Source organism: Candoia aspera, chromosome 2 (genome assembly GCF_035149785.1).
Source record: "Candoia aspera isolate rCanAsp1 chromosome 2, rCanAsp1.hap2, whole genome shotgun sequence".
Lineage (NCBI taxonomy): Eukaryota > Metazoa > Chordata > Lepidosauria > Squamata > Boidae > Candoia > Candoia aspera.
In genome coordinates, this window is record NC_086154.1 from 27,272,312 (window position 1) to 27,344,400 (window position 72,089).

Here is a 72,089-nt window from a genome sequence, read left to right on the forward strand (position 1 = left end):
AGAAAGCCAATTTTGTGCAATCTCAGATGGTAAAGCATTCACTTGTTCTAAAGACTCAGGTTCTGTGAATATGTGAAAAGCCTTTACTGTTTCAGCCTGAAAACGTGAGGGAGGAATGCCTTTATTACTTCTCTGAGATCTGCGAGGTAATACAGGGCTTAAATTTTGACTCCTATCACTTTCCTGAGAAGCATCTGTCTCATCAGACAGATCTTCAGTTTGCTTTTCTGGTTTAATGTCCTCATCAGGCAAAAGATCACCATCAGCAAGTCCTTGCTGTTCTCTTGTTTTGTTTAGCAAAAGAAGCGCTTTTGCTAATTGTTAATTTCTCTCCCATTATGAACCTGTAGCTCCTTTGGCTTTGTTCATAGCCAACAAAGATGGCTTTCTTTGTTGTGGGGCCTCCTTTCCTTCTCTGTTGTTTTGGTATATGAACCCATGCAGTGCTACCAAACACTCTAAGATGGTTTACCTTTGGTTTCACACCATAAAACAAATGGAATGGAGTGTCCTGAATCAAAGAGTTATACAATCTGTTTTGTACATAACAGGCAATAGATATTGCCTCTCCCCAATACTTAAAAGATAAATGTGAATCTTTAAGAATGCATTCCATCACATTTTGCAAGTTTCTTCCCTTTCTTTCAGCAACATCATTTTGCTGAGGGGTGTAAGGGTTAGAAAGAATTTGTTCTATCCCCTTTTCCACTAGGAACCTTCTGAATTTGTGAGAAAGGTACACTCCTCTCTATCACATTGGAGTGCAGATACAGGCCTAGGGAATTTTCCATTTGCCCATGTCACAAAACCTTTAAATTTCTCAAATGCCTCATCTTTATGTTTTAAGATGTAGATAAATGTGTATCTTGAGAAATCATCAATGATGGTCATTGCATACCTCGCTTGTCCAAGACTTGGAGCAAAAGGACCAATAATGTCAGAGTGTACAATTTCCAAAGGTCTAGTTGTAACTCTGTCACTGTGCTTACTCACAGGAGCTTTTCGTGTTTTGCATTCTTTGCAAACTACACAGTCTAAGTATTTGTCACAGGGTTTTTAGGTCAGCACACAGCTGTGGCATTTGTGCTATATACTTGAAATTAGCATGACCAAATCTCCTGTGCATCAAGTGTACACATTGGTCATGATATGGTGTGTTGCCAACTGTAGCTTTGCAGCTTGGCTTCCTTGCATTGTGCACAATGTACAAGGAGTCTTTTAATATACCAGTAGCACACAATTTTCCATGTTTACGTATCTCACAACCATTTTTCTTAAATGTTATGACATACTCTGTTGCAGCCACTTGTGCCACAGATAAAAGGTTTGATTGTAAATTTGGCACATACAACACACCTTTTACAGTTTCTCCCAAGCAGGATAAATACAAGTCACCTTGTCCCATAATTTTGGTCACAAACCCATCAGCTAAAGATACACTTTGTCTGTCAGTTTTAGACAGTGACACAAAAGAACTTTTACAATTACATAAACGACAATTGGCCCCAGAATCTAACACCCATACATCAGAATTACCCTTCTCAGCAACCTGTGCTGAGAAGACAATTTGGGTTGTCTGAAGAGCCTTCTTCTGTGTTGCCCTTGTGTTCTTCTTCTCTGTCTTTCTACTCTTGGGTCTCAAGGCACAGTCTTTCTGCAAATGTCCAGCTGAACCACAAGTGAAGCATCGCTGGCTGGCTAGCGCTGTGGCCTCAGGTTCCTTTCCCTTCTTTTCCCTTGTTTTCTGGTACTGCAGCTTTCCAGAAGAGATGGGGGGGGATCTTTCCTTTTTCTTCTCCCATTCAGCAAGTAAGCGCTGTGTAACATACGACGGGGTGAGGTCTGCTTCAGGCATAGCCTCCAGGGTACAAATCAGAGTGTCCCACGTTGCATTTAGTGAGGACAGGAGGATATATGATTTTGTGAGAGGTGTAAATTCCATTCCTCTCTCCTGCAACTCAACAAACAGCTGCTGAATATGATGCAGGTGCTCAGGAGGGCTATCTCCTTCTGCAAGGTAGGCTTTGTACAGCTTTTTTGTCAGGGTAACTTTACTCCCTGCTGTTGCCTTTACATACAAGTCTCTCAAAGCGTCCCAAAGTTGTTTTGCAGACTGCATACCTCACATGTGGACTAGCTGATTGTCCTCAACTCCCAGGATAATGGTGGCTCTAGCCCGCTCATCCTGTCTAAGCCATTCAGCACTGGGATTTTGGGGGGTTTGCTCACCCATTGGCAGCCAAAGATTCTCTCTGCAAAGATACATCTCCATCTTCAGGGCCCAATTCAAATAGTTGGTCTCTGATAGGCACTCCAGAGGCATTGCTGAGGGCTGGGAGGTAGCCATGGCTTCTTCCTTCTTTTGCAAGTCACCTCAGCTGGCTTCTTTGTCCTGTAGACTGGCAGTTGCTGGAAAATCTCCAGGTGGCTCCAAAGAAAATCTTCACAGGTCTTTGCTACCTGCCTTTAAATTGTGCATGAGGTGTGGAGCTGATCTCTCTATTCTCTCTGGAGTTTTACTGGGCTTCTTAGTGGGTTTACTGGGCTGCTTACTGGGCCCATAACCTGCTAGCAGATTGCTAGGAAAGCCTTTGGCCCAGGAGAGATCAGAAAAGTCACACACCAGGCATTTCTATAAAAATAATTTTATTTACAGAAAGTGAACATATTTACAGGCTTTCAGTGAGAGCTGCTTAACTCTCTACATACCTACACAGAAGGGAAACTGAAACTAAAACAAGTCCAGGTAAGTTCTTCTCCCCAGGTGCAAAAATTAACAACTGAAAAGGGGACAATTAAATTCAACCTCTTCACCAGCCAAAATGATTAGTTACCATAATCTGTAGTAAAAAACATATTAACACTCGTTACTCCAAACTGAACCGTTTTGTAATCTTAATTTGCAACATTTTAAATTTTTAGGGCAGTTTTAACACTTGGAAAAAATTAACTTGTGGTATAGTTTAACATGCAATATGGTTACAACTTCAAATATAAACCCATAAAAAGATGTGTATTTGATAACTTGAAGTTGATAAGTTTTTCTCAAGGGTTTCTCTTAAATTAAAAGATGTTGGATAGTCTTGGTGATCAAGGCATGTTTTGGTGGACTGATAAACACTCAGGCTGTAAATTTGCTCACTCGCCCACCACTCACCTCCTGTTGTACGGCCCAGTTCCTAACAGGCCACGGGCCAGTACCCGTCCGCAGCCCGGGGGTTGGGGACCCCTGCTTTAGAATATTCACTCAAACTTTGTATTGCTGATGTGCCTGTCCCAATTGACCTTAAAAGCTGCTATTAGCTGCCATGGGTTAAAAATCCCAACATCCTATTGGTTGTTCTTTTTTTTTTGGTCAGATTGCCAGACAGGATATTTTTTTATTCTAGAGATAAGTAACCAAGATACTGAGATTTTCATAGTCATATGCCAAGTATAAGGACTGACACTAAATTAGAAATATTGGCCAGTATGACACAGCATTCCTAAGCAGCAGCTGAATCAATTCTCTTGTCCCAAATGGGTTGAAAGCAATATCAAGCTCTGTATTTTTCCCAAATAATTTGTAAGTATGAAATAAACAGTTCCTTCTGAAAATATAACCAATAGGATTTCTATAGGTACTGCTTTTTGTTATATTATTTTGGAATTATTTGTAACCGTTATGGATTGGTTGTGTCATTTCTTTATTGTGCTTTAATAATCTTATTCCACATTAAGCACTTTGAGATCACAGTGTAGGATGGGCAATAATGGCCCCATAGATTAAACTCTCAAGTTAATATTCAGTATAGTCAAGGAACTATATTGGAAGTCTTCTGTGGGTTTTGTTCTAATTTGTCTGTGAGCTCAAATGAAGAACTATGTGCCTATCTGAAGGCTGCACTTGGAAAAAAGAGACCCAACATACACATGTTGCTTCTCTTTTAAAACAAGATAGCCATATTGTTTCATGAAGTAGCTTTGAGTTTTGCTTGAACTTTTGTTAAAACGAGGCATTCAGTCCTAGTACCAGGACATCTCTGTGTGTTTTTCTTGGCAATAATAGAGTTTGCCATTGTCTTCTTCTGGCATATTTTTCACCTTCCCTATAGCCCTGGCTATATCTCCTAATGATCTCCCAACCAAATACTAAGTGTAACCCTGCTTAGCTTTCTTCACAATCAGTCAAGGTTAGTTAGCTGTTGTCATCTGAGCCAGACAAGGGACAAATAGTTCTTACTAGAACTGATAACTTGCACAGAAGTTTTGAAATTCATTTGAGGCATCTGTGGAACACTTATTGTCACCTTTAGTATGTAAGTAACTATGAAATTTATATGCCATCAAATGTTTCAAGAACCCTTACAAACATAGAAAACACGCAATAAAAATTAAAAGTTCCAATCACAGCAACCCACCCACCAACAAAAATGTACAAACCAAATTAAATAATAAATAATAATACCCAAATTATTAATACACTAGCAGTGAACACTCTCCATAAATCCTCTGGAAAAGCTTGGTTTTCATCAGTTTTCGAAAAGCCATTACTGAACAGTCCAGGCATACTTCTAAGGACAAGCTGTTCCACAGTGTGGGTGCCATGACAGAAAGGCAAGATTTTCTGACCTCAGCCCTCCTTCATCTCACTAGCAGTTTCTCCCAGGAGTAACTTCAACAAGTCAACTCTGGTTGGAGCAGATCATCTTGAAGGTGTCTTTGTGCCAAGCTAATAGGGCTTTATAAACCAAAACCAGCAATCTGAATTGTACCCAGGAACCTATTATCAGCCAGCTTATTATCCAAATAACATGATTATGCTTGGGAGAAACAGAGCAATCTAGCCTAAGGGGGTTTAAAATCTAGTGAAAAGTTTTCTTTATATATAATGTACATAAAGGGCCTGTCTGCATGTATCACAAACAGAAATAATGCACTCCAAATAGGTAGACTCTAAAATGGAAAGGTTGTTTAGGTTTTCCTGAGAATTTTGGTAAAATAAGACAATTTCTTCTGTCTTATCTCCTGGGGGAATGAGGTGGCATTAAATTCAAAATTATATCTGAATATATTAAATGTCCGTATTTAATGGGGAAATGATTGCAGGCTTCAAAACCTTCCAGATAGGAAGTAATAGGAAACCATGATGCCAAAAAACTGTAATGGAATAGCATTGTTTTAAATGTTGCAGTAACACTTTAAAAAAGCATCTAAAGTTTGGCACTCTTGCTTGGCAAGATTGTACGTAATTATAATCAGTCCGCTGCTATCTATTTGGTTGGTTTGGATTTGCAGACTTCACCACCATATAACTGCTCAGATGGATGTTTTTCCAGGGTCCACAGTGTCACCTACCTGCAGCTAATCCTTCAGACTACAGCAAGGAAAGTGGAGAGAAAACAGCTTTTTCATTGACACAATTGAGTGAGACACTTTTCCCTCATTGACTCAGCCCTACCTAGGCAGTGTGGTTGCAGGTGTTTGGACTGCCCAGATCTGGGGATATTCCATCTTTGACCTTGGATGGGATGGCACTTCCCAATTCAAGGGTGGTATACAATTTGGGGCTCTTCCTGGACTCACAGCTCCTGCTTGATGAGCCAGTGGCTGCTGTGACTAAGAAGCCCTTTGCCCAGCTTCATCTGATGTGCCAGTTGCACCCTTTCCTAGTTTGGGAGGCCCTTCAGACACCTCACAGAGCTTCAGCTGGTCCAGAATGTGGCAGCGTGCCTCGATATGCTTATGTAACATCTCTGCTTTACAAGCTGCACTGGTTGCATATATTACCTTTTGCTCTTTAAACTTAATTTTTCCTTTTTCAAGACCACATCAACAATATCCAACCCCAACTTTCTCAGTTTTCCCCTTTCTCTCAGCTCATTCACTCTTCCATCATGTTTGCAGCAAGCTCAATTGCCTCATTCCATACTTTCTATCTCTACATACAATTGTTGACATGCTTGGTACTCTAAAAAGTCATTGAGGCAGGATTTATCTTTGGTGATGCTTCTTCATAAAGCCTTCTAAATGCTTAATGATTTTATTTATAATGACCTTTTTGACCTTGCTACAGGAACATTCATCTAACTAGCCAGAATGCTAAACCTGACTGAACCTGATTATAAACCAAAGCTGCAGCTCTTTCAACAGTCTGCTTATTCTTAAAGTCAACAAGATAGAACTGGAGCAAAGGTGGAAGAAAAGAAACAGGAGCAGATAGTTCAGATTGAAGCCATTTTCATGAACTGAACACTTATATTTCTTCTTCATAGAAACAGAACTACAGTATTTTGTATCAGTTTACCTGGAAAAATATTATGCTAAGTGATCTGTAATTGACTAGATCTTCCTGCCACCCAATCATTGTTTAAATATTGTCATTATAAAGTACATTTTCAGTCTTCTTGTATGGAGGCCTACAATTACTTTCTTTTCTGGGGGGGGCGGGGGTAGGAGCAATTTTCACATGTTAAATTCTTTAAGAGTTTGACAGATATCAGCTGAACATGAGCAGTGACTTGATTTCCATCTGCTAGTAAAATCAAATAATCAAAGGACTGGAAAGGAAATGGAAATCTTCTAATCCAACCCCTTGCCCAATGCAGGAATTGCATACTGGCTTCATTTGTAAACACAACTGTATTTATCTAAGTTCAGCAGCGTATGTAGAGTGAGGCAAGCAAGGTCCAACTGACGAAAGAGTGTTGCAATGCAAGACTCACCTCTTTTCTATGTGCATTGTGACCTTATGTGCATGACCCAAAGAGACCGACGGAGCTTGCATTGTGATGCAGTGAGATCCTAAAGATACCATTAACTAAGTTCTTCAGAATTGCTTCCTGAAAGAATTCTGTAATGTTTGCCTTGCTGACATTCTTCTTAAAGTCCTGTTTTGCATCCTTCAGAGAATCATAGAATTGGAAGGGACCATTTGCCACTGAATCCATCCCCTTCCATTTCTATTACGCACATTTCTATTTCATTTGTATTCCTCATTTGGGCAAAGTTTCCATTTTCTGAAGGATCTTTTTTTCTCTGAAGATTTTCTTTGATATTTTTAAATAACCATATCATGTGTTCTTACCCTAAGAATAACTTTCCTGACTTGTGGTATACATTCTACATTTAACTACTGTGGTTTTAAATAATTCTAAGACATTCTGAAGCAATTTGAGAACTCCGAATTTTCCTTTCAACTTCCCTTTCCCACTTTTCTCATTTGACTGTGGCAGTATTAGACTTCTGTGGAAATTTTCACTGACAAAATTTATATTTTTATAGTTGTTTCTAGACAGTTCAGCAATCACCTTTTCATAAAATTCTGGGTACAGAGTCTTAAAGATTAAGTCCAAGATCAGTTCAAAAGATCAGTTTCCATGACCACTAGTTCTAGGTACCTACAGATTTTAAGGTGTTTAGAAATGTTACCTCTTCTCTGTCACCCAAATATGTATGTATCTTGGTCCTGTAATGGTCACTGATATCCCTCTGTAGTGCAAATTCCTCTCATTGTTTCCTTAATTTTATTCTCCACCTCAAAAATCATCCTTAGAATTTGGGCAGGACTACAATAGCAAGGAGGTCAAATCAGTCAATCCTAAAGGAAATCAACCCTGACTGTTCATTGGAAGGACAGATACTGAAGCTGAAGCTCAAATACTTTGGCCACCTAATGCGAAGAGAGGACTCACTGGAAAAGACCCTGATGCTGGGAAAGACTGAAGGCAAAAGGAGAAGGGGATGAGATGGTTAGATAGCATCACTGATGCAAGGAACATGAATCTGAGTAAACTCCAGGAGACAGTGGATGACAGGAAGGCCTGGCATGCTATGGTCCATGGGATCACGAAGGGTCGGACACAACTTAACGACTGAACAACAACAATACAACCACATTGGTGATACAATCACTCCACACCGTGGAGCCTGGTCCTTTTAGCCTTTCCAGTTTGTTGGCTCTAATATTCTATACAGATAAAAAGCAGAGTTATTAATTGTACTCAAGAGCCAGTTTGGTGTGTAGTGGTTAAGGCATCAGGCTAGACACAGGGAGACTGGGAGTTCTAGTTCTGCCTCAGGCACGAACCCAGCTGGGTGGCCTTGGGCCAGTCACTTTCTCTCAGACCTAGGAAGGAGGCAGTGGCAAACCACTTCTGAAAAAAACCTTGCCAAGAAAACTGCCAGGAGTCAAAAACTGATTCAAAGGCACAAAAAACCAACCCCCCACAAAAGCTTCATATCACCTCCCAGAAAGCCAGAATTGGTTATAACTCCCTGCTTAGTGTAAATAAAGAAGGTAACTTTGAAATGTAATGTTATCATTTGCTTTCTCAAAAAAAAAAAAATATTATCCCAGATATTTTGATTATGTACAATTAAGTCAGTGTTGACTCTTAGCAATCACCCCAGATACTTTAGAGGATAGTTAATCCTTGATTCAAAGTATGCTACAGAACTGGCAGCATGTTTGCTCTCTACATTTTATTCCAAAATTTGGATTTGTTGTTGTCAGTGCTTCTGCTTTTACTATTTTTCTTCCTATCTTGTGATAATAGTCCGGCCGAGATCCAACCAACCAAGAAGCGAGGTCTATCCCTTCGAGCTTGGGCCACTGAGGAGACATTTCTCATTCTCAAAGGCAACTTGCTCTTCTGCTACAGAAAGTACAGCAGGCAGCAAGACCGCGCTAAAGGCAAAGCCCCGGCGGGGACCGACAGGCATTAAGGCAAAAAGCCAACCTTCCTCTGTCTTTTGCAGCCCCCTTTTCCAACCAGGGTCATTCATCACAGCAGCGGCCCTGAGGGAAAAGCGGTCAGAGACACCGCGAGCGCGAGGCAGAGAGTTCCCACTTCCCAGTTAAACGTCGCAGGGCGCGCGCGCTGACCCGAGCGAGCTGTCTCGCCGAAGGGGCGAAAGACAGCGACCAGCTCGCCCTTCTTGCGTCAGATGCTGGGCCGTGGGGAGATTCCGCGCCTCCCCGCCTCCCATTACTTAAGCCCGGCCGCTCGGTGTCTCCGCCCCCGGGCAGGCGCCTCGTGTCCCCAGCGCGCTCCGGCAAACATCTGGCTGGCCTGAAGCAAAAGGTAAGAAGAGCAGCCGGCGGTGGGCTCCTGCCGCGTGCGCCCGCCGGCTTCGGCGCTCCGCTGGAGCGTCCTCCTCGCCGAAGCTCCGGGAGGTGGGGAGGGAAAAGCGCGCCAAAGCCGCTCAACTTTTCCCACAGTTTCAAAGTAGCAGAAAGGGGAGGGACCTCTGCGGGCAGCCGGAGTGCTCTACACACGTGTGGAGCTCTGAAGGGCCGGGGCGCGCGGGCGCGCGTCATCTGCCAGCGTGTCCCCTTGATGTGCGGTGTGCGCGTTTACATGCGTACTTTTGGGGTCTCGAGAAACTAGAGAAACGTTTCATCGTGAGCAGGGTCTGGTTACAAGAGGTACTGCAAGCAGAGGCTACAATCCAGCCTTTGACAGCACCGTCTCCTGCAGAGCGGCGTGGGTCCGTCCCGCTAAGGGTAGTAACTGTTGCCTCTCAGCGATGCTGCTTTTGGGTGCCGTTTTCTTGCCACTTTGGCAGCTGGGCTGGGACAAGGAAGGAGGGCTATGCGTTGATTCTCTGAGCTGCAACGTTGTGGTGGGCTTCTGTTTTTCCTGTTTAAACCTGCCTCTGTGTAATCCGTTTCCAAAATGTAGGCAACAGATGTCACACGTGTATCGATCTATGCCAGTGTTTCTCGACCGTGGCCGCTTTTAAGATGTGTGGACTTCAACTCCCAGAATTCCCCAGCCAGCAAGGCTGACTGGGAAATTCTGGGAGTTGAAGTCCACACATCTTAAAGTGGTCAAGGTCGAGAAACCCTGCTCTATACAGCAGTGCAGCATTTCCTTTGTAGGGCGAAACCTCAGCCTGTTTCAGCATGAATCTGCATTGTATATAAAGAAAGGCAGATGGTGGCAGCTCCGGAAGCACAAAAATCTTGTTATTTTTGGATTATGGCCAATATTAATTTCTATTTTAAAAGGTAAAGCTAGAATCTGGGGACTACCTGCATAGTTTTAACTGTGTTATGGATGTAGTCAGTCATTGCCTTCCCTCTAGGATGCTTCTTTCAACTTCCCATTCTATCTACGAGGATTTTCTGGTAGTCTCCCGTTCAAGTACTATGCAGGTCCTACTTTGGTTAGTTTTTGGTTGAGACCAGCCACTACCCACTGTGTCTTAATATTCAGTTATGTATATTTAAATAACATAAATAACATGCAAATAATTGTATCAGAAATCAGGTCTCTTATTTTTTGTGAAACACTTTGTGGCTTTTTTGATTATGAATATATATAGTGAAATTGAGCTCATATGTCCTCTTCCTTTGGTGAAATTTGCACGAATTTCTAGATAAGAGTATGAAAAAAGAAGCAATAGAAGCAGCTCTTGGGAAAATCTGAATTGATTGCATCAGGTTTCAGCTTGATTTACATCTTCATTCACTTTCTTTTGTTCAGGAGGAGTTGCCTAGAGACTCAGAACTGGTTTTAACATGGCCTTTGGGTCTTAAGTAATAACTGCCTCTGAAGTTAATTAAAAGCCCTTTTTTGTGGTTGGTAGCTCATATAAACTATTAAGGGGCCAGTCGAAACCTGGAATTATGTTCTACAGATTCTGAAAGCACAGTGTATAGGAAGTGATCTGAACACACTAAAACTAGACAGATGTTTTACCATTGAGCTAATATACAGTTTACAGACAGTTCTCACTTAACAACCATTTGTCTAGTGATGGTTCGGACTTACAACAGTGCTGGAAAAACTGACTTATGACTGGTCCTCACATTTACGGCCATTGTCCCCGCGGTCACATGATCATGATTTGGGTGCTTGGCAACCAGTTCACATATATGACCATTGCAGCATCCCATGGTCACATGATCGTCATTTTCAACCTTCCCAGCCAGCTTCTGGCAAGCAAAATCAAGGAGGAATTGTGTGATTCGCTTAACGACCTGCAAAAAAGGTTGTAAAATTGCATTGGATTTGCTTAATGACTGCTTCACTTTGCAACCAAAATTCTGGTCCCAATTGTAGTCATTAAGCAAGGATTACCTGTATTTACTAAATATGTATATCCTTCTAGCCATATCCTTTGAAGTGAATTATTACATTAAAAAAACCAAACATCCAGCTAAATTACTCCAAACACATGGTTAAGCTTCAGCAACTACAGTGGGGGGAGGGGGTGAAAATGTATCATGAAAGTGTATCATGACATCATAGTGCAAAGCTTGGGATTTTTTGTTTTTATGTCTGATATCATCATTTTTTCATCATCATAACTAGAGGTGGATGCCTGCGCTCTTAAACAGATTTTAAAAAGCAGGAAAACTTAATTTTTACAATATTTCTGTAATCTATTATTTTTAATCTGGTACTTGAAGATAATCAAAGGAAGTGCAAAAAAGAGGGGGGAAATTGATAAGACCTATAAAGCCCTATATTCCTTCCCATCCAAATACCTTTAGGGCTGTCTTCTCTAACCATCAGTGGCCATCACTGAAGAAGGGATTCCAAATTTCTAGAAAATGCGGGGGGTAGTGGAACTAAACCAGGAGATGGTCCATTTTGGTTTAGGCTCCTGCTTTATGGGACAGCCACCTTATGAATGTTAGACTCGTCCCCTTGTGATGCCCTTCCAGAAAACATTAAAGTCTGAATTATTCTGAAGAGCTTTGAAGGCTGAATATTGTCCATTATTACAATTGACGAGTGATTGTGGGAGAATTGTTCTAGTTACTGAGTCTAATTAATTGTACAGTAGTTATGTTAATTACGTTGATTACCGTTTACTGTGTTCTTTTATTCTTTGTGCTTACCATGATGAGTTATTGCTGACAACAATGTCATCATCACATGTTTTGATTTTTGTTTGTAAGATGTCATGAATGTGAATGGAGTTAGCATTATTTGCATCCAATAAACAAACAAATAAGGACACGTTAGGGATGCGGTGGCACTGCGGGTTAAACTGCTGAGCTTGCCGATCGGAAGGTTGGCGGTTCGAATCCGCGTGGCGGGGTGAGCTCCCATTGCTAGTCCCAGCACCTGCCAACCTAGCAGTTCGAAAACATGCAAATGTGAGTAGATTAATAGGTACCACTTCAGTGGGCAGGTAACGGTGTTCCGTTTGGTCATGCCGGCCACATGACCACGGAAGTGTCTACGGACAAACGCCGGCTCTTCGGCTTTGAAACGGAGATGAGCACCGCCCCCTAGAGTCGGACACGACTGGACTTAATGTCAAGGGAAACCTTTACCTTTACCTAGAGAGAAGTAGTCTATAGACAAGGTGCCTTCTACTACCCAATGAAGCCTTCAAGAGGGTTGCTAGTCCTTAGTGCTTGAGCAGAATCATGTGTGAATGGATAATTCTTTGGATCTCTAGGGTTCAAATAAGTTATAAATAAGAAAGAAAGAATGAAAGCATTAAACCAAGAGTCACTCAGCCCAATTTTTAAACCTAGACTGTGCAAAATAATATTGATTGATACATTACATTTATGATTCGAAATTTTTTATCATACTATTTGCAGACTTTATGTTTTGTTTATCCACTTTTATTTATGTCTATTTTTCCTGCACTTTTCCCTGCACACTATTTAAAGAATACTCACCAAACCCTAGTGAAGTATCAAGTGGGGTATTACAAGGTTCAGTCCTGAGCCCCATGCTGTTTAATATTTTATTAATACTTGGATAAGGTGGAACAAATGTTTATTAAATTTGCAGATTACGCAAATCTGGGGGAGATAGCTAATATCTTAAAACAAACTAAAAGGAACTTGTAGAAGAGCAGAAAGGATGATTAGAGTTTAGAAACTAAGATCCATGAAGAGAGATTGACGGAACTGAAAACAAGAAGACAGGGATATTCACTCTCCAAATTTTTATTTATTTATTTATTTGCATACAACGACTCTGGGTGGCTTACAGATAGAGATGTTACACAGAAGGTCAGATGATGTTTTTCATCATTCCAGAGTACAAGATGGGAAATTATAGATTTAAGTTACAGAAACACCCAGCAAGTTTCATTACTGTAGTTAAGTGTACCTCTCTTAACTTTGTCCTCCTAGGTATGCAGTGCAATACCAGAAGAGGGCTGGGAAAGATTTTTTAAAAAAAAATCAATAAGAAATCTATGTTGCTTTCAAATGCTGAATATTCTTAATTAGATACCAGCGCAAAGAAACAAAGTGAAAAATCACCTGGCAACCCCATGTATTAATCTATATGACAGTGCTGAAAACCCCCAGGACATTTATCCTGAAGTATTTCATTTCCCATGCTGCAGCCAACTGAGATTTCAGGCCACTATGACAACCATGACATTGTCTTAATCTATTATAAGCCTGTCATCAGCTGGATATATTCTGTAGGACACAATATGGAAGTAGTGTTTGTGACTGTGCAAGAAGGTATTGAATTGGGAGGAGAGGGACCTTATAAAATTGGTTGCTTCCAGGCGATTCCCACATGAAGATTGAATTGTTGATATTTTTTTCCTGCAGAGATGAAAAAACATAGTCCACCTCTGGAAATTTAACTGAATTATCTGGAGCACCTTAGCCAGTGGTCAGGGATTTTGGAGAAGTACACAAAGCTGAAGGGCTTTTAGTCTATCCCTGTTCTGAACTTCAGCAAAGGATCGTTACCTTGTCGTGGTGCTGGAGCTTGAGCACCTCAATGATGCCATGAGCTAAACCGTGAAGGGCCACCCAAGACGGGAAGGTCATGACAGAGAGGTCAGACTAAATGCGATCCCTGGGGAAGGTAATGGCAACCCACCCCAGTATTCTTGCTGTGAAAACTAAATGGATCAGTACAACCAGAGATATGTCGATATACCATCGGAAGGTGAGACCCCCAGGTCGGAAGATGGTCAAAATGCTACTGGGGAGGAACAGAGGATGAGCTCAACTAGCCCCAGACGTGATGACGCAGCTAGCTCAAAGCCGAAAGGACGGTTAGCGGCCGACGGTGCTGGTGGTGAACGGCGAATCCGATGTTCTAAGGATCAACACACCATTGGAACCTGGAATGTAAGATCTATGAGCCAGGGCAAATTGGATGTGGTTATTGGTGAGATGTCAAGATTAAAGATAGACATTCTGGGCGTCAGTGAACTGAAATGGACTGGAATGGGCCACTTCACATCAAATGACCACCAGATCTACTACTGTGGACAAGAGGACCACAGACGAAATGGAGTAGCCTTCATAATTAATAGTAAAGTGGCTAAAGCAGTGCTTGGATACAACCCAAAAAACGACAGAATGATCTCAATTCGAATTCAGGGCAAGCCATCTAACATCACAGTGATCCAAATATACGCCCCAACCACAAATGCTGAAGAAGCTGAAGTAGAGCAGTTCTATGAGGATCTGCAGCACCTACTGGACAACACGCCTAAAAGAGATGTTATTTTCATCACAGGAGACTGGAATGCTAAGGTGGGCAGTCAAATGACACCTCGAATTACAGGTAAGTATGGCCTGGGAGAACAAAATGAAGCAGGACATAGGCTGATAGAATTTTGCCAAGACAATTCACTCTGCATAACAAACACTCTCTTCCAACAACCTAAGAGACGGCTTTATACATGGACTTCACCAGATGGACAACACCGAAATCAGATTGATTACATCCTTTGCAGCCAAAGGTGGCGGACATCTGTACAGTCGGTAAAAACAAGGCTTGGAGCTGACTGTAGTTCAGATCACGAACTTCTTCTTGCACAATTTAGGATCAGACTAAAGAGATTAGGGAAGACCCACAGATCAGCTAGATATGAGCTCACTAATATTCCTAAGGAATATGCAGTGGAGGTGAAGAATAGATTTAAGGGACTGGACTTAGTAGATAGGGTCCCGGAAGAACTCTGGACAGAAGTTGGCAGCATTGTTCAGGAGGCGGCAACAAAATACATCCCAAAGAAAGAGAAAACCAAGAAGGCAAAATGGCTGTCTGCTGAGACACTAGAAGTAGCCCAAGAAAGAAGGAAAGCAAAAGGCAACAGTGATAGGGGGAGATATGCCCAATTAAATGCAAAATTCCAGAGGTTAGCCAGAAGAGATAAGGAATTATTTTTAAACAAGCAATGCGCGGAAGTGGAAGAAGACAATAGAATAGGAAGGACAAGAGACCTCTTCCAGAAAATTAGAAACATTGGAGGTAAATTCCAGGCAAAAATGGGTATGATCAAAAACAAAGATGGCAAGGACCTAACAGAAGAAGAAGAGATCAAGAAAAGGTGGCAAGAATATACAGAAGACCTGTATAGGAAGGATAACAATATCGGGGATAGCTTTGACGGGGTGGTCAGTGAGCTAGAGCCAGACATCCTGAAGAGTGAGGTTGAGTGGGCCTTAAGAAGCATTGCTAATAACAAGGCAACAGGAGACGACGGCATCCCAGCTGAACTATTCAAAATCTTGCAAGATGATGCTGTCAAGGTAATGCATGCTATATGCCAGCAAATTTGGAAAACACAAGAATGGCCATCAGACTGGAAAAAATCAACTTATATCCCCATACCAAAAAAGGGAAACACTAAAGAATGTTCAAACTATCGAACAGTGGCACTCATTTCACATGCCAGTAAGGTGATGCTCAAGATCCTGCAAGGTAGACTTCAGCAGTTCATGGAGCGAGAATTGCCAGACGTACAAGCTGGGTTTAGAAAAGGCAGAGGAACTAGAGACCAAATTGCCAATATCCGCTGGATAATGGAAAAAGCCAGGGAGTTTCAGAAAAACATCTATTTCTGTTTTATTGACTATTCTAAAGCCTTTGACTGTGTGGACCATAACAAATTGTGGCAAGTTCTTAGTGGTATGGGGATACCAAGTCATCTTGTATGCCTCCTGAAGAATCTGTATAACGACCAAGTAGCAACAGTAAGAACAGACCACGGAACAACAGACTGGTTTAAGATTGGGAAAGGAGTACGGCAGGGCTGTATACTCTCACCCTACCTATTCAACTTGTACGCAGAACACATCATGCGACAAGCTGGCCTTGAGGAATCCAAGGCTGGAGTTAAAATCTCTGGAAGAAACATTAACAATCTCAGATATGCAGATGATACCACTTTGATGGCTGAAAGCGAAGAGGAACTGAGGAGCCTTATGATGAAGGTGAAAGAAGAAAGTGCAAAAGCTGGTTTGCAGCTAAACCTCAAAAAAACCAAGATTATGGCAACCAGCTTGATTGATAACTGGCAAATAGAGGGAGAAAATGTAGAAGCAGTGAAAGACTTTGTATTCCTAGGTGCGAAGATTACTGCAGATGCTGACTGCAGTCAGGAAATCAGAAGACGCTTAATCCTTGGAAGAAGAGCAATGACAAATCTCGATAAAATAGTTAAGAGCAGAGACATCACACTGACAACAAAGGTCCGCATAGTTAAAGCAATGGTGTTCCCCGTAGTAACATATGGTTGTGAGAGCTGGACCATAAGGAAGGCTGAGCGAAGGAAGATCGATGCTTTTGAACTGTGGTGTTGGAGGAAAATTCTGAGAGTGCCTTGGACTGCAAGAAGATCAAACCAGTCCATCCTCCAGGAAATAAAGCCAGACTGCTCACTTGAGGGAATGATATTAAAGGCCAAACTGAAATACTTTGGCCACATAATGAGAAGACAGGACACCCTGGAGAAGATGCTGATGCTAGGGAGAGTGGAAGGCAAAAGGAAGAGGGGCCGACCAAGGGCAAGGTGGATGGATGATATTCTAGAGGTGACGGACTCGTCCCTGAGGAAGCTGGGGGTGTTGACGACCGACAGGAAGCTCTGGCGTGGGCTGGTCCATGAAGTCACGAAGAGTCGGAAGCGACTAAACGAATAAACAACAAACTGTTCTGAAAGGTCTCCTTGTTGATATGGATGTCATTTCTGTTACACCTATAGGTTAGCTGTAGAAGAGTTAAATGGAAAGAGTCATAATAATTCCCAACCTTTCTGTTTTGTACAGTTTAACCAAGTGCATGGTTTATATCAGAGAATTATTGGCTATGAAGCAAACAGGGCAACAATTTATTTATCATTTATTTATACAAATATTTTTCAAATTTTCATTTTTGCTATCCTAATTGAGTTATTAGCACTGCTAATAACTTGCCTTCTTGTTCCTTTTTGCCTAGGCATTTCAATTCATTTTAAAAGCTAATGATTAATTTGTTTGCTGATGAATAATTTCCATGCCACTTATTTGTAATTGTATTGTTATTATATGGGCACCTGATGTTTTCTGATTAGTCTTGTAGCTAATTTTTCATATCTTACTGAGATGTTTTAAATCCTTAGCACTTACTCATATGACAACTTTCAGTCTTTAAGCAGAATTGACATGCTTTAAAAATCAGAGCCAGTTAGGTGGTTAAGGCATCAGGCTAGGAGCCAGGAGACTGTGAATTCTAGTCTTGTCTTAAGCACAATACCAGTGGGTGACCCTGGGCCAGACACTCTCTCTCAGCCCTAGGAAGGAGGCAATGGCAAACCACTTTTGAAAAACCTTGCCAAGAAAACTGCAGGGACTTGTCCAGGGAGTCACCAGGAGTCAATGCTGACTTGAAGGCACCGAGAAAAAAAAAATCAGTGGTTTGTGTCAGAAGAAGGTGGTCTGCCACCAATCTGTGATTATAACTACAATATATGGTCATATATTATGTGGGATGTGAATAGAAATAGACCATTACTTTGAAAGTATCAGACAAGTCCGCAGATAAACCAGCCCATTTTCTTGGAGACTATTCTTTATGATTTTGAGAATTCTGAATCTTACATGGAAATAGCTAAAGGGGCAGAACCAATCCATCAGTATTTGTACTCAATATAAGATCAATGTTGGGGAGTAAACATTTTCATAAAAAGATTTCTATGTGAGCAAGCTGATTATGGGAATGTGTTGTTAGCTTATTATGGGTGTGCACTTTGTTTTTCAGGGTTTCCAGAAAAGTGCTTACAGGAACTTAATTTAGTCTTGACATGCCACCTCCAGCAGACACGGGTCTAGCCTATACTCCTCCAGATGGCCAATGGGGATGGGCAGTGGTATTCGGAGCATTCATTTCCATTGGATTTTCATATGCTTTCCCCAAAGGAATAGCAATCTTCTTCAAAGAAATCCAGGATTTCTTTGGCACATCATACAGTGAGATTGCATGGGTTTCTTCAATTATGTTGGCTGCTACATATGGCGGAGGTAAGTAGAAGAGAGTAATCTATTGACTTGTCTTTGACTTAGAGGTAAAAGTCACATGTTCCCAAATCAAACTGGGGTGCTGTTGGAATTAGCAGGTGCAATATGCTTAGTCATATAGTCCGTGGTACTGGTTTATATCAGAATAAAACAATTGCACAACCAGATACTTGAATTCTTGAAAGCTGATCTTATGTAATCAGGTTGGATGCAAAATGCTTCATGTTTGCTTTGCTGCAGTAGTAGTGCTGGTAAATAACTAAGTTTTTCTTTTTTTATACATATAATTTTATTAGAGATTTTTTTAAAGGAAGATAAAAACTAATACAAACTAATATAAAGTAAGAAAAGAAAAGATTTGAAGAAAAGGATAAATTATTTATTTTTTACTCTTATTTATATTATTTATCATTGTAATTTTATATTGTGGATTTTATGATTGTTGTTTTAATTGATTACTGTAAACTTCCCAGAGTCCCCCGAAGGGAGGAGATGGGCGGGGACAAATTGGATAAATAAATAAATAAATAAAAATAAATAAATAAATAAAAGTGCAAGAAAGGAAAAAAGTAAAAGAAAAATAGAAAAAAGAAAAAGAAAAAAGATACAAAGAAGTAGCTTCCGATCTTCTTTACCGCAGTTATGAGTAGAATTATAACTTTACCTCTTACTCTATGGTTACAGCATAACTGTTCTTTCTATAATCTATCCTGTCTAATCATCAAAACCATAAATCATATGTTCATTTTTTTCTGTTTCATGCAAAAAGCCTATAAGGGGTTTCCAGTCAGCAATAAACATGGATATTGTCTTTTCTCTGGTCAAAGAAGTCAATTTAGCCATCTTGGCAAGTTCCATCATCTTCACCAACCATTCCTCCATTTTGGGTAGTGCCAAATCTTTCCACCTTTGTGCATACAATAATCTTACTGCAGTTATCATGTACAAAAACAAAGTTCCATGACTGTTTTTCCAACTGCTTGTCCATCTATCCCAAAAGAAAAATCTCTGGTTTTACTTGTATATTAATCTTTAAAATCCTCTGAATCAGTGTATGTATTTGAATCCCAAATTTTCTAGCTTTTTTACATGTCCACCAACCATGATAAAATGTCCCTTCTTATTGTTCACATTTCCAGCATAAATTTGAAGTGCCTTTATACATTCTAGACAATATATAATATGAGTTATAAAGCAATATAAACCAATTATATACTGCTGTACAGCAATATAAGATGGGTAACTCAGTGTAATTACAAGGGAAGGATGCCGTCTCCAAGACACTCCTGGAGGACTCTCTCTTAACAAATACAGGTCAAGTGCTATCTGGTTGCAGACATATTTGTGAAGAGCCCTTAAAATTTTAGAGTATTGAATTCCTTTTCAAAAGGAGCACTTTGTGTTTTTGCATTGATTTTGCAGCTGCGCAGGCAGAATTTTCAATTTCTAACTAATGAATCATTTCTGATACATCACCAGGGCCACTGTGGTCTCATGAAAATGTATAATACTTTATATTAATCTAGCTTATGCTTAGCTTCTTTCTTCATCTGCGAATGGGAGTACAGGTAGTTCTCGACTTATGAACACAATAGGGACCGGAAAATTTGTTGTGCTGTCATTAAGTGAGGCATTACACAACCACACCTGATTTTACAACCTTTTTTGCCATGGTCATTAAGCGAATCACCTGCGGTTGTTAAGTGGCACATCATGTGACCACGACTTGCGACCTCCTGCTGGCTTCCCCATTGACTTTGCTTGTCAGAAGCCAGCTGGAAAGGTTGCAAATGGTGATCATGTGACTGCAGGACACTGCAACTGTCATAAGTGTGAGCCAGTTGCCAAGTGCCCAGATTGTGATCATGTGACTGTGGAGCCCACTGTGATGTTCATAAAAAGTGACTGGTCATAAATCACTTTTCCCAGTGTTGTAACTTTGAATGGTTGCTAAATGAATGGTCATTAAGCGAGTACTACCTGTAATGCCTGTAAATCAGTTTACAGAACCATCATGAATGAGAAATAAAAATTTGCAAAACAGTGTCTCATTATTGAAACATTATGTGAATTTACAATAATGTCATCTTACTATAGGTAAGCACTGATAATATTGAAATATATTCAAATTAAATATCCACAAATATGCATCATTTAAAGCTTCTTTTCTGAAGCTTGTATCTTTCAGAGTTGCTTCCAATTCAGTTCATTTTCTCATGCTTTTCACTTTTAAATATTTATTTATTTATTTGATTGATTGATTTTTATCCCGCCTTTATTGTTTTTACAAATAACTCAAGGCGGCAAACATAGCTAATACTCCTTCCTCCTCCTCTTTTCCCACAACAACAACCCTGTGAGGTGAGTTGGGCTGAGAGAGAGCAACTGGCCCAAGGTCACCCAGCTAGTTTTCACTCCTAAGGCAGAACTAGAACTCTCAGTCTCCTGGTTTCTAGCCCAGCACCTTAACCACTAGATCAAACTGGCTCTAACTGTACTCTAACATTCTGTATTTCTGTTAACCCTCTGAACATTGAAAAAAACTACCTAGTATCATGAAACTGCAAGATACAGGTAGATATGTATTTACTGTTATAATTCTGTGAAAGAATACCATTTATTTTAGAGTGATTAGGCACCAATCCAGACAGGACTGTGGGGTTAATGTTTGATGAAACAGTTTGTTCCAGTTCTCTTCAGAAATTTGTGCTGAATACAGCAAACTGTTATAATATAGTTGTGTACATAGAGGGTTGTTGCGTGTATAAAGCACATAAAACAAGAATGGATGATATGTATTCTATTCTCCCCCCCACCCCCTCAGGACTTTAACTCTGAATCAATGACAGGTAGCTGTCCTTGAAAGTAGATTTCCGTCTGCAGCATTTGTGATGTAACAAGAGTTCAAAGAACAATTGGTTCAAATCTCCATACTGTCTCCAAGTACGCTCCTATAATATACACAAGAATCCTGATCCTTTGTCTAAGCCTGCTTAGGGAAGGGAAAAAGCAGAAAGTGGAAATCTACAAGAGTTGTACTTTTAGATACAAAGTTCAGGTATTGGCAGTTTCTATTGGCTTGAGGGACAGCATGCTTTGCACAGCATAGTGAAGGCCACGTATAAAAAAAGGGCAGGTCTGGACCAAAAGCAGGTGCAATTTTCTGAGAAAGGCCTTGGGTTTTTAAGAGGTTAAATGTGTGCCTTAAGCCTGTGCATGGCTTAAGGTACACTGATCTGGTCTCTTAAAATCCCTCTAAATCTTAAAGGAAAGGCCACATTTTGGAGCCCTGTCCACTTTGAAGGCATGAAGGGAGTCCTCATGGGCTTTGTGTGGTTAAAGATCAGAATTTTTTGTTTGAATGATTTAGAACTGATCTATTGATTGTGTGTTATCAAGTCAGTGTCATCTCTTAGCTACCCCATAGATAGACCTCCAGGATGATTTGTCCCCAACCTGCCCCTTCAGGTCTTCCAACAGTGCAACACATTGCGGCAGTGATCGAACCCATCCACTTTGCTGCTCGTCACTCCCTTTTTCTCCTGTTTTCCACCTTTTCTAGCATTATGGACTTCTTGGGGGAGCTAGATCTTCACATAATGTATCCAAAATACGATAAATTTAGCCTGGTCATTTGTGCCTTGAGTCAGAACTCTGGACTGATTTGTTTCTATGAGCCACTTATTTGTTTTCTTGGCTATCCATGAATTCTCAGAAGTCTTCTCCAACACCAACATTCAATAGTTTCAATACACTTTCTATGCTATTTCTTCAAATCCAGCTTTCACTTCCATAGAGACATGTCATGGCACGTGAGTATCTTTTCCAAGGCCTTCATTGCTATTCTACCAAGTGCTAGATTGAAATATGTTTCTTGACTGCTGGTTCCTTTCACTATCTTCACTGTCAATTCTAAGGCTGGTTGCTGTACCTGTTAGTTAGCTTGGTCTTCTTTATATTTGATCTTAGTCCTATTCTTTCACTGTGCTTCTTGACTTTCATTACTAGAGCTTCCAGATCATTTGCATTTTCGGCCATCATCATAGTGCAGATTATTGATGTTTCTTCCTTTAATTTTAAACCACTCTCATCTTCTAGCCCAGCTTCCCGCAATGTATATTTAGCAATATAAATGGAATAAATAAGGAGAGAATATACAGGCCTAACTCCCTCCTTTGCTGACCTGGGGCCAGTCTGTTTCACCATGTTCCATCCAGATTTGTGGTCTTTTGTATAGGTTTCTCATGAGTATAATGAGATGTTCTGGGATTCCCATTTTCCCAAGCACATTCTACAGCTTGACATGTCAATTAAAGGCTTTTGGTTATTCTTTGGTTTTCTCAAATATCCAGGATACATCTGGCATCTCCCTTTCCATGCATGGATGATCCTAAGCAATATTTTGCTAGTATATGAAATTAAGGATATTATACAATAATTTGCACACACTGTTAAATCCTCTTTCTTTGGTATTGCTATGTAGGCTGACTCTTCTAAACTGTTGGCTGCTGTGCCATTCTCCAGATTTGCTGGCATAATTTGGTTAGAACTTTTACTAACTATTCTTCTGTTGCTTGCTATGTTTCTGTATATATTCCATCCATTCCTATGGCCTCCCAACTTGGTATGCTGATCCAACTTCATCTTCTAGTACTAGAGGTTCCTGTAAATAAGGAACGTCTGCTAAGTTTTCTTGGATGTTGACATCTTCGCTGTACAGAATTTCAGTATACTCCGTCCATCTTTGAACTTGTTTGAATTAGTTGCTATCTGTCCATTGGCATCCTTTAGCATAGCAATTTGGGGTTGGAATCTTTTCGGAGTTTGGAGATCTTTTAGATTTTCCTTGTTTTTCCAAGTCAGTTTCCGTCTTTTATGTCTGTACAGATGTTGTAATTCTGCTTCTTGTCTTGCCTAACTGCTCTCTGAAATTCTTCCTGAGATCTTTCTTGGCTTTTAAGCACTTCTTGTACCAAGAATAATGTCAGACTGATTTCCTTGTACTCCATCTGGTGATGTCTGTGCATATAAGCATTGTTTTGGTTGTTTGAAAACTGTGTTATTAATGAAGAAACCATTGGATTGGCAGAAACTGAAATGTGGTTTTCCTGCTTCATTTCCGTTTCCTAGGCCATACCCTCCAACTACGTATTCCTCCTTACTATTTTAAATTTTGGAATGCTGGTCTCCATTCACAAGCATCACATCATGCTTGCATGTTCTGTCAATTTCAGATTGTGCTTGATTAGAAAACTAATCAAACTTCTCTATTTTTGCATCAGTGGTTGGGGCATAAACTTGGATAACCTGAGTTGTCTGCAAAGCCCAACTGATACTGCTTGTTCACTGACTGCATTATACCCTTGTACTGTCTTTGCTGTATCCCTCCTGACTATGAAAGCAACGCCATACCTTCTTTTTGTAGTAACTGAGTAGTAACAGTATAATCTTCTGATAGAAACTGGCCAGTCCCAGTCCTTTTCAATTCACTGATGCCTAAGATGTCAATATGGAGAGGACTGATACCATCTTTCACTGTACTGAGTTTCCCCATGCTCATGGTTCTTACATTCTTTGTTTCCACTGTAATTCTGTCTTTGCAGCTTCGGATTTTCTTTTCTTCAGGCTTTAATCTAGCTGCATCCTAAATACCTTTGACACTCTGAAAGATCCTCAGCTCTTCCTCAATGTCATATTGAATGCCATCTGACCTGACAGGACCATCATCCAATCCTATATTGTCAGTCACTTTATATTGTCTATCCATATGGTTTTCTTGATAAATTACAGGAGTGTCTTTTCCTGCGCAAGATGGAATGATGCCTTTGCTATTGTCACTAAAGTGGTCATCTGCTTCTGGCATCTTCCTGTATCACTGCTGCCTGCTTGCTTTAGCTGGGCACCTAGGGTTACTTTCATGCCATGGGTAACGGGGTGTATATACCCTTGGCATACACTCCTGGAATTCTTCTTTCATCCCTTCCCCAGTGATTAGCCAACATAGCAGGACTTAGGGAGGGTGATTTAGAATACTGTTGACAATTTCCTGGCACATAATCAATCAATTTTAGCTGCAGTCCTAGACCATTGAAGAGTTGCCTCTATTGCTGTCAGGCATCATTAGCATTAAACCAGAAATGCTGGAAGGAGTGTCAACAGAAAAAAAGAAAAGTCCAGATGCAGGATTGAGTACAACTTTGCTGATATGCCCCCTATTATCAGCTCTTTGGATCCAGCTGCCTTGAGTACTTGGATTATCAATAAAATATAGTTTATGTAAATAGCAAAAATAGGTAACATGATTTCTGGTTTTCCAAATCTCATAAATGTCTGGAAGTTCCCAGCACGTCTAGAGGACATTAGATGGGGGAGAAATGTCCACCTCTGTGACTATCTTTGAATGGCTTGGGTGTGATGACGGGATATTAGAAATAAAAAAAAAAAAATCCAGTGACAATGATTCACAAATTTTGGATCAAACATTTCATTATAAATAACCAGTGAGTTTCTGTTTGCTCTTCCCTGAAATATGGGAGAGTTTTGTGCCTTTTCTTAATATCATATCAAACTATAAAATATCTGTTGGAAGTTTTGGCAAATCCAGCATGCCTCATTAACATGTAAGTTGCCCCGCAATGCAACTCAGAGGAAGCTGTTTGTTGTCACTCCCACTTCCTCTTTCTCTCTTTCCCTCCTCTCCACCCAGGGAGAGGCAGCATGGATGCTGCTCTCTCCATCGGGGCCATGTGGTTGGGCCTTGATGAGGGATTCTGCCCCTTTCTTTTGCACACCTTTTGGCAGCTGTAGGGCTGAGAGTTTAGGGCAAATTATGTAATTAGAAAGAAAAGAACAAAGGAACTTCATCTTTTCCCACCAAGATGGATGTAGCAGAAGCAACAAAGAATAAAGTCAGTAAGCTTCTTTTTACTTATCTCAACCTAATGTGTCTAAGCGTGTGATTCTTTATGCTTGGGAGGGCTGAATGTGTAAGAGCAATAACCTGTGTTTCTCTGGCATGCTCACTGAAGCTATCTAAGATAATTTCCTTTTTCCGTGCCAGCTTCTAAGCTGTGTTACAAGCTCTCCTCCATTTCAGTGGTTCTAGCAGGCTGCTGAATTGGCTTCAATATCTTAATTCCACATAAAATGAAGACAGAAGGGGATGACTCAATATTGAAAAATTTCCATCTGTATAGCAATGACTATGCAAAATATTAACATATTCCATCTGCATAAAACTGAATATACAAAGTTATGATGTAGTTTTTCAGTAACAAGCTTTTTAAGCAATAAAAATATTTATTGCAGATAGATTATTTGGGAGAAAAATAACTTTGATGGCCAGATGCTGAATATCAATACCATGTTTCTAGCAATGTGATTTTACCCTGATACATGTTAGCTGATGCTTGACTGCCTTTGATATTCTGATGATAATAGTTTTGATTGGCAGGCCTCTTAGAGGTGCTGTTCTTCATTATCTCCTTATGATCCTCATTACCGAGGTATTCTGTCACTGTGCTTTGCAGGATAGGATACCAGCTCTGTTCAGCTCCTTCTTTGTGTTTGAAACAGAAGAACTGTATTCTTGTAGCTGTTTTAATTTGTAGGCATTCACCCCAAGTGGAATCTGAAGTGAGTGTACTAATTCTAGGTAAGAGGAGACATACTTTTAATTAAGCATAACATATTGTGGTTAAATCTGACCAGTAAAGAGAAGAAATCTATAAGAAATTGGGAAGAAAGGAAGTAAAGGATCATGCATTTTTGAAGGTAGTCTGGATTCAAAAACTGTACTGTGCTTTATTGTGCTACTTGAAATGAAGCAATTACCTTTAGTTCCTAGAAAAAAGCAGGTAATCTTTTGGCTTAGTTTACTCATTCAGAATCTAAAGAACACATTGTGCATTTTCTTACACAATGACTGCCTGGGCAGGGTGGGATGGGATAGGCTTGTCCGCTTACAAAATGGTTTCCATGGTGGGCATTCCCAGACACATCTATTTCCCAGAAGCAGCTCTACAGGGTTGATCCCCATTGCTTACTCCACCCGCCCAGGAATCTTTCTGCCCCCCTCTCCTTTTGTTAGATTCCGTGTGTAGTTTTGTACTTTTTTTTTAGATAAAAGACAAAAGAAACAAGTTGGCTGGGATCTAAAGAACTACAGTGGTTGTTCTACATGTTCTGTTCCTGCTTCTCCTTCCTCTACAGCTCCTGATGTTCCTCTAAAATTAATTATAATTTTGCTTCAACCCACAGCAAACTTGATAATATTTGTTGATCGGAACTTTCTTCCAAATAAAACTGCAGAATTTCCCTGAAACACTTAGTGTTTAGAAGTTAAGAATGTGTTGTTACTAGGGCCATACTGTGCTTTGGATTCTGAGACAAAAAGGTGCACAAATATAGTATGTCTCTGCAACATCTTACACCAAACACATTTTTTCTAAGACTTGCAGCAGCATTGGAGGGCACCACACAGTTTTGGGAAAAGTTGTGGCTACTTTAAATAGTCACAGACAATAACAATCATAATACATTAATATATTCAATAAAATAGGCAGCAGTGGTTTTGCAACTAACCCTAAAGGCTACCCAGATGGACCAGGTTTTTACTAACTTTTGGAAAGCTCTAAGAGTGGGGGCCATCCTAACTTGGGGGGGGGGTCAAACTGTTCCATAGAAAGGGAGCTTTTGCAGAGAACATTTGCTGCTGGGTCTCCTCTTGCCGTACCTCCTAATAGATCAGAATCCTTAGCTGTCTGGGTCAGACAAGCAGAAACTATCTAGGGTGGCATATCTACCTCTTACGTATGCCCACATATGCGCCAAAGCACTTGAAATGTCTTTAATCTGAAAGCACTGTACTGGTCTCCTAATTACTGGTCTTCATTATTTATTCTTTGAATGTGTAGGGTAAAAATCTGGAATATACAGTCCTGAAGCTCTTTTTATCACTGTTTGTGATCTCAGCAAACTTTTTCTTCAGCCAGCAGTTTCTCAACTGGTGAATCTCTGACCTCTAGGTCATTGCACTACACTTAGGAAGCTTAAAGTTGACAACTGACCTTGAATGTTTTCAATATATTCAAAACTGTATAGATGTTTTATTACTCAACTTTTACTATAAATTACAGTGGCAGGTACAGAAAGCCTATTCTAACTGGGACAGAAATGAAGCCTGAGATCACAGAGAAGCTGTTGCAACTCAGAGCAGATAAGTAAAGAACATATGATCATTGAAATAACAGATTTCATAGATTAGCATCTTAAAACCAGTTGTTAATTCCTGAGCAGGTTCCTAATGAAACATCTCCTTTCATATTTTTGGATGAAAACACATCCTGCTGCAGTTATTAGCTACTCTATGTCTGTGACAAAGAGATGACAGTATCTCATTAACTTGTCACTGATACTATCATGTGTATTATTTCTGCACTACCTATTCAGCTAAACATTATAATACCTTATTAATAACTATTAAGTGACTTAAATTGAAGATAAATAGCTGCTAGTGATCTGCAGGTTCTCTTGATCATAAACCTGTGCCGAGAATCTAAACCAAAGAGCTATAATAATACATCTCTGTAGGGGTGACTGGTACTATTGTGTAAAGAGAAGCACCAGCAGCCATATATTGTCACACTATGTGCCTGCTATACATATCTATCTGTATTCATATCATTTTGATGCAGGACAAAGAACTGTTTCCAGAAGTTGCTGTGAAATGCAGCCAGGTATCCTTATAGAAGATGAAAAAAGGAATACAGATAAGAAAGTGATTCTCTCATTCTCTCTCTCTCTTTTTGCTTCTCAACAGTGAAAGAATTTCCTTTGGGGAAAAACCAGTATGTGCTTTTCTACTCTTCCTGTTTTACTCTGTATGACAATTACATTTTCAATAGGGTTCCAGCTTTGTATTATAACAGTCAAGAGACTGATCACCAGATCACATAAGTTTCTTGTAGGGCTGTGCAAAGTATTTGAAAGATTTTTTTTTTAATAGTAATTTTATTAAAGATTATAATTACAACAGTAAAAACGAATACAAACTGGAAAAAAGATAGAATAATAAAAAGAAGGTGCAGAAAAGAAAGGGAAAAAAGGAAAAAATAGAAAAGAAAGAAAAATAAGAATATAGTAAAAAGAAAAAAAGAAAAGAAATATATACAGAAGTGACTTCCCACCTTCACCACAACAAGTATAAACAATTTTAGTAACTTAACGCCTTCTCTTAAAATACAGCAAATGATCTCTTCTTCCCATATACCATCTATCTATAAACAAATCCATAAAACCTTGAAAGTTCAGTCCTGATGTCAGCAAAAGTCCACTAAGGGTTACCAGAGATAACAATGTATCTATTTTAACCATGTGTAATGATTGCCTATCCTGATATACTCAGACTCACAAGCAGGTACCTAATGATATGTGATTTATTAAAAGAATAGTATGCAAATACAGAGAAAGCTGAGAATGAATAAAAGCGCGCCAAATACAAACTAAAAACCCTCGGCCCGAAACGTAATCCCTCCCCTCGCCCAACTGCAGCAGCCACCCCCCTCCCAGGTGCTGGTAACCGTTTTCCACTGATCCTGGGAAAGCAACCTTGAACAGATGAGATAACCCAAACACATTCCAACCCAGCAGCCAACAGATAACAACTCCCCGAAGTGGAATCCTCCTCCCTCCCGAGATTACACACGTATCAGGGAAATGACATGTGAAATGTTACGATGTACCAGGAACATTGAAACGGTGAACATGACACCCTGATCAAATAAACCAACTTTATATTCCTTCTGTTTACTTCTAACAAACTTATTCTTTAGTCCATTCAAATAATGTCATAGAACTTGATTTCTTTTCATTTTTCCTTTGTCCCTTATCACAAGATTCTTCAAAACTTTAACAAGCCACTTTTGTAAATCCAATAGAGCAAAATTATCCAGGTCACTCTCTTGGTTTGTTGTTTGTATATCCCTTTTAATTATGAAGACATCAGCTGGTTTCTTTTGTATGTCCCGTGTAACAGCTTTTTCCATGTCATTTTTGTAGCCTGTCATTTGTAAATCCACTTGCAACTCAGTCTTGATCTTGTCAGGTGGAACTTGTTCCTCTTCCATAACGTCTTTTAGACACAGTCTATCCATACAGGCAGATGTCTCTGTTGACACTACTAAAATTAACTTCTGGGTCCATGGTTCAGAAATATCCTTCGGTACGTCCAACATTAGAATATTTTGCTTCATTCTGTAATTTTAAGTGTTCTCCTCCTTGAATTGTAATCTTTAGTTGCCTCTAGTGTCCCATTTTTAAAATCTTATTATTTTTTTTAAATTCAAAACAAAAGCATTTTCCCATGGGAAGGATTCTTTATAATTAATTCCAAAATCTTATTTCAAATTTATCTGGACCCTTAGTCTGTTTGTAACTTTCTAAAATCAAAATTTAAATCACTCTTTTGCTTTTTATTCCTCCCCCCACTCATTTTTTTAAAGTTCTTAACTTGTAGTTTAATGACTGTTAGATAAATGGAAACTCCTTGTTCGAAGGCAGTGTACTTTGAATACTAGATAATGACATATTCTTGGCTGCCCACTCTTGGAAGCAGGATCCTTGCATGATTTTGCTGGGACCTTATGTAGAATAAAATGGGGAAGGAGCTTCAACATACTATCAATTTTTATAACAAATTAGAACAGCTAAAAAATTTCTTTTAAAAGAAATAACGGGCAGTTACTTTCTTCATACTGATACAGTAATAAAGGTTGGTCTGATTCAGAAATGATGAAGTTCACAACTGATCTCAGTGTGAGAAGTAATTAAACAGTGTAACAGATGAGTTTGCACTTGAGGTGTTATTCTAAGGACAGGTTATTGAATTTTTACCTGTTACCAGAACCTCATGTCTGTCTGTCTGTCTATGTACCTCAATTATGTCTTTAGAATTAAAAAAAAGAATTAAACTATCTGGAATTGGCAATAACATTGTATATCAATACATTGAATCTGAGTTTTATCAAAAACCATTCTTTTTGTGTCTAGCTAACATGAACTAGTTTGTCATCAGCTTTTTTGTCTTGGTCACAATTCTAAGTTATTTTCTCCTACTGGCTAATGGGAAGATAATTGTCAATGAATTAGACAGTGCATGGATATTGCCAAGCAGTTATTTCTAACAGCCTTATTCCATTTTGGTTTATCTGTCTAGTCTGATATCTGGAAAGGACTGCATGGAAAACACTTGGGATATAGTGAGCAGTAAGCGGATGCAACTACATGTACAGTGATTTCCTTCTTTGGAGTCCTTGGTGCTCTCTGAGCTTATATACAGGAGCAAACCCCACACTCACTAGCACTGATGATGTTACCTAGTCGGATAATGAAACGTCTGCAAGTAAACAACCAACCTCAGAGAGCAGCAAGGATGCCACAGTTCAACCCTGAGCTACATATATTATCTTCTATTGGAATTTCCTTCTTTGCAGAGGCTGGAAAGCATTATAGTCTGACCACAGAAATGATTGCAGTAGCCTACCTATGTACAGACCTGTCCACAAAGAAGCTTCATATGACGGTCCCATTACCAAGGTGAATCTGGGGTTGGAGAGAGGGAGAGTTATATGTGAGAACCAAGCCTTACATAAAATCATTTGTTTTAATCCGTTCAATCATGTCTGATTCTCAGAGACTGCCTGGACCAAGTCCCTGCAGTTTTCTTGGCAAGGTTTTTCAGAAATGGTTTGCCATTGCCTCCTTCCTATGGCTGTGAGAAAGTGACTGGCCCAAGGTCACTCAGCTGGCTTTATGCCCAAGGCAGGACTAGAACTCACGGTCTCCCAGTTTCTAGCCTGGTGCCTTAACCACTACACCAAGCTGGCTCTCTCCATAAAATCATTAGTGAATACTTAAACAGAATACATCTCTGGAAAAGCTTTTGATAGAAATCAGAAATAAGCTGGAAGCATGTTAAGTCTGATCAGGCAAAAGACAAATTCAGTTATACAAAAATACAGCAAAAGGTTGTATTGACTCTGAGATGAGAGTGCAATATGGTGAAGCTGCTAATCAAACAATATTTGCTCTAGTAATTTGGTAGAATGTAAATAAATGGTTTATAAAATATATACATGGTATAAATTAAATAATGCATTAGTTTCATCTGAAGAATACAAGCATGTTCAAGAACAAGAAGGAGCCATAAAAATGTTTTATCTGAGATAGAATATTTATGATGCAAATAATTATGACTCCCACATTAGAGCTTAGTGTGATGTATGAATCCAGTCAGTAACTTAAGCAGAATCTTGAGTGAAGCTGAGGTCAAGATTCCAAAGAGGCAGAGATGAGATAAAAATACAGCCAAGGAAGAAAAGTCTATCCGAGTCTGACAGCCAGGGGAACGATTTCAAGGCAGCTAGCATTCTATTACACTTCGGTAGCCATTTTACTTCCAAGATTTTAGATTAGCATGTATGCATTGAATGTTGTCTGGGCTTGTACTTCCTAATTCATGGATTGAGGAGAGACTCAAATCTTCCCTTTGCATCAAGTAGGACAGTGTTCTTCTTAGACATGGGTGGGAATTCCCAGTCAGCATAACAATTGCTGAGAATTCTGGGAATTGAAGTCCACATGTCTGGAGGACACCCAGTTTGGGGAAGATTGAGATGGGATTTACACAGCCTCCACTCAGAGATTTATCCAGGTTGCTCTCCTGATTCAGAGCTGTCTTAATCTTTCCTTGAAGTGGAATCAGCTGAAGAGAACATTACACTGAGATTTAGAAGCTGCTGACCAGAGATTCTTTTCTGAATCAGCAACCTTTGTGAACACAGAGAAGGCATTTCAGCTGCACTGTAGTTATTCACAGGCCAAATATCTTTGTAGGAACTTTGTTCTCATTCACCTCTGTCTATCAGCACATAGTGGTGTTGCTTGCATAATCGCTTAGGTAATACTTAAACATCTAATTTTGTGACAATAATGTTCTTTCTCAGATCCAAGCTTAGATTCATAGGGTACATAAACAAGAAATTACATTAAATTAAGAGATTGCTACCCCTTGGTGTTTGTTTGTTTACAACTGTTCTAATCAAACTATTTTAACAACGGATGAAGTATTGCATCACAACACTTTATTAAACTACAGTGCCAAATCAATCAGGATTAATAATGTGGAGTAAGCTATAGATGCCATTTTTAAAGCAGTACAGGTCCTTCCTGTTCTTCCTATACCAAATCAGGAACAGTGCTATTAACAGCCCAGAGTCCCCCCCCCCCGACAGGAGGAGATGGGTGGGGACAAATTAGATAATGGATGGATGGATGGATGGATGGTCTTCCAGATGAAGGTACAGTCCCAATGATACATTGAGATAAGCCCTCCAACCCCTGTAGATCACATGGAATTGTAACCCAAGTGTCAAGCCCCTGCACAAATTGGAAAGAATTATCCAGATACTCAACACAGCAAGGCCAGATAAGAACCTACTGTAGATAAGGAAGCCATTTTAAGCAGATGATTGCTCACTGTCAGTATGAGATTGCAATTATTTCTAAAAACCCGGCTCTTCTTTTTCCTACTGTTTCCATGACTTAACAACCCCCTTTGCTTTGTGTTGCTGAGGCTTGGTGCTAGGTGACAGTTGGTGTCTAAGTCAGCTCCATTCCTATGTTAATGGCATTGCATCTGTAGATGGGAAGTCCTGGTTCAGTACAATAAATACTTCAGGAACACAGAATGTCACTCTTTTATGAATAAGGAAGTGGTCTCTGTTGTCATGGGAGTGGATTCTTGGCTTACCCTGCAGTTCTGAGATCCCATTGCCAGAGCATGCTGGCATGATTAAATAAATATATTTTTTCAAATGGAATACAAATGTTCAGGCACAGCAGCATCAGGAGTATATGTATTCACAAGACTTGCGTATGACCACAAAATCTAGGCAGCTAATAATACATATTTTGAAACAATGAATTTAAAAAAACTATTAATTCTTGAGGTTAAAAACTTACATAGGAAATACCTGAAGCTCCAAATGCTCAATGGAAAATTGTCCTTCAATTAATCATCTGTGTAACTTTGGCTTAGCATGATGTGTGAACTCAGCCATTTGTGGCTTATTCATTACACCATGATTAAAACAATGGCTTAGCGTGATGTACGAACCCAGGCACAACCCATATGATCCTGCCTCATACTCTCTTGAGCTACATTCATAGAGTCAAGGCCAGCACTCACTATAACCATTCCTTGGTGGGCATTTGACTGTATTTTCACATCACGCTTACCCATTGCTACAGATTTGAACTTTAGGAGCTTATGCAGTATCAGAATGCTCAAGGGGGCCCACAACACGAAGAGTCTCTGTTAATCTCCAAGTGTTTTATTAATTACAAAGCATTACTCATACCAAATGCATGCTTCTACTCGCTGAGCCTGCTGCATTCTGGCCAGGTGATACCTGGGGATTCAAGAAGAGAGGAGTGCTCTGTAGTAGTAATGTTCTAGTATGATCTTTCACCTACTAGTAGAAGCTTGCTGTGATAATAAGCACATTAATGTTTGGGAAAATTCCTTACACAGCTAGGGTTACCATCCTTATTAACATTAACTGTAGAGAGCCACAGAGATAACCTAATAATCAGAAGCTGTTGCAGAAGCATTCCTTCAGCCCTGGGAGAGGAGATAGTGTTAGGAAGACACTCAGACTGGCTCCTCCCTGATTCACTGGGGTATAAGAGAGAGGAAAGGTGAACCACAAGCAGGCTTGCACATTTCTGTTAATATAGCCTATCTCCAAAGAGCTTAGTTTTAGTGTTCTGGTGGAGTCTGTTTCCTGGTCTAGGCAACCTTGAAGGGGCTGACAATTAACATTTCATCTGCCATGTTAAAGTAACATAATACAAGGAAGAATTTTCCTTAACCATTTTGTTTGGTTTTAGAGCCAAAATTTATAATTACAAACTGTCTTTTCCAGGTAGAACATACCTGCTTTTGAAGTCTCTATTGATTATTATTCCCCTTTGCTTGTTACATGACTAAGGAACAAAAATAATGTGGGTGAGGTTCAACTGGCTTTCCTATCCATAGACCTTCTCATACATACCCTTAGGGGGTCAAGGCAGCAACTGGTTGCCATCCATGTAGATACATCCAATTCCTCAAGGGCTGTGAGAACACTTTCTTCCTGCAACATGTCTAGAAAGGAAGTGAATTAGTGGGGACATGACTGTGGTATACAAAGTCATGAATGGTGTGGATAAAATGGATAAAGGGAAGCTATTTTCTCCTCAAAATTCTAGAACCAAAGGTCACCCAATAAAATTGAATCCTGGAAGAATCAGGACAGACAAGCCACCCAGAGTCACTTGTTGAGATGGGCAGCTATAGAAATCAAATAAATAAATAAAAGTGTGTGTGTGTGCATGCTCATGCATACATTTACACATTACATAATTAAACTTTGGAATTCAGTATCATGAGATGTGCTGGCTACCAGCTTGGCTGCCTTCAAAAAAGGGTTGGACCAATTCATGGAAGTCATGGGAATCAATGGCTAACCCCCACACACACGTGTATTAACTTGCCTTACCATACCCTGATTAGGTGATGTACAAGGGCTGGGAAAGACAAGAGCACCCTGTAGTTGTGTGCATGTATTAGGATTTTCTGACCTGTTCAACCTTCCTTTACATCCTTTGGCAGCTGTAGTTCACAATGTATCACCTCAGCTGTCCTTTTGTTGACCATGGGCCAAATGTGACTTGGTATGTGGCAGATAATATTCTTATCTGTGGTCCTTGTCTGATTTCAGAATTGACATCCTTATCACTTAACCTTGCTTACACATACACATTACAACATTTACATACCATTCAAAAGAGACAGTAGAAAAGCTAGACGACCAAAACACCTCCTCACCAGCAATCAACACCCAGATATGCAAAGATTAACACCAGGATTAAGACCAGATGAACAATCAAACAGTACACAATACTGTGGAGTCCTTGGTGCTCTCTGGGCCTTGTTGTTTTCTTGCAGATGTTTCATTGCCAGACTAGGCAACATCTTCAGTGAGATGTTTTCATTGCCTTGACTGTAGTGGGGAAAGAACAACACCTCCATCAACACAAGCAGGGCAAGCCACGGTATATAAACTGAGAGCAAGGCCCACTCCCTCTTCGCACTGAAGATGTCGCCTAGTCTGGCAATGAAACATCTGCAAGAAAACAACCAGGCTCAGAGAGCACCAAGGACACCACAGTTCAACCCTGAGCTACAAATATTCTCTTCGGTTGGTACATACACATTATTCTCCAGGGTCAAATTTGGGTTGTTCTACTTATCTGCTTCTCCCAACATTTTAGTTTTTCTAACACCATTATTAACTTTGGTTTATTCAACCCAAAATCACATGGGCTGGGTTCATATAATATGTTAGCCTAAAATTGGTTGGTGTGTATGTGAGTCACTGTTGTATACACAGAGACTTCATATGAAAACTGTGAAGTCTATCACTGAACTATGTCTCATCTTGGTAATTTCTGGTTCATAATTTAATTGCCTTGCCAAGAAAAGTGCAGGGATTTGTCCAAGCAGTCTCCGAGAATTGGATACGATTGAATGGATTAAAAAGAAATTAATAGCAGCCTAAAAATCATAAACCAGTTTTTATTTTCTGTGGTTTTTCCAGCTTTCTTGTGTGCAGAGAGGTGATGCATAGAATATGTACAGAATAACACATAGCATTTGAAAGATTGCCAAACTTGCATAAATAATTGTTTTTCTGACTTGGGTGGGAGACTAAAAGAAAATAATTGGTTTAATTTGAGCACTGATATATTTGTTCTTAAAATTTTGCATTCAGTTCATGAAGTCAGGCAGACAGCTGCCCTTAATAGATAGAAGGGTCAATGAAGAGTCTTCCAAGCTCCCTATGAGGAGGAGCCAGGCAACAGTTAGTTTGACTCCACGTAGCAACTAGTAATGATTGTTCTCCAGTGGCTTCCCCACCCCCATTTTTTAAAAGCTGCAAGCCATATTGATAAAACTTTCAGCAGCTGTTGACTAGACCTCTGAGGCTACTTCCTCCGCTCTGAAATGTTTCAGGGGAATCTATCAACACAACCACCACTTCCTCCACAAGGTCAAGACAAGTAAATGGCAGCTTTATGAGTATGCCAGAAGATCCTTGCCAGCTGTTTCTTCTGCTTTCATTCTCACCTTGCTTTCTTAATTAAGAAGCAGACATTTAAACCCCTTTTAAAGCCTTTCATAAAAAGAAAGGGGAATCTTAGCAGAGATTATACAATGAAGGACAATCCAAAATTTAGAGGGTACACAGCTATAAGAGTAAGGACTCTATTTTTTTTTTTCTCCAGCAATCTAAAGTAGCAATTAAAAATAAACAAAGAATTGTATGGTGCCTTTCATCCACTTAAGCCTGAAATTGTCATCAGATGTATGAAATACACCCTTGCAGTTGGTAGATTACATGTAGAGTTATATTTTAGGGTTTCTATCTTTCCTGTGGAACAATTGATTTCATTTTCCCTCCCACTCAGTATCATCAGTTGGCAGGATAAAGACTACCAGTTGGACTCCTTAATATGTCATGAGGTGTATTTTGACAAGGCAAGTACTTAGAATGGAGACTTCAGACACTTTTTAAGTGGTCTGAGAGGTTACTGACCTGCTCCATGATACTAACCTGTCACTTGGGCAATTTCTGAAGATAGTGGGGAGGGGGAGGAAGAGTATGGAGTGAAGCAGGAGGGAACTTGCATGTACATTAAGAGACACCCCCCCTTCCAATTAATCACAGACCTGTCCCTGCCCATTAACCTGTTTGAGCTATTTCTGAGTGTAGGTATACTGGTCTGCCAGAAGATCAGTACACCAATGTTCAGAACTAGTTGAAGTGACAGATCATAGGTATGGTAGAGGGTTTTCATTCTGCTTCATCCATATGTATCAGCTGTGCCTGTGACCTCATTCATTTGCATAGATGGGGAAACAGAGAACCCTTATCAATTTCACCCCAGCTCCCAACTTTCTCAAATCAGTAAGTGCTTAAGGGAATGACATTGTTGGCAGCAAATGACAGTGACTGGTAGCACCTGGCAGTATCTGATGGAATACAACAATGGTGTTGGAGCAGACAAAATTGTGTTCTCTCCCAGAGTAAGTAGAAAGCATAGCCGTGGAAAATGCTTTGTCTGCAGAAGCAGTGGAAAACCTGTAATACCTCATTTGGAACAGAATGACTAAAGCCAAGGAGGTTTAGGAAATCCTAAACTCTGGCCTGTCATCTTGGTTTTGCCAGTGAAGCATCATAGGCCATTCATACGGCAAAACCTGTGTTAGGAGAAAAGGAAAAGCATTATTGGAAAGGAGGAACAGCTTCAGACAAATCTAAACTTGCCTCTATGATGGGCTGAGAAAGAGAAAAAGGCTGTATTGTGAGGATATATCCTCAAAAACAATGATCAGGGCATTGTCTTACTATGGGTAGCAGAACATGAGGATGAGGCCAAAAAGCCATGACGTTCAGGTGGTTCTGTCTGTGCCATTTCTGTATAAAAATATTGTGCACTGAAGGTAACTGAAGTGAGTATTCACAAGTGAAGTGAGTATTCACGTTAGCTCATAATATCTTCCTAGCATTTGTCAAGTTTTGCTATTTTAGATTATCGCTGCATATTTTCAAACCACATTTGAACTTTGGAAGGAAATCTAAAGAGGGTGTCTTGTGTTTCGTGTTTTGAAAAATTTTAACATTTTTCTTCTGTAATATTTTATATCTCGGGTACATAAAATTGTAAGTCATAAAATATTTGTGGAATGTCTCTTGTTTTAATTTTGGTAGATTAATACATCTAATTCCTGGCCAGATTACTATTGTTAAGCAAAGAATATGTACAGTATATACACACATAGATACACACTATACACAATATACACATATACATGTATAATCTACCCAGAAGTAAGTCCCAACTGTCAGGTTTCTTCCAGCAACAAATGAACAGTCTCTCAACGACACAAGAATGTCTGATAAGCAAAATTTTGTAGAAAAGCTAAACAAAAAATCAAGCATCAGATTCTTGTGCCTCTTTCTCCTTCCTGTAATTGGCTTAAAGCCACTCTCTTTTGGTTAGGAGTGATGATTTCTATCAGTCTTTTGTTTTGATAATAGACTGGTTTAGTAACAGACTGATTAAGTATAAGCTCTTTGAGACTGTATGAGAACTTATTTTATACCATCTCTACACAGGTTTAGGGGCATGGGTAACATAGTTGGTTTTTATTTGGGGCCTTAAAAGCGGTAGTTAATATTTTTCAGCACCATCGTAACTTCAAATGGTTGCTGAATGCAGCGGTTGGTAACTGAGGACTCCCTCTACCCCTGTGTACCAAATATTTGCTGCTCCAGTTTCCCCACAGATTCTTCATTAATGGTACAAACATGTAAATATACTTGTGCTTCTATTTTGTTGTTTATTCGTTTAGTCGCTTCCGACTCTTCATGATTCCATGGACCAGCCCACGCCAGAGCTTCCTGTCGGTCGTCAACACCCCCAGCTCCCCCAGGGACGAGTCCGTCACCTCTAGAATATCATCTATCCTCCTTGCCCTTGGTCGGCCCCTCTCCCTAGCATCAGCATCTTCTCCAGGGTGTCCTGTCTTCTCATTATGTGGCCAAAGTATTTCAGTTTTGCCTTGAATATCATTCCCTCAAGTGAGCAGTCTGGCTTTATTTCCTGGAGGATGGACTGGTTTGATCTTCTTGCAGTCCAAGGCACTCTCAGAATTTTCCTCCAACACCACAGTTCAAAAGCATCGATCTTCCTTCTCTCAGCCTTCCTTATGGTCCAGCTCTCACAGCCATATGTTACTACGGGGAACACCATTGCTTTAACTATGCAGACCTTTGTTGTCAGTGTGATGTCTCTGCTCTTAACTATTTTATTGAGATTCGTTATTGCTCTTCTCCCAAGGATTAAGCATCTTCTGATTTCCTGACTGCAGTCAGCATCTGCAGTAATCTTTGCACCTAGAAAGAGAAAGTCTTTCACTGCTTCTACGTTTTCTTCCTCTGTTTGCCAGTTATCAATCAAGCTGGTTGCCATAATCTTGGTTTTTTTGAGGTTTAGCTGCAAGCCAGCTTTTGCACTTTCCTCTTTCACCTTGATCATAAGGCTCAGTTCCTCTTCGCTTTCAGCCATCAAAGTGGTATCACCTGCATATCTGAGATTGTTAATGTTTCTTCCAGCGATTTTAACTCCAGCCTTGGATTCCTCAAGCCCAGCTTGTCACATGATGTGTTCTGCGTACAAGTTGAATAGGTAGGGTGAGAGTATACAACCCTGCCATACTCCTTTCCCAATCTTAAACCAGTCTGTTGTTCTGTGGTCTGTTCTTACTGTTGCTACTTGGTCATTATACAGATTCAGATCCATTTAGTTTTCATGGCAAGAATACTGGGGTGGGTTGCCATTACCTTCCCCAGGGATCGCATTTAGTCTGACCTCTCTGTCATGACCTTCCCATCTTGGGTGGCCCTTCACGATTTAGCTCATGGCATCACTGAGGTGCTCAAGCTCCAGCATCACAACAAGGTAACGATCCTTTGCTGAAGTCAAGGAAACTTTCAGCATTAATTAGTTAATCAAGGAACTTGGACCTTACTTGTTTTTCATACAGTTATGTGGACTGCAAGCCTAAGACATTTTGGGATTCACATTTGCTACTTGGTCATTATACAGATTCCTTAGGAGGCAGACAAGATGACTTGGTATCCCCATACCGCTAAAAACTTGCCAGAGTTTGTTATGGTCCACACAGTCAAAGGCTTTAGAATAGTCAATAAAACAGAAATAGAGGTTTTTCTGAAACTCCCTGGCTTCTTCCATTATCCAGCAGATATTGGCAATTTGGTCCCTAGTTCCTCTGCCTTTTCTAAACCCAGCTTGTACATCTGGTAATTCTCACTCCAGGTAGACAATTGCTAAAGTCTACCTTGCAGGATCTTGAGCATTACCTTACTGGCATGTGAAATAAGTGCCACTGTTCAATAGTTTGAACATTCTTTAGTGTTTAGCTTTTTTGGTATGGGGATATAAGTTGATTTTTTCCAATCTGATGGCCATTCTTGTGTTTTCCAAATTTGCTGGCATATAGCATGCATTACCTTGACAGCATCATCTCGCAAGATTTTGAACAGTTCAGCTGGGATGCCGTCGTCTCCTGCTGCCTTGTTATTCGCAATGCTTCTTAAGGCCCATTCAACCTCACTCTTCAGGATGTCTGGCTCTAGCTCACTGACCACCCCGTCAAAGCTATCCCCGATATTGTTATCCTTCCTATACAAGGTCTTCCGTATATTCTTGCCACCTTTTCTTGATCTCTTCTTCTTCTGTTAGGTCCTTGCCATCTTTGTTTTTGATCATACCCATTTTTGACTGGAATTTACCTCCAATGTTTCTAATTTTCTGGAAGAGGTCTCTTGTCCTTCCTATTCTCTTGTCTTCTTCCACTTCCATGCATTGCTTGTTTAAAAAATGAATTATAATAGTTCCCATGTTATCTTATGTTTTGCATTAACTTCTGGGCAATACTCTGCTAAGGCTATCAGATCTGGCCTTTAAAAATCCAGACAACCGCTAGAGATGGCCTATTGCCATTTATAATCATGTGGATTTTTGCAGTCCAGGTATGGAGCCCTAATGAAAAAATCAACACTGTGTTCATGTCTTGAGCAATGCACCTTGTCCATCTTTGGGCACACAAATGGAAAGACCAGCTCCGACTGCATTTGAAATGCAGGGATTGAGTGTCATGAACCTATGAATAATACTGTGTGATTCTTTCTGCATTTAAGGGAAACTGAAGATTTTCTCAAGTCACGTTTGATTCCTGTCTGTGTAATTTTGGGGGCAGAAATACAGAAATGGCTTGCCCTTACCTTTCTGGATATTTTTTTTCACTGTATTTCCTAGTAGTCTCCCATCCAAATACTAGGAATTCTACTCCTGCTCAGCTCTCTTCCTCCTCCTGTCTGTCTCTTTCTCTTTTGATATCAGCCACTATCAGGTGCTGCAATCTGCTCTGACCTTACTGGGTCCCTGCATGCAATTATGCACCATATGATGATGATACCTACTGCTAAGCCAGCTGTGTTTTCCTGTTTACCTCTGCTTCCCTTTCCCTCCTATTTCTCTCTTGTTGCCCCTATGTCAAATGTTATCTTCACTTTTCAAATGCTATGGCTAGTGGTAGTGTTAGCCAGCTACACAAACAAATGTTTGCAGGAATGACAGCCTTGACAGACTTTGTACAAGCATCTTTCTTCTCCTACTTAGCTGGAAGACATACCTATACCTTTATTATTCCTTATACTGATTCTTGAATAGTATTCTGTCATTTTTTAAGGTATGTGACTTTTAGAGACATTTATGACATTGATTCATTCCCTCCCTCCCCTCATTTTTTTAGGTCCCATTAGCAGTATTTTGGTGAATCGTTTTGGTAGCCGGCCGGTGGTCATATTTGGAGGGCTACTATGTGGCATAGGAATGGTTTCAGCGGCATTCTGCACCAGCATTTTTCAACTATACATCTGTGCTGGATTCATCACAGGTAAATTCTTTTTCTTTCTTTTCCATAGAAGATATGTCCCAAGAGAAGACCCCCACAGATGAGAGCCAGTTTGGTCTAGTAGTTAAGGTGCTGGGCTAGAAACCCGGAGTCTGTGAGTTCTAGTCCTGCCTTAGGTATGAAAGCCAACTGGGTGACCTTGGGCCAGTCACTTTCTCTCAGCCCAGCTCAGTGCAATGTAGACTAGCTGCCTCGTGGTGCACCCCGGGCAACGTGACTTGTCACAGCTAAATAGTCTACACATCTGGCTGCTGGACCTCACAAGGATTTCCCAGCAAGAAAAAGCAGCATGAACACCAAACTGCTATGCCATATGATTTTTTTTTTAAAAAAACCCAGAGATACCTGATGGTTTTCATTTATCTACTACCTAGAAAACTGCCATATTCAGACAACGGTGTGGTATACCTAGGCATTGCAATGATAACATAAGGCCCAGTCAGCTCTTAGGATCACAAAGTCTATTTAGCCATTTTGCCAAAAGCACAAGACAGAATCTCAAAAGTCAAACAAGAATCTGAACAATAGCAACAACAAAAACACACATAATTCTTCCTCCAGAGCCCTCACCTTCCTTCAAGATCTATTCTGGCGGATTGGACGCTTTCGCATATATTTTGGTGAACAGGTTCGGTGGGCTCCAGATGGCATAGAAAACCTTTCTCCAGTACCATATCTTGGATGGCTTTCACCATCCTCTTCACCACTTTCTTGTCCTTATTAGTATGTTACTTTGGGCTCTTCCCAGAGAAGAAGCAGTATAAATATAAAATAGAAAGCAAGCACTTAGTACTTGGGGGCACCAAAGTATCAAGTGGAGTCAAGAACTGACTATTCTAATTTAAGAGAAGTTATAAAACTCTTGTCTAATTTCCTCACTACTGTGTCCTCAAAAACCTCTCTGACAATATTTATTTTTTCAGAACAAGTTCAGAAATGTGGTATAAAGAGCAAGAGACGCTGCCAGACCTCTTTATTTCACATGCTAGTCATGGTTTATAGCAGACCTAGGAAATAGATATATCATTTACTTTGTTTTCAAAGTACAATCGTGAACCTTCTCCTATAAAATGTTTGTCCGCTTACATGGTATTTCTGGCTCCTGTCGTGACTGCAAAATAATGGCTTTTCAGAGCAGTTTATTCTTCAAACAAGTAGGTTGGTTTGGAATCCAGCCCGTGTACAGAATCTTGTTATAGATTTTGTTAGCAAACTTATGTTTTACTTTGAAAAGTTTATCGAAAATAAATCTGCATATCAGTTTTCATGCAGCTGATTTTTATTTATTTATTTATTTAATTTATTTATTATTCAAATTTCTATCACCGCCCATCTCCCCCCAGAAAGGGGGACTCTAGGTGTTGTTTTTTTTTAAAGAAATATCTGCCCTGTAAATAGGTCAGCCTTCCCAGGCCTGGTGAGGCTGGGTGGAATTTTGGGATCCATAATCTCAACACACGTAGATCACTAAGTTGAGGAATCTTACATTCGGGCAAATCTTCACACTACGCACAGGTAGATTTAGTAATACGTTCCAGCCACAGAATTGTTTGGGACAGATTGAACAGAGACAGAGTCTCTATGATAACAGAACTTTTTTTTGTCTGACGAGGTAACATTCCCCTTTCTCTCTCTCTCGCTACAGGACTTGGCCTTGCCCTGAACCTCCAGCCTTCAGTGATCATCATTGGAAAATATTTCCAGAAAAGACGTCCCATTGCGAATGGACTTGCCATGGCAGGAAGTCCTGTCATGCTTTGCACCCTTGCACCCTTGAACCAGTTTCTTTTTGACACTTTTGGATGGAGGGGGAGTTTTTTCATTCTTGGGGCAATTCTGCTGAACTGCTGTGTAGCTGGAGCCCTTTTCAGACCTATTGGACCAACACCTGACAGACAAATAAACAAACATCCAAAAGAGGCTGTCAGAGAAAAAACTGATGGAGGCAGTGCTGAAATGGGGGACCAGGATAAGGAAGCAAGGGAAGACAGAGATTGTTGTGAAAACTTTAACAAGTTCCTTGATTTATCCCTTTTTAAGCACAGAGGCTTCCTGATCTACCTGATAGGGAATGTGCTAATGTTTTTAGGGTTTTTTGCACCGATTGTCTTTTTGGCTCCTTATGCAAAGCACCTTGGGATCGATGAATATTCAGCAGCTTTCCTTCTTTCAATCCTAGCCATAGTTGATATGATAGCCAGGCCAGCTACGGGGTTCATTGCAAATAGCAAATGGGTGAGGCCAAGGATTCAGTATTTTTTCAGCTTCTCCATTGCTTTTAATGGTGCTTGCCACCTGCTGTGCCCATTGGCAACAAGCTATTTGGGCTTAGTCATTTATTCGATCTTTTTTGGACTGGCCTTTGGTATGGTGTGTGCAATGCTCTTTGAAACTCTCATGGATCTTGTTGGTGCCAGCCGTTTCACAAGTGCTGTAGGACTAGTCACCATAGTTGAATGTTGCACAATATTACTTGGACCACCTCTTGGGGGTAAGAACATTTATATTCTTCTGTCCATTAGTCTGCTCAATAATAAAAATCATTGTTTTAAATTTATAATTAGATTTGTAATTAATTTGTAATTAAGGAAGAAGCATTAGGTGTTAAAGGTTTCCCTCCTACTTTTAAAATCTGATTTCCTGATTCTGATTTGTGCTGATCAATTCCACATGCTTTGAAGTTTTCAATTTTCATTTAAACTAGGTTCATCAGAAGTATACCTCAAGGAATAAAACTCAACTAGAAAATTCAGTGCCTTGGAATTTGCCATACATTAAAATGGATGTTGCATTTTAAAGGCTACATTAAAAATCAGTTTAGATGAACCTTGCTAAATGAATGTTCTACACCTTGCAAAACCTCAAATTCCTTTGCCAACAAGCTAATAGTTAGATTAGACTTTGGATAAAGATTAACATAATAGATTATATTCATGTAATTTCTTTAGTAAATCTAGAAACAGGATCTCAGTTGTTCATTATATTTCTGTACTGCTCAGTTGTTAATTGTTCATAATATAAGGTTAAACATCATTGTTGTTGTTTATTCGTTCGGTCGCTTCCGACTCTTCGTGACTTCATGGACCAGCCCACGTCAGAGCTTCCTGTCGGTCGTCAACACCCAGCTCCCCCAGGGATGAGTCCGTCACCTCTAGAATATCATCCATCCACCTTGCCCTTGGTCGGCCCCTCTTCCTTTTGCCCTCCACTCTCCCTAGCATCAGCAACTTCTCCAGGGTGTCCTGTCTTCTCATTATGTGGCCAAAGTATTTCAGTTTTGCCTTTAATATCATTCCATCAAGTGAGCAGTCTGGCTTTATTTCCTGGAGGATGGACTGGTTTGATCTTCTTGCAGTCCAAGGCACTCTCAGAATTTTCCTCCAACACCACAGTTCCAAAGCATCGATCTTCCTTCTCTCAGCCTTCCTTATGGTCCAGCTCTCGCAGCCATATGTTACTACGGGGAACACCATTGCTTTAACTATGCGGACCTTTGTTGTCAGTGTGATGTCTCTGCTCTTAACTATTTTATTGAGATTCGTTATTGCTTTTCTCCCAAGGATTAAACATCTTCTGATTTCCTGACTGCAGTCAGCATCTGCAGTAATCTTTGCACCTAGAAATAGAAAGTCTTTCACTGCTTCTACGTTTTCTTCCTCTGTTTGCCAGTTATCAATCAAGCTGGTCGCCATAATCTCGGTTTTTTTGAGGTTTAGCTGCAAGCCAGCTTTTGCACTTTCCTCTTTCACCTTGATCATAAGGCTCCTCAGTTCCTCTTCGCTTTCAGCCATCAAAGTGGTATCACCTGCATATCTGAGATTGTTAGTTTCTTCCAGTGATTTTAACTCCAGCCTTGGATTCCTCAAGCCCAGCACGTCGCATGATGTGTTCTGCGTACAGGTTGAATAGGTAGGGTGAGAGTATACAACCCTGCCATACTCCTTTCCCAATCTTAAACCAGTCTGTTGTTCCGTGGTCTGTTCTTAACGTTGCTACTTGGTCATTATACAGATTCAGATCCATTTAGTTTTCATGGCAAGAATACTGGGGTGGGTTGCCATTACCTTCCCCAGGGATCGCATTTAGTCTGACCTCTCTGTCATGACCTTCCCATCTTGGGTGGCCCTTCACGGTTTAGCTCATGGCATCACTGAGGTGCTCAAGCTCCAGCACCACGACAAGGTAACGATCCTTTGCTGAAGTCAAGGAAACCTTCAGCATTAATTAGTTAATCAAGGAACTTGGACCTTACTTGTTTTTCATACAGTTATGTGGACTGCAAGCCTAAGACATTTTGGGATTCACATTTGCTACTTGGTCATTATACAGATTCCTTAGGAGGCAGACAAGATGACTTGGTATTCCCATACCGCTAAGAACTTGCCACAGTTTGTTATGGTCCACACAGTCAAAGGCTTTAGAATAGTCAATAAAACAGAAATAGATGTTTTTCTGAAACTCCCTGGCTTCTTCCATTATCCAGCGGATATTGGCAATTTGGTCCCTAGTTCCTCTGCCTTTTCTAAACCCAGCTTGTATATCTGGCAATTCTCGCTCCAGGTAGACAACTGCTAAAGTCTACCTTGCAGGATCTTGAGCATTATCTTACTGGCATGTGAAATAAGTGCCACTGTTCAATAGTTTGAACATTCTTTAGTGTTTCCCTTTTTTGGTATGGGGATATAAGTTGATTTTTTCCAGTCTGATGGCCATTCTTGTGTTTTCCAAATTTGCTGGCATATAGCATGCATTACCTTGACAGCATCATCTCGTAAGATTTTGAACAGTTCAGCTGGGATGCCATCATCTCCTGCTGCCTTGTTATTAGCAATGCTTCTTAAGGCCCATTCAACCTCACTCTTCAGGATGTCTGGCTCTAGCTCACTGACCACACCATCAAAGCTATCCCCGATATTGTTATCTTTCCTATACAGGTCTTCTGTATATTCTTGCCAGCTTTTCTTGATCTCTTCTTCTTCTGTTAGGTCCTTGCCATCTTTGTTTTTGATCATACCCATTTTTGCCTGGAATTTACCTCCCATGTTTCTAATTTTCTGGAAGAGGTCTCTTGTCCTTCCTATTCTATTGTCTTCTTCCACTTCCATGCATTGCTTGTTTAAAAATAATTCCTTATCTCTTCTGGCTAACCTCTGGAATTTTGCATTTAATTGGGCATATCTCCCCCTATCATTGTTGCCTTTTGCTTTCCTTCTTTCTTGGGCTACTTCTAGTGTCTCAGCAGACAGCCATTTTGCCTTCTTGGTTTTCTCTTTCTTTGGGATGTATTTTGTTGCCACCTCCTGAACAATGTTGCGAACTTCTGTCCATAGTTCTTCCGGGACCCTATCTACTAAGTCCAGTCCCTTAAATCTATTCTTCACCTCCACTGCATATTCCTGAGGAATATTAGTGAGCTCATATCTAGCTGATCTGTGGGTTTTCCCTAATCTCTTTAGTCTGATCCTAAATTGTGCAAGAAGAAGTTCGTGATCTGAACTACAGTCAGCTCCGGGTCTTGTTTTTACCGACTGTATGGGTGTCCGCCACCTTTGGCTGCAAAGGATGTAGTCAATCTGATTTCGGTGTTGTCCATCTGGTGAAGTCCATGTATAAAGCCGTCTCTTAGGTTGTTGGAAGAGAGTGTTTGTTATGCAGGGTGAGTTGTCTTGGCAAAATTCTATCAGCCTATGTCCTGCTTCGTTTTGTTCTCCCAGGCCATGCTTACCTGTAATTCCGGGTGTCATTTGACTGCCCACCTTAGTATTCCAGTCTCCTGTGATGAAAATAACATCTCTTTTAGGTGTATTGTCCAGTAGGTGCTGCAGATCCTCATAGAACATATCTACTTCAGCTTCTTCAGCATCTGTGGTTGGGCCGTATATTTGGATCACTGTGATGTTAGATGGCTTGCCCTGAATTCGAATTGAGATCATTCTATCGTTTTTTGGATTGTATCCGAGCACTGCTTTAGCCACTTTACTATTAATTATGAAGGCTACTCCATTTCTTCTGTGGTCCTCTTGTCCACAGTAGTCGATCTGGTGGTCATCTGATGTGAAGTGGCCCATTCCAGTCCATTTTAGTTCACTGATGCCCAAAATGTCTATGTTTAATCTTGACATCTCACCAATAACCACATCCAATTTGCCCTGGCTCATAGATCTTACATCATAAAATATACAAATAAACAGCCGTGTGATGATAAAACAAATAGCAGCCATAAGATAAAACCAACACCATTCAGGGATGCTTGTGGTATGTCAGCCAGTCTTTGTGATAGTTAAGGTGTTGGATTAGGACCGAGCAGACCCAGGTTCACCACAATGGAAACATGTTTAGTGACTGCAGCCAGCCATTCTTCCTGAGTCCATAAAGTCTTACAAGGTTGCTGTTGTGGGGATAAAATGAAAAGAGATTTCTTGTGTAAGTTATCCTGAGTTCTTGGAGAAAAGGTGAGATATAAATAGAACCAATAAATTCCCACAGTACCCTGGAAGCAGTGGTTCCATATCTGAACTGCAAAAATCCAGATGACCACTTGGTGACATTAAAATACACAGATATTCCTAATTATTCCTGACTATCTAGCAATCATTCAGATTTTTACACTTCATTTATGAGAATATTTACAGGGATACTATTTATTATAGTATATGTTTAGCAATTTCATAAAACATTTGAAAACTTTATCAGAGGATAGAGCTAAGGTAAGATGAAATGGATGCAACCAGGTCAAATGCAAATTCTTGATTTTCTTAATAAATCCTTGGGGACCACTATTGGCAAGAGCATCACCTTAGAATCATAGAATGTCTGAGTTACAGATCAACTAATCCAATACCCTGGTCACTGCAGGAATCCGCAAACCATCCCTGACAGCCATCCCTGACTGAAAACTGCCAGCAAGAGAAAATTCACTGCTTAACAGCTTGTACATGCCTGGCTCCTTTTAGTTTATTTCAGGAGGACCGGGCTAGATTTTAAATCCTTACGAAGTTCTTAGATACAGGATGCTTCTGAATCTGTTGTTCTATACTGTATTGTTGAATCAAGGAAGTTAACGATCATGTTCAACAGGTTCAGAACTATTGCAACCTATATTAAATTATTGCTACCCTGGTTTGCTGTTAAGCATTGTGGTTGGGATCCACAAATCAGAAAAATGGCTCCATAGGATTTAATTTGATTTAACTGTTGATTCTAGTGGGAATAAAATGGCTTTGGAGAAAAAGCTGCAACTTAAATGCATGTGGTATAAATGATAGAATCATTAGAATACAGATGTTCAGTGGATAATGATACTCCACCTTATACCAGATGACCACTAATTGTCAGATAAGTGAAAAGGAAGCTCAGTTTTCAAAGGCTTTACAAAAAGCATTTATTATTCAATTATCGTTCTTTTTCAGAGCAATTCACTTTTCTTTCTTTCTGCCCTCAGAGTGAGAGGTCAGCATGCATGTTTTCTTCAGCGTGCAGTTTTAAGAAGCAGATTAGGGCTAATTGCTGAAGACTGTTAATGAGGCTAGAAAATGCTTTATAATAGTTTGCTATATGAGTTCTGTATATTTGCTCCCAATTTAGTAAGTGGCAAATTGATTGGTTCTTTGGCATGTAACCTACAACTGGTTTTGCTTTAATGAACTATGTAATTTTTTCCTGGTGTGTTTTACGACTTTCTCTTATTCTCAAAGGAGGTGGTGGCAAGACTCTTCTTCTGTTGAATTTTCCAATACTCTTCTCATTAAAACTCTTACCTGAAATATATTTTGCAGATCTTAAGGTCATCCTGATTAGCAGAAATTGGGAATAGCTGCAATTAGCCTCGGTTTGATGTTTTTGCTAATGCTACTGCATTAAAGCATGAATGTGGGCTATGTTGCTCCTTGGTGCAGTATTTTTATCCACCCAAGTTGGAAGCATCTCATCTTTGTTACAAAATGTGTAGTTCATTTGATTATACATTAGAATAATTAAGTACCATACTTTCAATAAATTGTCACCAGGGTGGTCATTAAAAGCACTGTGTCTCAAGGACAAGAAAATGGTCAAAAAACACATGGATTGCACATTAATTTGGAGGATGAAATTCATGTGCAGCAAGCAAAAAAAAAAAGTGCCAAAAATACTGATTCAAAATAGTGATCAACATTTTAGCAATCTAGATTCAAAGTTTGCCTGTAATATGGTAGCCTCATTCTCTTTTGATCAGCAAAGTATCACTAATAAATTGATTAAGATGTCATTTCTCCATTCACAGGAACTCTTATTGACACTTTTGGGGACTACAAATACATGTTCATTAAATGTGGGGCAGTGATGGTCTTGGCTGGGGCATTCCTCTTCATTATGAATTACTACAACTACAGAATGCTTGCAAAAGAAGAGAAAAGGAAGAAGGAGAAAAGGATTATGAACATGCAAGGACAGAAATTGAGAAAGGAAACAACCGTGGTAGAAAAAATGCAAGATGGTAATGAAACAGTTTCTCTGAAGAATGATGAGAATGGACTAAAGAATGGGGCAAACCTCCCAATTGAAGCCTAAATTTAATTCAAAGTTTTCTGAATGGAAAATTGATCTTTCAAGTGACTAAAAATTATAGTATGAAGTTCTAAAATACTCACATTTCATGAGTACATGGCAAATATTACATAGAATTGGTTTTACATTACTGCAGATCTAAATCCATTTAAACTCTTTCCTGTTCTTACTGAGGAACTGAGAGTATACTTGTCCTAGCTGATGATATTTTCAGGATAAGTGCTTATACTTGAACTTTCAATCTGTACTCCTGTTTCTATTATAGCAAAATTAGAAGAATGGACAAATGTTGTATAAGAGAAAATGCCAGCTTTTTAAAAGATGCACAGCAATAGATATCTACAGCACTTTTTAGACTGGAAGGTCCAAGATGTGGTCCTCAACATTCCAGCAAAAAATACTGTATCTGCAAAAAGTTTCTATAAGAAGCATCTCAGAGAAGTAAAAATATTATTATTCTTCCAGGCTACTTTTGGATTGCTCTGTATTGATGGTAATCTGGTACGTGGAACAAAATAGTGAGATGTGCTTGTAGTCAGGAAAGAGAACTCAAGAAGACATGTCCAGTTGTCTTTTCAGGACCTTGAGTCCTTTGATTTGAACAAACACATTTTAGGGATCAGAGCCTATGAAAAATTAATATAATGAACTTATCTAAGAAAGAACAATATTCATGGTTAATCACTAAGTTTACTATTCCATTTTACTTCTCTTGACTTTATCTGGTGTGTTTGGCAAAATTAAAACCTTTCATCACCAAATGTTCTTCTGCTGTGAAGCAGAAGTCACAATCTGCAGCTCCAGCCTCCCAGCTCCTTTTTCTGTGGCTTCCAGAACTCCATCAACTGTAGTTGCCAAAAATCAGTGACATAGTTTAGGGAATAAACATATGGAAACTGCAGGTAAAAAAAAAAAAAAGGAAAACCCCTATTTCTCACTCCCTAAAGGAGTGAGTCCTATTCCTAGCCATATATGTATGATATGATTCTACTTTGCATCATTAGTCTCTCCCAGGGCATAATAATAATAATAATAATAGGAACAGCTTACATCCTGAGATGATACCTTTAATATTATTAAACAACAAAATCTGCCTATCCCAGGTACTTGGGAAAGACTTGATAGATGGACAAAGATGCCAAATCCAGTCTAAACTTCTGGCTGTGTGACCAACCTTAATAAGGTATTTGTTGTAAAGGACTTGCTATTTCTAATTAAAACAGGACAAATGTGGATAACTGCTAAGGTAAATGTTCTAGGTGATGCTTTGTCCTAGTAAGCCTGAATTAAGATCTTTTGCACAAGATAGCTGTTTCCCAGGACAGAGCTGAAGTGCTAACCATCAGTCCTTGAGCTGACAGAAAAATATAGTGGCATAAATTGTGCTTTCTCCAGTGCTGATCTCTCTTCTGCTACAACAAAGCCAGGGAATGGTCCTGTTCTTACTTATTTGTTGTGAGCCACATTAAGGAGATGGATTAGTTGATTCTCCTGGCATCTTTTTCTTCCTGCCAAGTGTCGTCTGCCAGCGGGGTTAAAACTACCGATCATTCTTCCTAATGTGGGGTGTGGCAGGGTTAGATGAGTGTAGGCAGATGCTTAAAATGGTAACTGTCAAGTTGCCCAACTAACAAGTACCATGTACTAAGGGGCTGATACAAGAAGGAGCTTTCCCATTGCTCCTGATAACCTCTCCTTCACGCCTACTACCTGTTGGTCTATTTCTGAAACTAGGTACAGAACTCATAAATACCGGTATTTATAAGGTGCTCATGTAAGAAGTGCTACATGTTATGGAATATACCACATGGCATGACGCAGGCAGATGAGTGCAGTCCCTCCTGTGGTGCAAGCCAAAATGGCTGTGGAGGGCAGTGGCCAATAAAAGCTGCGCAGATCCTGATCCCTGACTGCATCAGCTGCCAAATAGTTGGTGAAGTGTGCCAGATCAAATCCACAGCAAAAACTGAGTTGGGAGAAGAGGGAAAACTCTTTAGAAAAAAATTAAGACTGTAGCTTTATTTTATTAAACTTTTGAGAAAAACATATAAACACAGAGAGAAAACAGTTAAGAGAATAAAAGAGTAAGGCAAAATGAACAAGGGATCTAAAAATGTCAAAGAGATTATAGTTTTCTGGTATAACTTGAATGATTGAATATATCGCTTTAAATGACTAAAAATCAAAATTAAGCTTTAAGCAAGGATAATTATTAAGGACAGTGATAGACAAGTATAAATCACCAAATAAAATTATAAACTAGATTCAATCAAAACTGAGAATCTGTTCTACTTTAAATATCCTATACAGTTAAAATATTGACTGTATACATAGAAAAACTTGAATTTTAGATGAGGTACAAATCCATATATCAAGTTATAGTCCAGAAATGGTTTCCAATTTGAATTAAATTCTATGTCAGGTTTACTTTTAAAGTACAAAGTTATTTTGGACATTGAAGCGTACTCCCACATCTTGGTCAACCATTCTTCTAAGGAAGGAATTAGACCACCTTTTTAGTAAGAAACATATAATACCCTTGTGTTTAACACATACAAAGCAATTCAGTATACCTAGGGGGAATATATGGTTTAGTAAAGTTCAATAACACTATTTTAAGTTGAAATGGGAATTCAGCTTTTAAATATTATTACATTCTAATAGAAATTCTTTTCCAGGAATGTTGAAATTTACAGCATTGCCACCAAATATGAAAAAAAAATGATCTAATGGCTCATTACATTTTCAGCAATTTTAGAGAATTAATGATTAAGACTGGAGTGATAGATCAATGATAAAACATCTTGTACCAATATTCTCTAAATATGTTGTTCAATGTAAATTTAATATTTTTTCCGCATTCCATGCAAGTTAGAATCGTTAAAGGATGACTTTAAGCTGCTTCAGGTATGGTCTCCATCACTGCCATTCCTATACCCAGATGAGAAAGGAGGAAGATTGGGCTAGCAACCCAACCCTGTAAAAAACAAACATTTTTTCCCCCTTTTGCTACTGCCACAAGTGCAAGTCAACAAGATTAGTAGATCAAGATTGTTGGAGAACAGTTGTTGCCCAATGTGCTGCACAACACAGGTGGCCCTAAGTCTTAAGTAAGAAAGGTATGGTCTGGGCAGAGACCAAGTCAACATCATGAGGACATGGCAGAAAAAAAGTGGTTATCAAGGTGTGGCAAAGTCCCTTGTAGACAGAGAGGTGGGGAACTGACTCATGAGTAACACTCAACAAGCACTGGACTCCAAAGATGTAGAGAACCTGCTGCAGTTTATTCTTCCCAGGCCCCCAAGCTTTCAGGGCCAGGGGCTGAAAACAAAACAGTCCCTTTGGAGTATCAGCAGTCCAAACCAAGCATACAAAAGAAAAATTCTCAAAATATTCAAAGCAAGGGAGAAAAATGGGATAGGTAGCACTAGTTTGAGGCTTGTTATCCTCCTTTGCAGCAGCAAACTCAATGAGCGTCCCAGCCTCAGCTTTGCAATTCCTTACCTGTAAAGACTCTGGTCCTTCCTGTCCTCACGTAAGGAATTCCAGTAGAGGAACAAGCTTTGTTTAGTGCCTGACAAATGAGCTGGGTCCATCCAGGCAGCATAGACAGGTGGGGGATTCTGTTTACACAGGCCTTGATAAGGGGATTTCCAGCACTTTTTCTAGGCTTTTCTGTCGTCATTCTCTGATATCTGCCATCTTCCTCCACCTTCTTCTCTAACCCTCACACCTGCCCTTTCAGCAGAGCAGCCTTTAAGCTTAGCCAGCCCTGAGCCCGCAGCATTTACAATCAGGAGCTGTGGCTTATGAAGATGCTGAGGTTTTTCCTTCACCACACAAAGTTAATATTATACCATGGATGGGTACAAGTGAGGAATAGCCCATAATTCTAGTGCAGTTGGTTAACAGAAGATGCTCTTTTATTATAGTATGACTGAAACAAACTCTTATGTTTTATATAATAAATCTTGTCTGCAAAATGTACATTCCACTGAGTCTTTTCCAGAGCAGTTTTATGTAACTATACAAATTATGAACATTGTTATTACAAATGAAATAGCATTTTAATACCACTATGGATTTTATTATTATGCAGGTTTTTGCTATGAAATTAATTTAGAAGCTGAATTTTATGAAATATTTTTGCCATGAGGAACAACAACAATAATAGTTAGAATCTCACTTGGCTTAAAAATTGCAAGATCTGCCTTTCAGCTTTTGGATTTGTCTTCTTACCCCAAAGTGGGGAAATTTATTCCCCACACATTTGCTGATACTCTCATTATTATTACTGCTTCATGTATTTTTGTATTATTCAAAATTTATTCTGGGTACTGAGGGTCCTTGTTCAAATTAAACTCATATAAATACTTTCCTGCAAGCTTTCTTTTTTATTGGAGATTTCTTTCCATGCCTTGTAATGCTTAATTACTCCTAGGATACTCACTGTGTACTCCCCGTCACATCTGAAGTGAATGAAGAATAGATGTATTTGCATAGAATGCATAATCAGAATCTCTGAGTAAGACTCAACTCTGTAACAGCAAAACAAAACATTTCAAAGTAATCTCAAAGAAGGTGAATACATAGCCTCCCCGCAGAGGGTTTAAACCTCCCCTAAATCTTAGTGCTTGCTGAGGTGAGATGTACTGGCAAGTGATGTTTCTCTCCCTCATGTGAAGAAACTTCGCCGTCTAATGTATACATGCTGTTCAAGTAGGGTATCTGTTTTTTTTTCCAGGCGGTTGCCAGCTGTAGGTTATAAATGGCTTCACAAGAGTTGTGCAATCTGTATAGAAGTGATTCTGTCACTACTAGGATGTTACTGATGCTCTGGAGTTGTTGCATTAGGACATAATTGCCTGACTTTAATAAAAGCTGTAGAATGCAATCCAGATAGACTAGATAGATACACGTACATGCATACGTATACACACACAGAGTCCAAGGAGTAAGTGAAATATTCATTGAGTAATGTGTACATTAATATGGGCGTTTTCTCCTTATACAAATGTTTCTGAGTGTTAACAGAGCCTTAGCAGATCTTTCATTAATTAATGTTGCTAGCTGGGCAAATACCAGGTAACAGATTTCAATGAAACCAACAACTGTCATGCTGTTATGCAAGCGTCAAAGAAATAGCATGCTGATGTTCTTTATATATGTGTTTCAATATTAGACCACCCTAGAATGAAATGCTAGCTTCTTTTATTATAGCTGGTATTCAAGGAACAGAGCAAAAAGCCCCATGCTCTTACTACTGGGATCATACAAACAGCTGCTGTACCTAATTTGTAAAATAGGAGGTGTGCCTTCTACAACCATTCCATCTTGTGTGCCAATTGTGCCCATTTTTGGACTGGGAAGTCCTCACAGTCACTCATATTTTAATCACCTTGCACGTGAACTGTTGCAATGTGTTCTACAAAGGACTGCCCTGGATGACCATTCAGAAGCTATAGCTGGTCCAGATTGTGGTGGCACAGGCATTTAGGGCATACCGTGGTAGATATGCCATACCAGTAGGCTTCTATGTGCAATTCAAGATGATGGTTATCACCTATAAAGCCCTTCAAGGCATAGAGCCTGGCTATCTGAGTGACTGTCTGTCCCCTATACTGTCTGCCTCTTCTATTTGATCCAACATAATTGGCAGCTTCAAGTCTTACTGTGGCATCTGATGGGACTCAGGAAGCGGGCTTTCTCTGTTGCAGCACCTGGTCTCTGGAACAGCACCCCTTCAGATACCCATTCCCCCAGCCAAACCTCATTTAAATGAGCCTTGAAAACCTGGCTCTTCCCCTAGGCCTTTGGCTGGCATCTTCAGTGGCAGAGTTAGCTGCTTTGGGGTATACCTTTGGGCAGCTCATGGGCACCTGAGTTGGGCTGACTGGGCTGCTAGCAAAACATCAGGACAAAAGAAAACTAGACCATGGCCATTCAGCTCAAAAGCTCACCACTGCTTCATTTATGTGTGTTGCTTGCTTTGATTTCACTGTTGCGGTTGCCGTCTTGAATTTTTTTACCACACTCTGCAGACATCCCTGTCCTGGTGTAAGCTGGCTACAGCTCTTGGGAAGATGATGTAAATGCAGCAAATAAATAAGTCACAGGCTTGAAATCTGTAGGTAAGGGCATGCATTTATTAAATTCAATTTAAGTCAATAAAATTGGGGATGATAAATAAAGAACCCCTCTAGCTGTTAATCTAATATGCATGCAGGGGGAAAATAGTGTTTTTGACCACCTGGAAAGAATAAAGGAAGACAACAGGGCCTGAATGGAACAGAGACATCTTTGATTTCTGAATAGAAAGGATTTCTCTCTAGAGCTAGGAAATGTCTCTTCGCCGCCTTTATTTACTGTAGGAAAACACATGTTACTCCTCTCCATGAGCGTTTTGACTACTAGCTTTATTTCTTCCTCAAGAGCTGGAAAGGAAAATATCTGTTATTTGGAGACAATGCCCAAAGCTGTTTGCAGTGTTTAAAAAGAACCACTAGAGTTCAATCTTGTGCTGCGTTAGACATTCTCCTCGGTATATGAACTCTGCCTCTAATTCACCACATGACCTTTGGCTTTTTAACATCTAATTTGCTCCATTTACCAGTTTTTCCAAAGTAGTTCAATGCTAATCATTTCCATTATTACATCTGAATGGAGTGACTACCATAAATCTAGTTAAAGGTGTCAGAGGAAGTACCTGTCTTTTAAATAGATGCTGGGCTGTGCAGTCCTCTAGGATGTATTTAATACAGGTGATGAAACCAACTGGTGTTTCTTTGTTTAAAAAATGCAGTTACTGAGGTCTGGATCTTACTGTTGAATTGAATGGGTGGATTATATGCTTAATTCCAAAACTAGCATTTTATAATAACAGCTGAAATGGCAATGACCAAACTGCTACTTGTTTTAGTTGAGTTCACATAGGTGTGAATTTATATATAGAGACCATAATCCAGTCTTTTCCAACATGTTGCCCTTCAAACATGTCATGACTACAATTCCTAGCATTCCCAGCTAGCCTAACCTTTCGCTTATAATCCAATTATCTAGTATCTCTCTTGAACACTGCAAAACTGAAATGCAATTTGGTATGATCATTCAGGATTTAATGAATCTTTTAAGATTGTAGACCATGCATGGTTTCTATGTGTTTTTGTAGGGGCTGGGTTTTGAGAAGAGAACAAAATATGTAATACTTACCTTGAAAACTGAGGCACAAGCAATTGGACATGACATGGCTACAGTCATGACATGATTCTATCTTTCAGTGCAAACTTAAACTAATTTTTTTCATGGAGACTTGAAATGATGTATAACACATAGTCATTTCTGGAACATGGTGCTATTGATATAACATTTGATACATTCATTCAAAACTGAATCTTCCACTTCTGTCTCAGCACTTAGATCAATCTCAGCATTAAATAAATTCAATCTCAACCAAGGGATGGTAATATCTACACAAAGTTCTTCGAACACTGAGCTTTGCCATTTAATATACTTAAGTCTCCCTTGAGTTGAGCTTAATTCTTGGTAACTACATAGACATGTTCATGTTGGTTAGTGTCATGTTTCCCCTTTCAATGTTCTGTTAACATTGTAATGTTTCACATGTCAAGTCATTTTCCGTGTATACTCGCTTGGCTCGTTCGGGGTTTTTCCATTCCTGCGCTCTCCTTTGTTTTGGATCTTTGGAATGTATGTTTGGGTTTGCGCTCCTGTTCAAGGTTACTTTCCCAGGCACGTGTAACGGTTCCTAGCACCTGGGAGGGGGTGCGTGCTGATGGGTGCTTGGGGCGGGACTGGATTGAAGGCAAGGCTTTTTAAGTTTGTATTTGGCGCGCTATTGCTCATTCTCAGCTTTCTCTGTATTTGCATACTATTCCTTTAATAAATCAGTTATCTTTAAGCCTGAGCTTGTGAGACTGAGTATTTGGGATTAGGCAACCATTACAGTTAGGTTATTTATTTGAATTCTATAGCCACCCCTTGGCATATGACTTAGAGTGGCATGCATCAATAAACAGCAATAAATCCATGTAAAATGAAAGTAAACAATAAAAACAAAACATGACCACATAAGAATATAAAGTGCTGGAAAAAAATTATCCAGCACAATCATACCACTCCCTGACCCAGTGACTAGGGAAGGAAAGAGCTAAATCATTAATGTCTCTCTTAGCAACAGTAAATAAGTGGTTTGTGATTCTCTTCCTCCAAAATGTCTTTTGACTTTCCTGTCTGATCTACGGCCTTGGTATTTTCGGGTGGTCTCCCATCTAAATACTAATCAGGATCAAACCTGCTTAGCTTTTTTTTTAGATCAGCTGCTGTGACTTAATGTATTGCACATATTGCTAAGAATAATGGAACTATCACACTAAAAACTCTTCAGTGACATATTTGTATTGCTCTTATATTAAAGGTAACTCCTATCAAACCCTCCACAATGAAATCAGCCCTGCAGCCACTCAGCCAAATACAAGTAGACAACATCTTTTTGTCATGATTATTTTCCTGCTCCGAAAATACCTTATTAAGACCAAAGAAAGGTCAGCAACATGGTACTCTGTTCTTTTCTCTATAAAACAAATGGCTTTTTTTTTTAAAGAAAAGAGCACCATCCTTTCCTTGAACATTTTTGATACACAACTCAATGAGAAATGGCAATAATTTTGCCACAGCTGTCCTGAGAAAGGTCAGTACTAAAATTTAGAGTCAATGCTGCTGAGGGTGAGTGACAATACAAAGATCAGTATACAACACAAGGTGCATGTTTCTTTCAGTATGTAATGCTTAAAGAGTAAGAGAAGGATATGATTCTTGTGGCAATTTAGAAACCTAAATGCAAAATAGACCTGGTTGCAAATTCTGTCTGCTATTAAGAAATGATCCCATATCAAGTTTTCCCTAGCCTTTCCCTAATTTCTAATGGCATAATCCTGCGTGTGTTTATTTGCAAGGAAATCAAAGTGTGTTCAACATAGGATTATTTGCAGTCCCTCCTAAATCCTCAGAGACAGAACTCATAACGAGCAGTGGTATGACCATGGTCTTGTTCTGCTTTCTTTTGCCTTTGATTCTGCTGGCTGGGGATGTTTGGCATTGAAAGCTGACACGCTAAGTGGGCACCCAGGTGGGAGAAACTGGATTAGCTGATGGAATATCTGGATCATTATTTGGAATCCTACAAATTCTACTGCTACTTATATCTCTAGGTCTCTTAACCTTTGAACTTTTACAATTCTGGACTACCTTTTGACTCCCTAAGTCTTCAGAAACTGTTTCAAGACATCCCAGTTATCGTCACTGTTTTTGATTTTGCACTGCAGAAAATATCATGTGAGGCAATTAGTGCTTGCTTCATCTGCCCAAGGGGAGGGTGCACACAAAAGTTATCTGACTACTGCCCCTCTTCTTCCATGTTCATAATTCACACATTTTGTGCTTTGGGAAAAAACCTATCTAGGTATTCACATTGAGAGGAGGATATCAAAACTGTAATGCACTAGTCCTCTGCTCCGTCTAAAATACTTGGGGTTTTATCTGGCGGGAGAAGTAAGATTTCCTGCCAATGGGAACAAAAGCCCGTTCTAAAACTGTGCATGGTGCCTGTTTTTCCCCTAAAAAACAGGGTCAAGGTGATTCTTGGTGAACTGCAAGTGAGCTAGAACTTTGGCTGAATTGCCAAAGAGAATTGATCTCATGAGACCAGGTGACTACAGAGCAGATTCACAAATAGTACAACCGTTTCAAACGGTTCCAAAGTTCACATTTACTTCTACAAAGAAAAAATATATATCTGTGGCCAAAAAGAGGCAGTTGAACCTGCCTTTCCAGTAACCTTTTGTCAACCCCACAAAATCATGGCAGGAAAGAAGTTTCTTCTTATAACAGCATTTGATGTTGTCTTCATTTCTGTTGCTATTACTGAAATTCTAGTTAAGCTGCAATGCAAGTTCAGCCTTGCTATGATTCTTACCTGCTTCTTCCCCAGCTCTTACAGAAGAACTGGTTTGACAAGATAATCTGATGGCTGTTTATTTTTTTTTAATTATATACTTGTAATGTATATAAAAAGTATCCATATTAGAGCTGGGTGGTTACAAAAAATCTTAATAAATATACCGCTCCCTGTCAAAAAACTTGAAGCAGTTTATAATAAAATTAAACATGATTAAACAATTAAATCAATATGATAACTTAGGTCATATACTAGATAAAATAAACAAGCTAAAATAAACAATAAAACTATTACATAGATAATAAAAACATTAAGTCCTTTTAGAACTCAATTTATTTTTCAGCTTATTTGTTTTTTTTCAGTCTTTTCCTAATGGTCTTCTTGTGAACTCGCAATGTGTCTGCTCTCCTCCCAGTTGTTTTTCAAACTGTCAAGTGATTTTTTTTTATCAGACTCTGAACAGACTATTGCAACTCTTTGTCATAAAGATGACTCCGGCTGTACCACACTTGAAATGGTATTCTAAAGTGGTGGTGGGTCTGCCAATGAAAAGATCCACTTTTGGATAGTCAATTTACCACACTTCAGCATGAGAAGACACCAGGAGCAGCCCCTTTAAAATTGACCTTAGGATATCAGTTGGAACATATGTGAAAAGGTCTTTAGATAATATGGTTTTAATCCATGAAAGCTTAAGACCATACCTGAAATTGGGACCTGGAAGGAAAGAGAAGAAGAGGATGACCAGCAGCAACATGGATGGACTCAGTTATAGTGGTGACGGGTGCACTGCTGGAAGACCTGAAAGATCAGGTTGGAGACAGATGTTCATGAAAAAAGAATCTATCTATGTAGTCACTAAGAGTTGACACCAACTTGATGGCACGTAATCAATCAATCAATCAAAAAAAAAAATGGGGACCTCAAATGTACTAGGAGCCAGTGAAGATCACATAGAACTAGACTGATGTTTATATCCCCCAGTTCCAGCTCTTGCTGCAGTATTTTGTACTAACTGAAGTTTCTGAGCTATCTTCAATAGCTCATATTTTGATGGAGTAGTGTTCTGACTTGGTAAAGGGTAGTTTCCTAAATGCAGGGTTTGAAGCTGAATCCTGTCCCTGTTCCATCCCTCTTCCATAAGATTCTGGCAATTAGAGGTGTCAGTGATTAAATATGAGCTTTGTATATATAGGTCCTGAATTTCACTTCTCACAAGTTATATTGATCATCAGGAGGCAATATGTGACTAGTTTCATCCTTACAGGGAATCATTAGCTGCACATAGCCTGTTCTTATTCTTTAGGGTCCAAACCCTCTAGCAGGAATCAGAACTAAACTCATGGACCATTGCACACACAAATAGCATATCCATGATTGTGACTGTAAATTACTTTTAATGAGTGCACTTATATTTTTGTCCAAGGCCCACAATTAAGCATCCTACTGCATTGTGGCCAATCAAATTAATTCAGAAAGCTAAATGAAGGGCTGGGGGGAATCAACAGTTCGCTCCCATTGTTGCTTCTAAACTGTTCCTATTTAAGATATTCCTCCTATGATTCAAGAGGTAACTTACAACCATCAATCCTTCTGCCACTGACTACTTGATTTTCTTTCTCTGTTGGCAGTTTAACCATAATCCAACTGCCCATTGTATAAAAGTGCTTTATTTTATTTATCCTGAATCTCCCCCACATTTAGATCCTGAGTTCTAATCTTGTGAGAGAGGAATAAGACCTTTTCTCTACCCACACATTATTTTAGATCTCTCTCTCTCATATTTCTCCTCTTACCCACCTTCACATCAAGCTAAAAATGGCTATTCTGGTGCATTTCAGAAGTGTGGGAACTATAATTCCAGCCTTCATAGCTATTAGGACCTCTGGTTGGCTGGGAATTCTGGAAGTTTACCCCCACAACCTTTACAAGTCACCAGGTAAAGGAAGATGTGCTTCTGTCAACTTTTTGCCTAGAAAAACAAATAAAAAGCATGTCTTCCTACTTTCATTGACTATTCCAAACACACGCTGAGCTGCAAAGTTCCCGGATTAATATGCTGCTCAAAGATCGAGGTAACTAGGCTGTAAGTAAGGGCAATCATCTCCAATAAATACAACCTGAATATTCAGCTCACAGTACAAATCAGCCCCGGTTACATGTTCTGAATGTCATCTCTGGAATGAATTGCATTTGTTCATTTGTTGACACAGAGCACAGTGTATACGAGAGCTGTGCAGGGCTTTACACTGGAGTGCAAAAAAGCTGCTTTGGAGTGCACAGATCACAGCACCTTTCTGCAGCTCTTTAAAGGAGCAGAGTCTTTTTTCCATGATTGTGCAACTACCCTCCACAGGTACCACACATTCTTGGGAAAAGGTATAACTGCTTTAAATATTTGCCAGCATAAGTGCCCCTACATGTTCTAATCCAGTTTGCAAGCAAATCCAAAACGCTGCCAGCCTTATTTATATATGCTCTCTAAAGGAGATATTTTGAAACCTTCTCCAAGCAATGCCATATTGTGGGCCATCATTAGGAACTGAATTCACGACCTTCCCTTGTGTTTATGTCCTTAAAAGGTAAGATGAGGAGGACTTCAACCCACTTGCCATTTTGTGGGGAGGGGGCTGTACCTTTGCACATCTTGACTTACAACTTCCATTCTGTCCTGGAAGGCTAGATTTAGGATCATCCAGAAATGAGGACTACAATTTGCATTTGCTGGCTTCTCTCCTAATTAAATCAGAGTCGTAAAACTGAAGGAGCGTTTAAGTCTCAGCCATAAACAAATACATTAATCACAAGCAACTTCCTGTGTACAAGGAATATGGACACTAAAAGCTGCACACAGTCCTTCAGACTTCTGAACTACTCTCTAGCAAATCCAGAGTGTGGTCCATTTATAAAGCACTGCCATCACTGGTAAATTGTTAGCAGCCATTAACAGCTACTGAAGGCTGGAATCTATACTCTAACCATGCAGTGTTTCTCAGTGTTGGCGGTTTCAAGATATGTGGACTTCACCTCCCAGAATCCTGGGAGTTGAGGTCCACACATCTTCAAGTTGCCTGTGTTGAGAAACCCTGCTTTAATACTTTCACACAACACTCTGTGCAACCTATCACTTTCTCACCATTTTGCACATGAAACTGCCTCTTTGCAGATACTTGAAATTCTGTTAATTCCCTTTTTTCTGGGACCACCCCCCTCTGCCATCAACTGTTTTAAAACATGTCTCACTTGTACTGCTATGTCCAGTTTGGGGCATGACAGTTTAAGAAATGTTGATTCAATGCTCCTCAATGGAAGCATAACAACACCCCCTGAAAACAGAAAACCAGTATTCCAAGGGGAAATTATCATAGAAATGCTGGTTTTCTATGCTGTCAGAATATTTCCTATGATAAAACATTTTATTTTATAAATCCCTTGAGCATTCTGAAAAGTCGTCCAACCATGATTCAGATTTATATCCTCATCTCAGTTTGTGAAAAGTAGGATTTGCTGCAAATAGGTAAGGAGATAATCCACCCAATACAGTTTTGGGGGAGCTTACATTCATATCAGTGAGACTGTCTAGTGTTTGCTTCCTCAACTACAGATTTCTTTGAACTAATGAATTTTTTAAAAGTATGGCACAAAGAAACTGATCTGCTTGCCATTTCAGTTCTGATGCAGATAATCACTGAGTTGGAAATAAGTCTGAAGTACTGTAAAAGCATCAAATTCAGGACATTGACAAGAGACATTACTGAATTTGTAGCACATAAGGGGCATCTGTACCCCTCCAGAATCTGTAACTGAACCACAGCTTTCTCTTCTCCCCAAGCCATGGTGGTAGGGACTGCTGAGGGGGACACCTGGAGAGCCACAACTTTCCTATTTCTGATCCAAAGATTCAGGAACCTAAACACCCAGTCTTAATCTGGAAAATATTTCTTGCTTGCTTAAACCCTGCTTCACACATGCAACCTGCCATAAGATTATCCCATGCCAGCAGTTTTGGAAATTGCCACAACTCTTAGAGTTTACCTAAAATTGCAGCTATGTTTCTTAAGAAGACAGAAGCCAAAATATTGAACTAAAGACCAGTTAAATCTGTTTGTGTATCTGAAAATTTCCACTTAGCTCCAGCATGCATAAACTTCAGTGATTGCAAATGGGAATGAAGTATATATTTTTCTCTTGTCCTAATAAATGGCCTCTTTCACAAAAGTGGATTGATTTTTATGCTGTGTTCTGTTCTCTTTATCCTTTTTATAAGAAGGATGACTCAAAGGAAGTTTATGTCCCCCCAGTTCTCTAAATTCTGATTTAGCCTATATAACTTGCTGCATTTAATTTGGCTGTTTTGCCATTCTCTGTTTACAAGTGGTGGTGGGGGGGGGGGGACAGAGAAATAAATGGCTGATTGATCAAAAAGGGAATATTGAAAAAAAAATCATGTTAAGCCAAGCACATCTTTACTCCTTAAAGATGATTAACATTGATTCAGATGCTTCATTTTCAAAGGTGCCTTCCAGAGCATTAGAGTCACCGAGTGAGCTTTAGTTTAGCATAACTCAGCACATTTCCAAAATTGTCACTGAAGTGGACTTTTGCTTTTGATTTATTATAGCACAGAGTTTACAAAGTTGTACCCAATGCACCATCAGCACAAGGACATTTGCCCTAGGAGAATTCTTTGCTCCTTCCTTCTTTTTGAAAACCCTGTATCTCAAGAGGTCCCCTCTTCTCCCTAAAAATCACAATAAATGCCTAGGATGTGGGAGAGAGAAGGGTGGGGATTTTCCATTGCATGAATATCCTTTGTGCTTGCACTGCCTTAAATACAATCCTATGTTTTATTATTAATGTATGACTTTTACTGGAGAAGCTGCTTCCTGGTTCTTGGATCATCAGCTTCCTGTGGTTGAATGAAATGAAATGAAATGTCTGTTTGTCTGTCCTATCCAGTGGATACTTTGTGAGACTTTCTCAGTTGTTCTACCTGATTTACTGCAGATATCAGTCACTGAATGTCACCCCACTAGGTAGACCAGACCAGAAAATATATGCCATAGGAAGGTTGCAACTACACTACATTGAGATTAGCTATAATAACAGAATCTTGCAAGTCTGACTGTGCTGTACCTCCCCTCCTTTTACACGCCAGTGAATCAGGGAGGTGCCTGCCTGAGCTGCTTCTAAATATTATTTTGTTCCCACAGATTATTTTGTTCCCACAGATTTCAACCCCCTTTGCTAGGTAACAGTCCTTGCATATTTCTGTCAAGGTCATCTTCCTTGGTCTCAACACCATATCTGGATCCTTCTGTGACCCTTCCATGTATGACAGGCACATGCTCTTCAACTAAGCTATGGATGTGTCGGCTTCAGATTACCTGGCTGAATGTGGTTGGACTCAGAAGCTAAGCAGGACAGTCCTGATTAGTACCTGGCAAGGGCAGATGGCTTCAACTCCATGTCTGTGTCCATGCAGCAACCAGGATTCAAGCTGAATTGACAGCATCTCCACTTTGGTAATGCCTTAGTGGTCCTCCTCAAGTGGGTCTCCCTTTTCTACATCACTAACTCTAGTGCCTGAGAGCCAGTGTGATGTAGTGGTTAAGGCACCAGGCTAGAAACTGGGAGACTGAGTTCTAGTCCCACCTTAGGCAAGAAGCCAGCTAGGTGATCTTGGGCCAGTCACTCTTTCTCAGCCCTAGGAAGAAAGCAATGGCAAACCAATTCTGAAAAACTTTGCCAAGAAAACTGCAGGGACTAGTCCAGGCAGTCTTCAAGAATTGGACCTGATTCAATGGATTAAAAGAAAAGCTCTGCTGCCTACTTATGTGTCCTCACCATTTATCCCAGCCTGCCCAATACCAAAGGGAAAGGTAAACATAAACAGGTGTGGCTTTTCTTCTTGCTCACCTGCTCACAAATGAAAGCAGACAGGCAATGGAGTTGCTGCTAGGCTTCTTGCTGAAAGCCTTAGCAGGCACCCCAAAGTCTGACTCCCAGTGCCAGCTTTGGTGTATAAACAAAAATAGAACAGGGTGTTCTCATGCCTACAGAGAGATCAGCCCCACAAAGAAATTAGTTACTTGTGGTAAAGGAGGGTTATCTTATTTACTCTAATAGGGCTACCATGTCTGGGTTGCAAAAATCCAGGTAACTGCTAGAGGGCCCCCAAGAGTTAGTTTTCTATAGCTCCTTGCCGCTGCCCAGATTTTTGCAGTGCAGATAAGTAGCCTTAACCCTAATCATTACTCATCCCTTCTTTTTCTTCTCTTCTCCTTGTCACCCAGGAGTGACAAACAGAACTGAGGGTTCAGGCAGACCTATTAGTCCCACCTCCTGCTGCCTCTGGAAGGCTGGATAATCCTGCCCTTCTTTTTAGCATTCTTCCTCTGTGATTTCCTTTGTTAAGGGGCAGCTTCAGAGACTGAGCTCAGTGACTGAATGTAATTTTCCTTTAAGCAGCAGGTGACTTTATTGATTGCTGCCCAGACACCTTGTAAACTGCTTTTTATTAGCCTCCTGTCCTCTTAATTCAAATGTAAAGCAATTTCCCACCATCTCTACACAGCATAACGAGAGTGTAGGATTTCCTCACCTGTGGGACTCATATCCAATGTATTTCAAAAAGCCCACATGAGCTACATCAATTACCAAGTGGCCTTTTGCTCTTATTATATTTCTACCAGCCCAGATTAATTTTTACATACATACATACATACATACATACATACATACATACAGAGAGAGAGAGAGAGCCAGTGTGGTGTAGTGGTTAAGGCACCGGGCCAGAAAGCATGTGACCGTGAGTTCTAGTCCTGCCTTAGGCACAAAGCCAGCTGGGTGACCTTGAGCCAGTCACACTCTCTCAGCCCTAGGAAGGAGGCAATGGCAAACCACTTCTGAAAAACCTTGCAAGAAAACTGCAGGGACTTGTCCAGGCAGTCGATGAGAATCAAACATGATTGAACAGATTAAAACAAATACACACATACACACTAAGTAAGAGATGGTATGAGAGCAAGTTAGCTCTTGCTCTCTTATTTCAGACACCTAAGGGTTGTTCTCGTGCAGTTTCCTACGTAAGGGTTGAGCAAAGGATTACCAGACATGGTTGCACATCCATTTAGAAGGCAAAGGGAGTCTCCTGCTGATCACACTGCCAAGTGCTTTTCGGATCAGGTGCTTTCTCCCATTGCACACAACCCCACCCTCACAGGAGGAGGACACCAGGACATGGCATAGGGGAATGTGTGCCTTGACCCCCTTGACTGATCAACAGAGGACTCAATTCATTTCCTGTATTGACATGAAGCCATGCAAAAGCCACCAGAAAGAAAAAAAAAGTAGCACTTTACTTCCCCATCTCATAAATTGCTTGTATTTTTTTTTTAATGAACTTTCCCAACTTCATGCCTACCAAATGTGTTGGGAGTAAAACTCCCACCTTTTCTAACCAGCATATTATACTGACTGGCGGTACTGGGAGTTGTCACCCAAGATATTTGTGGCCACCAGTTTGGAGAACTTTGCATTATAAGCTATAGGATATTTAAAATAAAAGGATAAAAATGTTGAAATAATAAGGATTGAGAGCCCAAGCCATCTAAAAAAGCTGTGTGGAGAAAGAATAGGATTTAATTGTTACCATGTAGCACTGGATTTAGTTGGGCCTGTCTGGGTTGGATCAGGATCTGCCAGGTGACAGTAGTCTGTTCAGAGGGACAAAAGATCTTCCAGGGGCAAATCTATATGGAAAATAGAAAGGAGAGAAGACCTTGTGGCAATATAAGCTCATAAGCTTCAGATCAGCTATTTTGCCCTAAAGGAACTATTTTATCTTGTCTCTAAAATCAGAACTGGTGTTGAAAATGACTCATAAGAGGTGCTTTGATTGTCAAGCAACTGGAAGCAAATCACCTCTGTGCTGTTCATTAAAGCAATGTGACTTTTTTCAGGCTACCACGCAATCCTGAAAAAAAAGATACAGCTGCTTTAAGAGTCTCGGTAACTTTAATAAATTGATGCCTTGAAGCACCCTCCCCCTTGGAAGGTTGAAAAAAAGAAGCGTTGCTTTAGTGAACAGCAGAGAGGTGCTACCATTAAAACAAGGTCCAAAGCATTTCCTCTAAATCGTTATTTTGTCCCCTTATAGATTGTCAGACTGAGCAAAGGAAAAAGTAGCAAGAGTGAGTGTAAAAACAACAGGAGGATTAGTCTGTTAAGTGTGCCTTGGAAGGTGTTTGAAAGAATTCTGATTGAGGTGACAATGAGAAAAAAAGTAGTTTGATTTAATGCCAGGAAGGAGTGTAGAGACCAGACTTTTGCCATTCAGTGGGTTATTGAGAAATGTATGAGAAAGTAAGTTTAGGGTATATTTGCTGAGCTAACAAAAGGATAAGATAAAGCAAATAGCCTTGAATTTTAGAATGTTTTGTGCAAACATGGAGATGAAGTCTTGTTGTTGACTTTAAAAGCATGAGCATGAAATGCTTAGAGAATTGTCCAACACAGAGCAGGAAATAAGACAATTATTGCTAAATGTACAGTTGTACATTTTGACAATCAACCTGATTTGCAATGGGGGTTGAATAATTTCAATTACAACTGTATTTATGGTAAAAGTATAAGGAATGAGTGTGGTGATATTAGAGGTGTATTGGTTAGGAATGTGAATGTACATATACTGTGTGCTGCTAATATACACACACACATATATACACACAAACACACACATAATATACTATATCATAGGATGAGAACCCAAATGAGTTATAGCTAAAGTTAAATTAATTGTATGATGCAAGAGAAGTACAAATCTGAAAATTAACGTTTCAAAATCTGAGATAGCTGTATTTGACAAGGAAAATGGAGCAAATTATTCAAAGTTATATATGAAAGGTTAAAAAGCAGCAAATGGGTGAACTTATGTATAGGAATAGAATATTTACTAAAATGGGAAAATGGATAGAAAAAAATTAAGACATGAAAATATTGGTAGAATAGTGGGCGGCAGGTGGTTTGCTGCAAGGAATGAATGTTTGTCAAAAGAAAAAAAATGAAAATGGCTGTGGATAAGAGTGTGCTTCTGCCTACTGTGTTATGTGGAAGTCAGAATTTGGTATGTCAAGAGAAACTTAAAGTTGAATGCACTGAGATACTTAAAGAAGTGTGTGTGTGACAAAAAAAAATACTCCCGTCAAGGATGAATGGGTGCTGAATGAGTGTGGATTTAATACAAAAGTGGTTGACCAATACAAAGTAAGTGTGTAGAGGTGGTTTGTTCATATAGAGAGAAAAAACAAGGACTGATCCCACCGTACAAGAAGAAAAAGGGAGTATGTCAGAAGGAAAGGGAAAACTATGGAAGCTATGGCTGCATAGAGTTGATGAGATTCTCAAAAAAGATAAGTTCAAAGAACAAAAGTGTATGGGGTGATGAATGGACCTGTGGAAAAAATGATTTGCAAGGATGAAAAAATCTGAGGTATATTGGATGGTGTTGGTGTAAACTAGACTTGGATAATTTGCTTATCTTTTCTCATCCCCTGCCTTTACTTTCTTTTGCTTATTGCTTCTTATTCTCTTTCTGAGCTTTGCATAATATTACTTACCCCAAAACAAAATAGTATAATGGATATATGTGCATATATGACTGAGTCAAGATACATCCTTGCAGGCAGGAGTTTGTAGATAATGATGGTATTCCTTATGAAAAAAAAATGTATGCGGGTGTGTGAGAGAGAAACTTTAAACACAGGAATTGGGATATAATGTAGAACACTGGATTTAATGGCCCGTATATGATCATTACTTTCTATTCATGGATGGCTCTTTCCTATGGCAGTAGAGACAATTTTTATTTCCCTTTCATTCATATTCCTGAAGACTCTGCAAAAGTATTGGAGAGACAATGCAAAATGCATGGCGATATTGTGAAGACCACATAATTCTGCTCTGATTTGTTCATGGAAGTCTTCACTGGATCAGAGATCCCAACATGAACAGAAAAACAGAGCTGGCTATGGAGTGATTGATTGATTGACTTACTGATTTCATTTCATTTCAAAGCCCCACAACTCCTCAATGACTCTGGGTGGCTTCCAATTAAAAAGTAAAGGAAAACGAAATACTAAAAACACAACTGACCAAAAAACCTCTATGATATATTATACCCTTCACCACATTATAGAGGCACCACAACTATCTTATCCCAAGGCCTGGGAGAACAATCAGTTTTTAATAGTTTTCAGAAAGTCACTACGGATCACTGAGGGATGTGCCTTCTCAGTGGTGGGGAGTCACTCTTCCTGGGTCCTGCAAGATGAGAGTGTTTAATTGATGAGACATGAAGTTTAATTGATGAGACTGAAGTGCCCACTCTGCCTAACCTCACCACACGGATAGAAACATTTGGAGACAAGTGGTCCCTCAAGTGATATGATCCAGTATGTCAATGTTCAGAAGCATTTTCACTGGCAGACAGATTGGCAAACAAACATTCAGAATGGTGGAATTCAAACAAATGTTTTGCGATTAAACGAAAGTTCACACATGATCAACATGCTCTAAATTTCTAATGTGCCAGACCTGTTATTTCAGGTAAGATCCAGTCTTAATGAATGGAATCTTTATTAAGTCTGATTTCAGCGGTTTTGTTTTATGCAGGATTAGGTCTGAATCCAACATTTGTTTCTGTTTCTTTGAAAACAATGAGCTAAGTTTGGTGTTCCATGTTCTGACAGGAAATTCATTTTCATATGAAGAAAAAAATGGATTGGTAAATGAATAAAAAGCAATGAAAAGGAAATTAATAATTTCATAATTCCATTCCATTCCACTTTGGAATAAATTGTGAACTGTCCAGAGCATCAGTGGTGCCTTGAACCAAGCATGCCAAAATGAGAACATCTACATTTCTTTTCTTTCCTGGAACTGAAGTGATTACATATTTCAAAAATGACACATTTTGTTCTTGTTTTCATTTTAAAATGGAGAGCTTTTGCTTTCTCTGCCTGTGCTTGCAAACAAATGAATAATGTTGAAAATTGATATATTTGCCTACAAAGAATATTAAAGTGATGATTAAATAGCCGCTTGCACTCAGGATTTATTTGGCTCCTCCTGACCTGGACACTCTAGCAGGGCTTAGATTTCCACCTTCCTGGTGTGTAGGGACTGAGATGTTCAAGATTACACGGAAGCTGTCCAGCAAAGCAGCCAGAAGGAGCTGAGAAAATAAAACTGAACAGCTTCATAATTACACCTTTTGGCCCAGTCCTTCTGGGTCATCCCTAAGGCTTGATCTAAAGTACATATTGATTTCCTCTGCCCAGTAGAAGTTAGAACAAAAAGTCTTTACGCTGTCAAGTGAAAAGTGTGCTTCTTTTAAGGGAAACGTTTTGCTTCTGAGGCTCAAAATGATCTCTTGGAGAAAGAACTGAGAACACTTGGACTGAAATTTCTCAGGGGGTGACTTTTGGAGATTGTCAGTGTCTGTTGTCTCCTCTTCCATTTCATAGGTGGAAAGGTTAGTGATGGAATCTGTCTCCTTGTAGGGAGGAATAAGATCTTTGGTACCAGCACTATTTTAAGAAACAACAAACATTCTTCCCTGCAGCTGAATAGATGCTAGCATTGCCTTGCTGAGTGCAGGATTTATCTGGTGCTGTAATGCT

The 72,089-nt window shown here is 39.7% G+C and overlaps 1 protein-coding gene across 2 annotated transcripts; it reads left to right on the top strand.

The window, feature by feature from the left end:
- Window positions 1-8,990: 8,990 nt before the first annotated feature.
- Window positions 8,991-50,901, top strand: LOC134489099 (monocarboxylate transporter 2-like). 2 transcript variants are annotated; one of them, XM_063291546.1, is made up of 5 exons: window positions 8,991-9,065; window positions 17,964-18,223; window positions 41,727-41,870; window positions 43,534-44,379; window positions 50,149-50,901. In XM_063291546.1, exons 2-5 carry the CDS (start codon window positions 18,007-18,009, stop codon window positions 50,433-50,435), a joined length of 1,494 nt encoding a protein of 497 aa, XP_063147616.1. In that variant the 5' UTR covers window positions 8,991-9,065; window positions 17,964-18,006; the 3' UTR covers window positions 50,436-50,901. The 2 variants fall into 2 exon arrangements, with proteins under 2 accessions (XP_063147616.1, XP_063147617.1); XM_063291547.1 differs by lacking the exon at window positions 17,964-18,223 and having other exon boundaries at window positions 9,013-9,065.
- The last annotated feature ends 21,188 nt before the right edge of the window (window positions 50,902-72,089 follow it).

Excerpts from the sequence above, each read along its gene's own strand:
- LOC134489099 (XM_063291546.1), top strand. The coding sequence starts at position 18,007 with ATGCCACCTCCAGCAGACACGGGTCTAGCCTATACTCCTCCAGATGGC. Across the intron at positions 18,224-41,726 it reads GGCTGCTACATATGGCGGAG|GTCCCATTAGCAGTATTTTG; the intron begins GTAAGTAGAAGA and ends TCATTTTTTTAG. Across the intron at positions 41,871-43,533 it reads CTGTGCTGGATTCATCACAG|GACTTGGCCTTGCCCTGAAC; the intron begins GTAAATTCTTTT and ends CTCTCGCTACAG.